At 37.6% G+C, this 69,058-nt stretch overlaps 3 protein-coding genes, 2 long non-coding RNA genes and 1 pseudogene across 7 annotated transcripts in view; 3 read left to right on the forward strand and 3 right to left on the reverse strand.

Moving 5' to 3' along the window:
• Positions 1-25,953: 25,953 nt before the first annotated feature.
• Positions 25,954-27,672, reverse strand: LOC130736855 (uncharacterized). The gene is made up of 6 exons (XM_057588632.1): positions 27,628-27,672; positions 27,340-27,552; positions 27,175-27,267; positions 26,982-27,083; positions 26,569-26,904; positions 25,954-26,025 (listed from the first exon to the last, which is right to left on the reverse strand). Exons 1-6 carry the CDS (start codon positions 27,670-27,672, stop codon positions 25,954-25,956), a joined length of 861 nt encoding a protein of 286 aa, XP_057444615.1.
• A 403-nt stretch (positions 27,673-28,075) lies between these two features.
• Positions 28,076-32,026, reverse strand: LOC130735560 (uncharacterized). 2 transcript variants are annotated; one of them, XR_009018501.1, is made up of 4 exons: positions 31,598-32,026; positions 31,285-31,354; positions 29,996-30,061; positions 28,076-28,264 (listed from the first exon to the last, which is right to left on the reverse strand). It is a non-coding gene; the product is annotated as an uncharacterized LOC130735560 (long non-coding RNA). The 2 variants fall into 2 exon arrangements; XR_009018500.1 differs by lacking the exon at positions 28,076-28,264 and adding an exon at positions 28,859-29,542 and having other exon boundaries at positions 31,598-32,024.
• Positions 32,027-37,588: 5,562 nt separating this feature from the next.
• LOC130736856 (uncharacterized) lies at positions 37,589-45,578 on the reverse strand (annotated as a pseudogene).
• Positions 45,579-53,652: 8,074 nt separating this feature from the next.
• Positions 53,653-56,427, forward strand: LOC130736857 (uncharacterized). Its single transcript, XM_057588634.1, has 4 exons — positions 53,653-53,670; positions 54,074-54,646; positions 55,033-55,104; positions 56,068-56,427. Exons 1-4 carry the CDS (start codon positions 53,653-53,655, stop codon positions 56,167-56,169), a joined length of 765 nt encoding a protein of 254 aa, XP_057444617.1. The 3' UTR covers positions 56,170-56,427.
• Positions 56,428-57,024: 597 nt separating this feature from the next.
• On the forward strand, positions 57,025-60,211 carry LOC130735561 (uncharacterized). Of its 2 annotated transcripts, XM_057587502.1 has the most exons (9): positions 57,025-57,345; positions 57,462-57,504; positions 58,228-58,309; positions 58,397-58,430; positions 58,512-58,544; positions 58,678-58,758; positions 58,845-58,872; positions 59,625-59,689; positions 59,994-60,211. In XM_057587502.1, the coding sequence occupies exons 3-9, from the start codon at positions 58,233-58,235 to the stop codon at positions 60,099-60,101; spliced, it is 426 nt and encodes a 141-aa protein (XP_057443485.1). In that variant the 5' UTR covers positions 57,025-57,345; positions 57,462-57,504; positions 58,228-58,232; the 3' UTR covers positions 60,102-60,211. The 2 variants fall into 2 exon arrangements, with proteins under 2 accessions (XP_057443485.1, XP_057443486.1); XM_057587503.1 differs by having other exon boundaries at positions 57,034-57,504; positions 59,969-60,207.
• An 8,134-nt stretch (positions 60,212-68,345) lies between these two features.
• The window catches only part of LOC130735562 (uncharacterized), a 779-nt gene continuing 66 nt past the window's right edge, over positions 68,346-69,058 (forward strand). Inside the window, exons 1-3 of the long non-coding RNA XR_009018502.1 lie at positions 68,346-68,364; positions 68,799-68,852; positions 68,977-69,058. The exon at positions 68,977-69,058 is cut by the window's right edge and continues 66 nt beyond it. This is a non-coding gene — a long non-coding RNA (uncharacterized LOC130735562). The remainder of the gene's footprint in view (positions 68,365-68,798; positions 68,853-68,976) is intronic.

Here is a 69,058-nt window from a genome sequence, read left to right on the forward strand (position 1 = left end):
ATTCCCTTGCTTTCATGTAACAAACTTTTCCCTTAACGTAATTAATTTTCTTTCAGTATTACATGAATGCCTTAAATTCTTTGCCCTCCAACATTGCCACATATTCTAATTGTTTCGCCTAAAACTTTCATATCTTCGAAATTCATTATTCCCTCATTCACACAAAGAATCACCAAAATAACTAATTCTATGACTAAGCATTATTTTACTCAATCACCAAAGCGAACATATAACTTCAATATATTAAAGTTCAAAACATAACTTAACGTAAATTTCACTAACCTTTTCATCAGAATTGATCCGCCTTCATCATTAGTCGAGCACATCGCTTTCTCATTTTACTGTATATAGTAAAATACTCTTGAGCGAATCTCAAAATTTTTGTAAAGTTTAAACTTAATCAACTACTTTGGAATCATAAGGCCTTTGCGTATATAACTTAGTCAAATTTTTCATTTTTGACATAGTTATTCATGGAAATCAAAGTCACGATATTTGATTTCATTAATATGCTCGCGTGGAGACTTGTGCTTAGTTTGGACAAGCTTAAATCCAATTTAAGGATGTGCTTATGAATTCGTGGTCAAATGCTCTTGTTTTAAAAGACTTACTCGTTTCTCAATTGTCTGACGTCGCCCAATTGATAGACCTTAGTTGATAAGTTTCCGCTATGGGAAAAAATGAAATGTTGCGCCCTTGAACATTTTTAAAAAAGGTTATGCCTCGTTAAAAACTCTCCCGCCTGGGGTAGAGAAAAGAGTGCATACCTGTTATTCATTAATAGTTGATGCCTCGTTAAAAACTCTCCCGCCGGGGGTAGAGAAAAGAGTACATCAAACTTAGTCTTACACAACAAACGTAGTCTTAAACAATACAAAGAACAACATCGTCTTCAACGCACACAAACTGAAACAACTAACATAGTCTTCAACACACATAAAATGAAACAAGCTGTACAGCACAAAGCAAACTGGAGGAATATCCTGCACTTCAACTGTAATAGTAACGGAGATGCTGTGCATTCCAAGCCCTCGGTATCCTTCGCCCAGACAATTCTTCCAAATGATACGCCCCTTGTCCCAATTCCCTGCGAATTCTATAAGGTCCTTCCCAATTTGGTGACAGCTTTGAATCATCCGGTCCTCTTGTTTTTCTTCTCAGCACTAAATCACCCACTTCCATTTGCCTTGGGACTACTCTTGAATTGTAAAGCCTTTCTGATCTTTGCTTTACCACTGCTTGTCTCAAACGAACTTCTGCGTTAGTTTCCTCTGCCAAATTCAAATCCACCAGCCTATTCACATCATTATGTTCCTCACTATACGTTGCCACCCTGAACGTCATATCTTGCACCTCTACAGGGATCATCGCATCCACTCCATAAGTTAACTTTAACGGTGACTCGCCAGTGGTTGATTGTGGTGTTGTATTATATGCCCAAATAACAGTAATCAATTCATCAGCCCATAATCCTTTTGCTTCACCCAAACGTTTCTTGATCCCATTAAGAATTACCTTATATGCAGACTCCACCTGCCCATTTGACTGTGGGTGCTCCACAGAAGCAAAACGCATCTCAATACCCATTTCTGCACAAAAATTCTTCACACTTCTGCTAGTAAACTGTGTCCCATTATCTGAGATGATTGTGGCCGGAACACCAAATCTACAAATTATCTTCCTCCAATAAAACTTCTTAACTTTCTCTGCTGTTATCTTCGCCATTGATTCCGCCTCAATCCACTTGGTAAAATAATCCACTGCAACTAGGACGAATCTAACTTGTGAACCTGCTGGAATGAAAGGTCCCAAGATATCTACGCCCTACATTGCAAATGGCCACGATGAACTCATCGAACTTAATGTTTCTGGCGGTGCTCTGTGCAAATCTGCATATAACTGACACTTTTCACACCTTTTTGCATATTCCATGCAATCTGACCTCAGTGTTGGCCAATAAAATCCTGCCCTCAAAACTTTTGTAGCCAAAGATCTTCCACCTACATGACTCGCACAAACTCCTTCATGCACCTCAAACATGATTCTATCAGCCTCCTCCTTTGAAACGCATCTCAACAATGGATTCCCGACTCCTCTTCTGTATAATTGATCGCCCAAAAGGGTATAATGGCTTGCTTCACGAATCTGATCTTTAGTGAACAAATGCAAATCAGCTCCCTCTGCTTCCAAACATAACTTAATTTGACTCATCCAATCTTGATCAATCACCATTGGAATAGCCATAACTTCCTCATTTTCCACACTTGGGCTATTTATAACTTCGTGAATTACTGATTTGTTATTCCCCGGTTTCTTAGTGCTTGCCAATTTTGACAAGATGTCAGCCCTTGTATTCTCCTCTCGCGGAACATGATTAATCTGCACTTTCTCCACCTGCTTCATCAAATTTTGCGCTTTTATCAAATACTTGGCCAATTGTGCATCCTTCTCCTGATACTCTCCTTGAATTTGTCTTGAAACTATCTGTGAATATGTTTTAATTCTGATATTCTGTACGCCCATTTCAATTGCGAGCCTCAAACCTGCAATTATGGCTTCGTACTCTGCTTGATTATTGCTTGCCTTGAAATCAAACTTTAATGATTGTTCAATTGTCACGCCTCCGGGTCCTTCCAGAATCACTCCAGCTCCACTGCCTTTGACATTAGATGAACCATCCACTGATAAGCTCCACTCACTTTGTTCTTCATGCTTTTCTTCTGGAGACATCTCATTAACAAAATCAATCAAAGTCTGTGCTTTAACTTGCCCTTTTTTCTCAAATGAAATCCCAAACTCTGACAATTCCATAGCCCATGAAACCATTCTTCCCGCTAGATCAGGCTTTTACAACACTTGGCGAAGTGGCAAATCAGTTTTGACTACCACTGGAAAGCCTTGGAAATAAGGTCTTAACTTCCTGGCGGATATAATCAAGGCTAAGGAAGCCTTTACAATTTTTTGATATCTCACTTCTGCTCCTTGGAGTGCATGACTCACAAAATATATGATTCTCAAATCATCTTTAATTTCTTGCAACAAGACTGAGCTAATAGCATTATCAGATATGGAAATAAACATTGACAATGAAATACCTGACATTGGCTTTGATAATATTGGTGGCTTTGATAAATGCTCCTTTAGATTTTGAAACGCCACTTCACATTCTTCTGTCCATTGAAACACCTTATTTTTCCTTAGACATTGGAAAAATGGAGCGGATTTGTCTCCAGAGCACGACAGGAATCTTGCTAGAGCTGCAATTCTTCCAATTAATTTATGCACATCTTTCACTGAGGAGGGGCTTTGCATTTCAAGAATGGCCTTACATTTGTCAGGATTTACCTCAATTCCCCTTCTTGTGATCATAAAACCCAGAAACTTTCCACTCTGAATCCTAAATGAGCACTTCTCTGGATTAAGTCTCATATTATGCTTCCTGAGTTCCCCAAAAGCTTCGCCCAAATCTGAACAATGTGTTAACATTTCATCTGATTTAACTACCATGTCATCAACGTAAATTTCCATGTTTCGCCCCACTTGCTTATCAAAAACTTTGTCCATCAACCTTTGATAAGTTGCACCTGCATTCTTGAGCCCAAAAGGCATAGTTTGATAGCAATAGTTCGCCTGATTTGTCATGAAAGCTATTTTCTCTTCATCTGGTTCATACATTCTTATTTGATGATATCCTGAGTATGCATCCATTAGGCTAAGCATTCCAAATCCAGACGCTCTATCCACAAGTTTGTCAATATTCGGCAGAGGATACGAATCTTTTGGACAATGTTTGTTCAAATCCGTATAATCAGTACACATTCTCCATTTCCCATTAGCCTTTTTCACCATAACCACATTCGCCAACCACGTTGGATACTTTACCTCTCTGATAAACCCAGCTTCCAATAGCTTGTTAGTCTCTACCTTTACAGCTTCTGCCTTTTCTTCGCCCATTTCTCTTTTAAACTGAACAATTGGTTTCGCACCTGGATGTAAAGCTAACTTATGACAGATAAATTCGGGATCAATTCCCGGAAGGTCTTTCGCACTCCATGCAAACAAATCCATGTTCTCAGCCAAAAGTTTCACCAACCTGTCTTGCTGACTTGCTGTTAAGCTCGTTCCGACTTTCAGACTTCATTCGCCAATGACCACAACTTTAGTTTCTTCTTCTGATGTCATCTTGTTTTCTATAAACCCGTCACGAGGATCCAGACTTGTTTCGCCCTGATCTACTTCAACCTCATAAACCCGATGTCCCTCTTTCACAGCTTTTTTTCCCATATGTCCATACTGCTTGAAGCTTTCTGAATAGCATTTTCTGGCTATAATTTGATCAGCCTTCATGACTCCAACTCCCCCTTTGCTTAGTGGATACTTGATTGTCAAATGTCTAGTCAAAATAATCGCCCCCAATCTGTTCAACGAGGGTCTCCCAATGAGCACATTATACGGCGAAGTACATTTTACTACTAAAACCTTAATAGCAAATGTCTCCGCGTTTTTTTCTTCGCAAAAAACAGTCGTCAATTCCACATAGCCTCTGACAAACACTCTTTCGCCAGAAAAACCCACCAAAGATCCATCATAAGGTTGTAAATCAGATTCTGTCAGCCCCAATTTTTCAAAAGCATCTCCATAAATTAAATATGCTGAACTCCCTTGATCTAACAGTACCCTCTCAATTTCGTATTCAGCGATCGTCAGCATCACCACAATTGGATCGTCTTCGTGAGGTTGAACGCCCTCATAATCTCGCACAGTGAAAGTAATATCTGGATGGTTGGTTGCCCAACTTCCCTAATCATTAGAATAAACAACATTGATTGAATGAACATACCTCTTTCGAGCTGAATTAGTTACTCCTCCACCTCGGAATCCACCAAAGATAGAATGAATTCGCCCCTTCGCTTTCCCTTCTGATTGTCTGTTTTGACCATCACTCTCAACTTCCTTTCCATCTTCAGTTTGCTTTGTTGAAGTTCCTTCTTCATATGAATTGCTTCGTCCTTCAAGTTGTTTCATACATCCAGCCTTCACCAATTTATCTATCTCCTTCTTCAGAGTGAAACAATCATCAGTATTGTGTCCCGAAATCCTATGATACTCACACTACTTCTTCTTATCCACATAACCTTTTGACGGCTTTGGCTGCCACGGAAAACGGATAACGTTCGCCTCCAAACACATGTGCAAAGCCTCGGTCAAATTAACCGCCAAAGGTATTGCACGATCATTTTGATTCCGAGTCCACGTCATCGAATGTCCTGGCCCACGCACTCCATACGATTGAGCACGATTTTTGAAATTAGAACGGTTATCAAATCGGCTGTCATAACGGTTGCGATTGTTTTACCCTACATTTCCACGTTCAGTCCATCCCTTCCAATATTGATCCGTAACCGCTCCCTTCTTCGCCTCAAACTGCTGTTTTTGCCCTGTAACTGCTGCATTTGGGCGGTTGTTTTTGATCTGGTCGCTCTGCTCCTCCCTGATGTACCCTTGCACCCTTTCGCGTAAATGCGTCATTGTCTCCACAGGTTTTCTACTTAAATTACTGTTTAAGCCACCCGGCTTCAAACCCAATTCAAAAGCTGCAATGCAGATTTCCGGCATCTTATCCTCCAAGTGAACAGATAATTGATTGAATCGCCCCATGTAAGACTGCAAAGTCTCATTTGGTCCCTGACGAACATTGAATAATGTCGCCGGAGTCACCTTTTGTGCACGACTGGTAGAAAATTGAGACAAGAACTTTGTTGATAACTCCGTGAAATTGACAATTGACCTTGAAGGCAAAGTTGTAAACCAAATCATCACTGACTTCTTAAAAGTTGATGGTAGCATTTTGCACTTCAACGCGTCTGATGCGCCTACAATAACCATTTTTGTGTTAAAATACACTAAATGGTCCTTTGGATCTGAGTCGCCATAATAAGAATCAAGCTTTAACGTCTTCAAATTATCTGGGACGGCGGTGTTTGCTATTTCCTCTGTAAAAGGTTGAAAGTCCACCACCGTCTCAGCCATTCGTCGATCGCCCTCTCGTAACCCCTGAGTCTGATTGAGATCAGTAAGTTGATTTTGTAACTGTTGATTGTGTTGACGAAGATCATTGAGATCATCCATGATCCGCTGAAGAACACCGGGAGGAACATCATTTTGTTGGACATGATTCCTCTCTCCGTTCGCCCCGGATCGAGTCACCATTGCGGTGAAAAATGAAACCTAGGAAAGTATCATTCGGCCCCACGGTGGGCGCCAATGTTCCGGTCTGGAACCACCAAACGGGCTAAACAAAATAGAGGGCGAATGCAAAGCAAATAAGACAAGTAAAAATGCGTGAAAATGATAGGATCTTCACCGCTGGGGTGGTTCCTGTTATTTATAACTTGGGTTTTGGTCCGAACGAACCATGGGTTGCCCGACCCATTTAATATACAAACGTTCAGCCCAAATGTCTTATATATTGGTACGCCCATATCAGACCACAAGCTCATCAGGGAAAGCTCAATGTTTCCACATGCATCCCCAACGAGTGATAGCGGAACGGCGTCGTTGCCGAAGGTTCACTGCTTATGTTCTCCAACGACACATGAAGGCTCCTTCCGGTGTCGTATGCATCGCGGGCCTAACTCTGCTCCAGCTTGGATGAAACGCTCCAATTCCATGCCTGCTAATGCTAATAAGCCTGTTGTTTCTGGCTCTCCACATGAAGTTGTTTAGTGGGTGTTTCGTGGGAATCTTTATGAATTCTTGATTACTTGAAAATTGATGATAATTAGTATTATATAATTCTTGGAACCTTATCTTAATTTGCCTACGCTTAGTTATATATAATTCAACTTTATAGGTGTTGTCAATTGTCCCGAAAGCTCATCAAATCTTGATCTAACTTGTTTTAATTGCACAAATACCATATTCTCTCTTTTCTTTAAAACTTAAAAGAGAATTGTATTGGAAATTAAGCATATTCTTTGAAATAATAATATAAAACTATTTGTGTGATTCTTGTTAAATAGTTTGGAGCTGAAGTAACAGAATTGAAAAAGTTAGAAGTTTTTAAAATATATTTGGGCAAATGAGAAGATATCAGGGGATTTGTGCATATCCACCTTCAACCATAAATTGGAAAATGAAAATAAAAAGATACTTATTATATTTGTTGGTAAATTCTGTGGTGCACAGAATTTTTTTTTGGGTGTGATACCCCATGTGATATTTTAAGTTATAATTTTGTTGAAAAAAGGGCAAATGAATTATTATTGCAATTTTAAAAAGGTTAATAATCAACTTAAAGAATTAATAACATAGACTTTTTAAGTTTGTTTATGTTATATAATACACAATATGAAAATTACGGTTTTTAGTTCAACTTGCAATTCTGAGAAATCATCTAAATTCCTTTCATGTCATGATCTTCCTTCATGCTCCACCCATCTTCCTCCATCCTCTTCCTCTAAGTTTGAATTGTATGTTTTCTATTATTCTATATCATTTTAGGGTACCACACCTTGATCTGGATTAAGGTACCACAGCAAGCACCATATTTATTTACGTATTAGTGAACATGTATGATCATTGATGTACTTGGTTCACACATTTTGTGTACCGAGATAGTGAGATTGTTTATCTGGATACTAACAAAACGGCTTGGATGGGATTTGAATGGCGTGTGATTTTAGCGGTATTGCGTATGCTAGAATTGAAATTGAAGATAATCATGTTGACCAAAATTCTTTTTGAAGATAATCAAGTTGGCTAATGATTTTTATTTTTCTTGGTGAAGATTTGTCAAATTACTCAATGCGCAAGAAAAACCACCCAATCCCCAAAAGAAGCCATTGGATTTTGAATCTTGATAATGACTAAAAAGACACTATACTATCCTATTGTAAAGATTTTTATTTTATGTTTTTGCAACTTTAATATATTGCTATTCACATGCAAATCTTTCTCTTTTATTCATCGCATTTTACTCACTTTTTCTTCGGAATTAACATCTATAGTCTCTAAATGATGTTTCATTCTTTACCACATCTATGAAATTGTATCAAGTTAATTAAAAATCACTCATGTAATGTTATATATTTTCATGTATTTCTTAATTGACATATTATAAATTCATTGGTTTGGAAATAAAATGAGATATAATACGAAAGAAAGGATCTTTAACCTTCTTTTTCTATCTCTCTTACAATTTCTGATCAAAACACAAATCATATCTCTTTCTAGCTTCTCTCTTTTATGTACGTATATTAGGGGCGAAAGCAAGAATAATAGACTAAGAGGCGAAAAGTTAAAATATACTAAGTAAGACTGTAATGTCAAACTTTTACTATTAGCTATGGTTTCTTTTTCTGTTCCCGGGCGAGCCACCACTCTGATTGGATGATTGTTTGAGAAATTAAGGAATTAAAATTTCTTTATTTTCTTATTCGTGTTGGTTGAAGGTGCTGGGTTTTGAGTAGGATTTTGTGTGTAGGTTCTATGTTAAGTTGAAGTGGATTATGAAGATGAAGGATAGGATAAAGGTGAAGATCAATAGTTTAGGGGTGCATTTTTTTTAACATAAAATTGGAGTGCATCATCCCTCTTATTATGTCATTCACATTCACATAAAATTAAATTTATGATGTATATCAACCTTTATTTTTTAACTATTGGACGGCAATTTAATGTATGCACAATAGGGACCAAAATTACACATTTTTAAAACAATAAAGACCAAAAGTTCGTTAAGCCTATTTATATGAAAGAGGTATTATTTGGGAGATTATGAAAAGTTGTTAACTATGAGAGAGAGATTTTTAGGTAAACTTTATAAGAATTAAGAATCGAACTCTATCACGTACTTAAAAGACGACATATTGAATGATACGAGAGAACACACTTATTAACTAATTATGTGATTCAATAAAAAACTAATTATGGTTTTTTTTCTTCAATGGAACCTAATTAAAAAGACAATTAATTATTAATAATTATTATTTTTCTCAATCTTTGAGAATTAAATAAAAGTGACCTACTCCCTCCGTTCCAGAAAGATTATTGTTTCGGACCATCAACCATGATTAGGAAGGACGACTTTGTCCCTTACACACCCTTCCCTCCAACCCCAACCCTTATCATCATCATCATAATTCACCTTACAACATTACCCCCACCAAAACGTCATTGTTCTCCTCTCCTCCTACCACCACCACCACCGTCTCTTGCCTCCTTTACTCCACTGCCCTCCTCTCCTCTTCATCGTCGCTGCCGCCTTCTTCCTTGTAAGATCAAGTTTTGATCTAGTAGTACAACTCTATGTTTTGATGATTACAAGTTAACCTTTTGATATGAACAATTGTGGTACTCTAACGTGTTTTTCTGAGTGTGCTATTTACAGGCTCTGACCTCAACTCAATCTCACACAAATCAGAAGCACTGTGTATAAAGAGGAACCCAAGCAACGCTTTCGCATTCACCATGTTCAGTATGAACAGTGGAAAAGCTTCAGAAGTACTGAAGTTATACAAACTCTGATGTGGACTCAGTCACTAGAAGCTCTGAAGATCCAGAAAGTCTGATAACCAAGAAACACTGAAGGCTCAGATATTCTGATGGTGTAGAAGACTCTGAAGATCCAGAAGCTGATTAGTGAAATTCTGTTGTCCAGAAGCAAGATACTCTGAAGACCATGTTCTTCCCTCTGAGTTCAGAATCAGAAGAAACAATGGTCAGAGGATCTGGGCTTTCCCTCTGACTCTGATCAACCGGCTTCACAAGTTCCAATATGAAGCATCCCCTGATCAGAAGTCTCCTAGGTTTAAAGGTCAAGTCGCTATCCAAGTACAAAAGCAACTGTACCTTCCTGACGACCTACCTAACAGTCTCAGACACAGCAGAAGCTGGATTTTCCAGAACTGCCCTCCAACGGTAGCATTTCCCATGCAACGCTCAACCCTAATCCTTGGAGTATATAAAGAGGCTGAAGACTGAAAGAAACGGCTAGAAGCATTCACATACGCGCAAGACAAACTTAAATTCTTCTAAGCTTTCTTTCATCTGAAATTCATTGAGTTTACTATTAGCTTTTTAGAAGCAAATCTCTTGTAAACAATTCTTTGATAAACAGTTTGTTTAGTTCCTTTAGGAGATCAAGGCTGATCGGATCCTAGAGAAGACTAAGAGAGTGAATCTTAGTGTGAGCTAAGTCAGTGTAATTGTTAGTCACTTGTAGGTTTCAAGTGCAGTTGTAACTCTTACCTGATTAGTGGATTGCCTTCATTCTAAGAAGGAAGAAATCACCTTAACGGGTGGACTGGAGTAGCTTGAGTGATTTATCAAGTGAACCAGGATAAAATCCTTGTGTGCTTTTCTATCTCTTATCTTTAGCACTTAAGTTCTCGAAAGATTTGTCAAAATCTTTAAGGAGGAAGTTTTATACTGAAAACGTTATTCAAACCCCCCCTTTCTACCGTTTTTCATACCTTCAATTGGTATCAGAGCGCAAGTTCTGATTACCACACCTAACAGTGTTCAGTGATCCGGGCCGGTGTGAAAAACAATGGCTGCCACCACCAGTGAAACTCAAAGAGATGGTTACAATGCAAAGCCTCCTATGTTCGACGGTCAAAGGTTCGAATATTGGAAAGATAGACTGGAAAGTTTCTTTCTGGGTTTCGATGCAGATCTCTGGGATATTATTGTGGATGGCTACGAGCGTCCAGTTGATGCAGATGGCAAGAAGATCCCAAGGTCAGAGATGACTGCAGATCAAAAGAAGCTGTACTCACAACATCACAAAGCAAGAACAATTCTTCTAAGTGCTATTTCCTATGAAGAGTACCAGAAGATTACAGATCGTGAGTTTGCGAAAGGCATTTTCGAATCTCTGAAGATGTCTCATGAAGGAAACAAGAAAGTCAAAGAATCAAAGGCATTGTCTTTGATCCAAAAGTATGAATCCTTCATCATGGAGCCAAATGAGTCCATTGAAGAAATGTTCTCCAGATTTCAGTTGCTTGTAGCTGGCATACGACCTCTCAACAAGAGCTACACAACAAAAGATCATGTCATAAGGGTCATCAGGTGTCTTCCTGAAAGTTGGATGCCTTTAGTGACTTCAATAGAGCTCACGAGAGACGTTGAGAATATGAGTTTAGAAGAACTCATCAGCATTTTGAAATGCCATGAGCTGAAGCGCTCAGAGATGCAAGATCTGAGGAAAAAGTCCATAGCCTTGAAATCTAAATCTGAAAAGGCTAAGGTTGAGAAGTCAAAAGCTCTTCAAGCTGAAGAAGAGGAATCTGAAGAAGCGTCAGAAGATTCTGATGAAGATGAGCTGACTCTGATCTCCAAGAGACTCAATCGCATCTGGAAGCACAGGCAGAGCAAATACAAGGGCTCTGGAAAGGCAAAAGGAAAGTCTGAATCCTCAGGTCAGAAGAAGTCCTCACTTAAGGAAGTCACATGCTTTGAGTGCAAAGAATCAGGGCACTACAAAAGTGACTGTCCAAGATTGAAGAAGGACAAGAAGCCAAAGAAGCACTTCAAGACAAAGAAGAGTCTGATGGTGACATTTGATGAATCAGAGTCAGAGGATGTTGACTCTGATGGTGAAGTCCAAGGACTCATGGCTATTGTCAAAGACAAGGAAGCAGAGTCAAAGAGAGTTGTTGACTCTGACTCAGAATCAGAAGGAAATCCTAACTCAGACGATGAAAATGAGGTATTCGCTTCTTTCTCTACCTCTGAACTGAAACATGCATTGTCTGATATTATGGATAAGTATAACTCCTTATTGTCTAAGCATAAGAAGCTGAAAAAGAACTTATCTGTTGTTTCCAAGACTCCTTCTGAACATGAGAAAATTATTTCTGATTTGAAAAATGATAATCATGCCTTGATCAATTCTAACTCTGTGCTTAAGAACCAGATTGCTAAGTTAGAAGAAATTGTTGCCTGTGATGCCTCTGATTGTAGAAATGAATCTAAGTATGAAAAGTCTTTTCAAAGATTCCTAGCTAAAAGCGTGGATAGAAGCTTAATGGCTTCAATGATCTATGGCGTAAGCAGAAATGGAATGCATGGCATTGGCTATTCTAAAGCAATTAGAAATGAGCCCTCTGTGTCTAAAGCTAAATCCTTGTATGAATGCTTTGTTCCCTCTGGTACCATATTGCCTGATCCTGTACCTGCTAAAGTTGCTAAAAACCCTCTTAAAAAGGAATCTTTCTCTATGACTAAATATCATGCAAATATTCCTTTAAAATATCATGTTGAGACACCCAAGGTGATCAGAACCTCTGGGGTAACTAACAAGAGAGGACCCAGAAAGTGGGTACCTAAGGACAAGATTATCTATGTTGCAGATATCCTTGATAGCTCCACTGAAACACCAATCATGGTATCTGGACAGTGGATGCTCGCGTCACATGACGGGAGAAAGGCGTATGTTCCGAGAGCTGAAACTTAAGCCTGGAGGCGAAGTTGGCTTTGGAGGAAATGAAAAGGGTAAAATTGTTGGTACTGGTACTATTTGTGTAGATAGTAGTCCATGCATTGATAATGTGTTATTGGTAGACGGCTTAACACATAACTTATTGTCTATAAGTCAATTAGCTGACAAGGGTTATGATGTTATATTCAATCAAAAGTCCTGCCGGGCTGTAAGTCAAATCGATGGCTCTGTTCTGTTTAACAGCAAGAGGAAGAACAACATTTATAAGATCAGATTATCTGAGTTGGAGGCTCAGAATGTGAAGTGCCTTCTGTCTGTTAATGAAGAGCAGTGGGTATGGCATAGACGGTTAGGGCATGCCAGTATGAGAAAGATTTCTCAGCTGAGCAAGCTAAACCTTGTCAGGGGCTTACCCAATCTGAAGTTCGCTTCAGACGCTCTTTGTGAAGCATGTCAGAAAGGCAAATTCACAAAAGTCCCTTTCAAGGCAAAGAAAAGGCCGTTAGAACTTCTGCATATCGACCTTTTTGGACCAGTGAAAACTGAGTCTATAGGTGGCAAGAGATATGGGATGGTTATCGTTGATGACTATAGCCGCTGGACATGGGTAAAGTTTCTAACCCGCAAGGATGAGTCTCATGCTGTGTTCTCTACCTTCATTGCTCAAGTGCAAAATGAGAAGGCTTGTAGGATTGTGCGTGTCAGAAGTGACCATGGTGGAGAGTTTGAGAATGACAAATTTGAGAGTCTGTTTGATTCCTATGGAATTGCACATGATTTCTCTTGTCCCAGAACTCCTCAACAAAATGGTGTTGTTGAGAGGAAGAACAGAACTCTTCAGGAGATGGCTAGAACCATGCTCCAAGAAACTGGCATGGCTAAGCACTTTTGGGCAGAGGCAGTAAATACAGCATGTTACATTCAGAACAGAATCTCTGTGAGACCAATTCTGAATAAGACTCCTTATGAATTGTGGAAGAACATAAAACCCAACATTTCTTATTTTCATCCTTTTGGCTGTGTTTGTTATGTTCTCAATACTAAGGATAGATTGCATAAATTTGATGCTAAGTCTTCTAAGTGTCTATTACTCGGTTACTCTGAGAGATCTAAAGGTTTTAGATTTTATAATACTGATGCTAAGACTATTGAAGAATCTATTCATGTTAGATTTGACGATAAGCTTGACTCTGACCAGTCAAAGCTAGTTGAAAAGTTTGCAGATTTAAGCATTAATGTTTCTGACAAAGGCAAAGCTCCAGAGGAAGTTGAGCCAGAGGAAGATGAACCAGAGGAAGAAGCTGGTCCCTCTAACTCACAAACTCTGAAGAAGAGCAGAATCACTGCAGCTCACCCTAAGGAATTGATTTTGGGCAACAAAGACGAACCAGTCAGAACCAGATCTGCCTTCAGACCCTCTGAAGAGACCTTGCTCAGTCTGAAAGGATTGGTGTCCTTAATTGAACCCAAGTCCATAGATGAAGCTCTTCAGGACAAGGATTGGATTCTGGCCATGGAAGAAGAATTGAATCAATTCTCCAAGAACGATGTTTGGAGCTTAGTGAAGAAGCCTGAGAGTGTCCATGTTATTGGAACGAAATGGGTATTCAGAAACAAGCTGAATGAGAAAGGAGATGTAGTCAGAAACAAGGCAAGGCTAGTTGCTCAAGGCTACAGCCAGCAGGAAGGAATAGACTACACTGAAACATTTGCTCCAGTAGCAAGACTGGAGGCAATCAGACTGTTGATCTCTTTCTCAGTAAATCACAACATAGTTCTACATCAGATGGACGTGAAGAGTGCCTTCCTAAATGGTTATATCTCAGAGGAAGTCTATGTTCATCAACCCCCAGGTTTTGAAGATGAGAAGAAACCAGACCATGTGTTCAAATTGAAGAAATCACTCTATGGTCTGAAGCAAGCTCCCAGAGCATGGTATGAGAGACTCAGCTCATTCCTTCTGGAGAATGAGTTTGTAAGGGGTAAAGTAGATACAACTCTTTTTTGCAAGACTTATAAAGATGATATCTTAATTGTGCAAATTTATGTTGATGATATTATATTTGGTTCTGCTAATCAATCTCTATGCAAAGAATTTTCTGAGATGATGCAGGCTGAATTTGAGATGAGTATGATGGGAGAATTAAAGTACTTTCTGGGAATACAAGTTGATCAAACACCAGAAGGAACATATATCCATCAGAGCAAGTACACTAAAGAACTTCTGAAGAAGTTCAATATGCTGGAATCTACAGTGGCCAAGACTCCAATGCATCCTACATGCATTCTGGAGAAAGAAGATAAAAGTGGTAAAGTATGTCAGAAGCTCTATCGTGGCATGATAGGTTCACTTCTATACTTAACTGCATCTAGGCCAGACATACTATTTAGTGTTCATTTATGTGCTCGTTTCCAATCAGATCCAAGGGAAACCCACTTAGCTGCTGTTAAGAGGATCCTGAGGTATCTGAAAGGCACCACTAACCTTGGCTTGATGTATAAGAAAACATCAGAGTATAAGCTTTCAGGTTACTGTGATGCTGATTATGCTGGAGATAGAACAGAGAGAAAAAGTACTTCTGGAAATTGTCAATTTCTGGGAAGCAATCTAGTCTCATGGGCAAGCAAGAGGCAATCAACCATTGCACTATCAACTGCAGAGGCAGAATATATCTCAGCAGCAATATGCAGCACTCAGATGCTCTGGATGAAACATCAGCTGGAGGATTATCAGATCCTTGAGAGCAATATCCCAATCTATTGTGATAACACTGCTGCAATCTCATTGAGTAAGAATCCTATCTTGCATTCAAGGGCAAAGCACATTGAGGTAAAGTATCACTTTATTAGAGATTATGTACAGAAGGGCGTACTTCTTCTGAAGTTTGTTGATACTGACCATCAATGGGCAGATATCTTTACAAAGCCCTTAGCAGAGGATAGATTTAATTTTATTCTGAAAAATCTGAACATGGACTTTTGTCCAGAGTGAAGATGGATCAGAACCTCTGACTATGATACTTCTTGATCAGAAGATGTCTAGTCCAGAAGGTAACTCAATCAGAGTGTGTGTACCCACTGGTACTGACTCTGAAGCTGAGACAGCAACACGTGTGTCGGTATTTCTGATGCATAGTTCCTTGTGCCCGCGTGACAGTCTGTTATGATTGCGTGTAGATGTGCTTCTCTCCTGTGTGTGATTTGTGTATTTACTGTTACTATCTATCTTTAATTTTCAACCGTTGATCTTAAAGTGCTTTTTGAATCAACAACGGTTATTTGTCAAAACCCACTCACTATACACACACGATCTCTTTCACTTCCGGTTTTTACTCTCTCTCTCTCTGCTATTTCGAAACCGCTTATCCTCGTTTTCTCTCTCGATCTCTCTTCATCTTTCAACCTTCATCTTCTACCTCAAACCTTCAACCGCTTCAAAAATGGTGAGTCAAACCAGAAGAGCTACTGCAGATGCAACTCAGTTCCCTCACATGGTAGTTGGTCTAGCAACGGGTCAAAGGGGCCCTGAGAATCCGACACAAGATCAAGGTCAAGCTCAAGAGCAGATTATTCCAATTGCAGAACGGGGCTGTGCCGTTCACTGCGTATATGCTCCTGAGGAACTTCAAGTCCTGGCAGAATGGAGATTCGACCTCGACAACCTGGCTACAAATGGGTATGATCTTCGTCCTGAAGTCCAAGTTCAAGGTTGGGGAAATTACTTCAACAGACTTCGAGGACCGGTGTATGATAAACTGATCAAGGAATTCTGGAAGCACGCCGACTGCGATGATACTCAGGTGGTATCTCACATTCTTGGAAGAAAGATCATCATCACAGAGAAGTCTTTCGTGAATTTGCTGGGTGCAGACACTGCTTTTGGGTATCGTTTCCAATTCACGGAGTCGAAGCTGAAACCCAAGACGAAGGATGAGATCAACAAGGCCCTGTACACCAATTACAAACCGGGCAAGACGAATTACAAGGTGATGGACCTTCATCCCAAGCTCAGGATCTGGCACAAAATTTTGCTCCACTGCATAAACCAGAGACCAAAGGGCAGTTCCCCAGACTACATCAACTTCAACCAGAAGGTGATGTTGTTCTTCATCCAAGACCAGAAGAAGATCTGCCTTCCCTACTTCCTGTTCTCCTACTTGAAGGAATGTATCCGGAAGTCTCGTACCACTGCCTCCATCAAGTCAGCGATCAAGTATATTCCCTTCGGGAGACTTTTGTCTGATCTTTTCATTGAGAGTGGCCTCATTCAAGATCTGATAAATGCTGGATGCACAGAGGATCTGACCACCATTGTCAGTGATGTCTTCACGGCAAATTCTCTAAAGAAGATGGGCCTAATCAAGAAGAAGATTGCTCCTGCCCATGAAGACACATCTTCTGAGATCAGAAGTAGAAGGATGCCTCTGAATGACTACCCTCTGTGGACACAGGCAGACAATCCTGACTCCATTAGGTGCTATGTTGAAGACCTAAGGGCTCAAGGATTCGAAATTGATCTCGATGACTTCTTCAGCAGACTGCCGCCAGCTCCAGAGTTTCCTTCTCCTCCCAAGAAGAAAGTTCAGAGGAAGATGATCCTAGAAGAATCTTCTGAGGAATCAGATGTCCCTCTGATAAAAAAGAAGAAGGCTGGTCAATCCAAGAGAAAGCAAGATGAAACCAGCAAGCCTGATGATGGTGATGATAGTGATAATGAGGATGGTCCTCCTAAGAAGAAGAAGAAGCAGGTCAGAATTGTGGTGAAGCCTACTCGGGTGGAACCAGCTGCTGAAGTGCTCAGAAGGACTGAACCTCCTGCCAGAGTGACAAGATCATCAGCACATTCAAGTAAGTCTGCAATTGCTTCTGATGATGATTTGAATTTATTTGATGCACTCCCCATATCTGCCATGCTCAAACACTCTTCAAATCCCCTCACTCCTATTCTTGAATCCCAACCAGCTGCACAAACCACCTCTTCATCACATTCCCCAAGGTCTTCATTTTTTCAACCTTCTCCTACTGAAGCACCTCTCTGGAATTTGCTCCAGAACCAACCCTCTAGGTCAGAAGAACCAACCTCTCCCATCACCATTCCGTACAACCCATTAACTTCTGAACCCATCATTCATGAACAACCAGAGCCTACCCAAACAGAACCTGGACCCAGAACCTCTGATCACTCTGTTCCAAGAGCATCAGAACGACTGGCTCTCAGACCTACGGATACAGACTCTTCCACAGCCTTTACACCTGTATCCTTCCCAACCAATGTTGCTGACTCTTCTCCCTCCAATAACTCTGAATTCATTAGAAAATTCATGGAGGTCAGAAAAGAAAAGGTGTCTACCTTAGAAGAGTATTATCTCACTTGTCCAAGCCCTAGGAGATATCCTGGCCCTAGACCTGAACGTCTAGTTGACCCAGATGAACCTATCTTGGTCAATCCTTTACATGAGGCAGACCCTTTGGCTCAACAAGCTCACCCTGCCCCTGACCAACAAGAGCCTATTCAACCAGAACCTGAACCAGAACAATCTGTGTCTAACCAATCCTCGGTTAGATCACCTCATCCTCTGGTTGAAACTTCAGAACCTCACCTTGGAACCTCTGAACCCAATGCTCCAATGTTTAACATTGGCTCTCCACAAGGTGCCTCTGAAGCTCACAGCAGCAATCACCCAGCCTCTCCTGAAACCAACCTCTCCATCATTCCTTATACTCACCTCCGACCCACATCTCTCTCTGAGTGCATCAACATTTTCTATCATGAAGCCTCCTTGATGCTACGCAATGTGCACGGTCAGACTGACCTAAGTGAGAATGCTGAACGTGTGGCTGATGAGTGGAACAATCTGGGCACTTGGCTGGTGGCTCAAGTTCCAATTATGATGCAGCTCCTGCATGCAGAGGGAAGTCAGAGGATTGAGGCTGCAAAGCAAAGGTTTGCTCGAAGGGTGGCTCTTCATGAACAAGAACAGAGACATAAGCTTCTTGAAGCTATTGAAGAAGCCAAGAGAAAGAAAGCTCAAGCAGAAGAAGTTGCACGTCAAGCAGCAGCTCAAGCTGAACAAGCCAGATTAGAGGCAGAACGACTTGAGGCTGTGGCTGAAGCCCTTAGATGCCAAGCACTTGCACCAGTAGTGTTTACTCCTGCTGCTTCTGCTTCCATTCCAGATCCTCAAGCTGCTCAGAATGTTCCTTCCGGTTCTACTCAGTCCAGCTCATCCAGACTCGACATCATGGAACAGCGTCTTGACACTCATGAATCCATGCTAATTGAAATGAAGCACATGATGATGGAACTTCTGCGTCGAACTGATAAACCCTAGTTTTAGGATCTCTTCGTTTTTTTTCTTTTTCTTTAACGTTGTTTTATTTTTGTTAAACTCTGTTTCTTTTTATTTAATTATTCTCCTTTGTTCATTTGTGATTATCTATGCATATCTATATATATTTTTGTCACATGTGTTTGCAAAAATCTTTTTATTCATAATATCTTTATGTTTACATCATACATTCTTTCCCTAAAGTCTAGAATGGAGGATCCCTCCGCATTCTTCTGCACTCCTGGCGCTGCTCTGACCTATCCTTCTCCAGACGCTCCAGTGCATGCTGGATGTTGTTGAGCCTGTCCTTTAGCTCATCCCTCTCCAGAATCTCTTCTGCAGTCTTGAGCTTCTCTTCCAAACTCTTTTTTTCTTCCAGCAGCTTGAGTTCAAGCCGGCTGAGTTCTTGCACCTCCTCCACGAAGGCAAGAAATTCCCTCAAGTCTCTCTTCAACTCTGGACGCAGGTCCTCCTCCAGCAGTGTCCGTGTTAGCTCCGAGATGGTCGTTGTACCCTCTGGATGCCTGATGTTAAGGAACAAGTCCTCCTCGAAGGCCTTCTTCCTCAGCTCTTCTAGTGCTACGATGTATGATGCCATTTTTTTTTCCTTACTGAAAATTGTTCGAGGTGTGAAGCTTACCTCTCTCTCCAACGCTTTATATAGGTTTCACTTTCTCTCTGAAAGTTAATGCTCCTACAGTTTCTCGAGGTTAAGTTCTTGGTAACTGACCCTTCTCTTTACTCCCTTGACCGGTGGTAAACGTTCTTCTCTTGCATTAACTCTTCTATTTATTTCGCCTAACTCTGATTCTTGCATAATTTTCATTTTCTTTCAACTTAGACCTTCTCTAAGGGGGAGTACCTTGTACTTCAAGCTAAGTTTTTCACACCCCAAGCTTTTTGCTTATGACAAAAAGGGGGAGTACACCCAGTTTTTGATGTGTAAGATGTGTTAGTGTGATTTATTTTTTCTCTTTTGAGAGAATTTAAGAGTTCCACCTTCATGACCATAGATGTGTCACTGGGCAAATACAAGGAATACATTTCACTTCTTCTGAAGTGATTCTAGTTGACTCTGATACCCAAGACTCTGATACCTTGTCCGTGACTCTGATTACTTATGCGCTCTGATTACTCGATTTTCATCTATGTCATAAGTTTTTCACTCTGAACTCTTATATCATTTAGCTCAGAATCTAGACTTTACTAACGTTTTCATCAAGTATTAGATTCAGGGGGAGCTAAGCTCAGAATCAAGCAGTGACTTGAATTCAGAATGAGCAAGATAAACTATTCACATCAGGATAAGTCTTATTCTATATCTCTAAACTCTGAGTGAATTCAGTTTAATGTTTAAGAATTGTTCATAAAAAATCTTAGTTTTGTCATCATCAAAAAGGGGGAGATTGTAAGATCAAGTTTTGATCTAGTAGTACAACTCTATGTTTTGATGATTACAAGTTAACCTTTTGATATGAACAATTGTGGTACTCTAACGTGTTTTTCTGAGTGTGCTATTTACAGGCTCTGACCTCAACTCAATCTCACACAAATCAGAAGCACTGTGTATAAAGAGCAACCCAAGCAACGCTTTCGCATTCACCATGTTCAGTATGAACAGTGGAAAAGCTTCAGAAGTACTGAAGTTATACAAACTCTGATGTGGACTCAGTCACTAGAAGCTCTGAAGATCCAGAAAGTCTGATAACCAAGAAACACTGAAGGCTCAGATATTCTGATGGTGTAGAAGACTCTGAAGATCCAGAAGCTGATTAGTGAAATTCTGTTGTCCAGAAGCAAGATACTCTGAAGACCATGTTCTTCCCTCTGAGTTCAGAATCAGAAGAAACAATGGTCAGAGGATCTGGGCTTTCCCTCTGACTCTGATCAACCGGCTTCACAAGTTCCAATATGAAGCATCCCCTGATCAGAAGTCTCCTAGGTTTAAAGGTCAAGTCGCTATCCAAGTACAAAAGCAACTGTACCTTCCTGACGACCTACCTAACAGTCTCAGACACAGCAGAAGCTGGATTTTCCAGAACTGCCCTCCAACGGTAGCATTTCCCATGCAACGCTCAACCCTAATCCTTGGAGTATATAAAGAGGCTGAAGACTGAAAGAAACGGCTAGAAGCATTCACATACGCGCAAGACAAACTTAAATTCTTCTAAGCTTTCTTTCATCTGAAATTCATTGAGTTTACTATTAGCTTTTTAGAAGCAAATCTCTTGTAAACAATTCTTTGATAAACAGTTTGTTTAGTTCCTTTAGGAGATCAAGGCTGATCGGATCCTAGAGAAGACTAAGAGAGTGAATCTTAGTGTGAGCTAAGTCAGTGTAATTGTTAGTCACTTGTAGGTTTCAAGTGCAGTTGTAACTCTTACCTGATTAGTGGATTGCCTTCATTCTAAGAAGGAAGAAATCACCTTAACGGGTGGACTGGAGTAGCTTGAGTGATTTATCAAGTGAACCAGGATAAAATCCTTGTGTGCTTTTCTATCTCTTATCTTTAGCACTTAATTTCTCGAAAGATTTGTCAAAATCTTTAAGGAGGAAGTTTTATACTGAAAACGTTATTCAAACCCCCCATTTCTACCGTTTTTCATACCTTCATTCCTTTACCCATCCGACCCTGAGGTCTGCCTCATTCGAGTCGGACTCAAACACATAAGGATCCGAGTCAACCCGAAGCCCGTCCTTGACCTCTCATTCTCCATCAGAGTTCAAGTTCGCAACAGAGACTTCTTCTCGCTACGACTCCCTCGCTGTCGCCGTCAGAGATGAATATTTGAGATGAATATTTTTTTTTTCAAAATAAATGATCAAGCTCAAGACTTGTAAATAAAATTTTTAAAATAGGAACTTTTTTAACAATGAAAAATAAGAATATTTTAATTTTTAAAATAAGAACATTTTTTTTTTTCGGTGAATGATTAAAATAAGAACATGATGATTGAAAAAATAGCAAATTATCGACTTAGTAATTAAAGATAATGCACGTTCAAAAAAAAAAGAAAAGATAATGCCATGACATGACTCCTAGTCGATCAAAATCACATAAAAAGGACTTTAAAAAAATCACATAAAAAGGAAAACATCTAGTTTTACTCTTTTTTTTTTGAACGTGTTTTACTCCTTTTAAAAAGGTTAATATTTGTAATATCATTAAAATATTATCTTATATCTATATTTTTTTTATGGAATTATATCTCTATTTTTTTTACGGAATTATATCTCTATCTTCACCTCTTCCTTTTGTAAAAAAAAAAAATCTATCCTCACCTCAGTGCTTTTAAATTTTCATATTATTTATTTTTCCCTTTTATATATATATATATATATATAAAGATCCCCATATGGCCATATTTTACAATCAAATAGAACGTAGCTTACCTTCAATTTTTTTCATTCATCCATGACTTCTCAAGCTCATTAGGCAAAGCTCAATGTTTCCACATCTCCAACAAGTGAAAGAGGAACCGCGTCGTTGCCAAAGGCCACTGTTTGTGTTCTCCAACCACATATGAAGGCTCCTTCCGGTGTCGCTTGCATCGCGGGCCAAATTCCCCTCCAGCTTGGAGAAAACGCTCTAATTCCATGCCTTTTAATGCTAATAGGCTTAATTGCAACTTTGGTCCCCGACGTTTACCAATGCCACGATTTTGGTCCCCCACCTAATTTAATTACATGGATGGTCCCCGACGTTGTAGGTCGTGTGCAACGTTAGTCCTACCGTTTATTTCTTAATGGAGGAGACTTACGTGGACGTCTAGTTGGAGAGAAAAAGGAGGTATGAGTAGAGAGGGAAGCACGTGAGTATCACGTGAACCTTATATGAACCCATTATACCCAAATCTGAAACCCTAGGGATCTAAATCGTGTTACCTTCTTCGTTCTAGGGAGGTCAGGGGTTTGGGTATAATGGGTTCAGATAAGGGTCACGTGATACTCACGTGCTTCCCTCTCTCCTCATACCTCATTTTTCTCTCCAATTGGACGTCCACGTAAGCCTCCTCCATTAAGAAATAAACGGTAGGACTAACGTTTCACACGGCCTACAACGTCGGGGACCATCCATGTAATTAAATTAGGTGGGGGACCAAAATCGTGGTATTGATAAACGTCGGGGACCAAAGTTGCAATTAAGCCATGCTAATAATTAAGTCTGTTGTTTCTGACTCTCTGCATGAAGTTGTTTAGTGAGTGTTTCATATATACCTTTATGAATTCTTGATTACTTGAAAATTGATGATGATAATTAGTATTATATAATTCTTGGAACCTTATCTTAATTTGCCTCTGCTTTATTTTATATAATTCAATTTTATAGGTGCGGTGTGGATTATGAGTTGCTATAACCTCTCAATTGGCCCCGACTTTGTTGAAAGATCATCAAATCTTGATCTAACTTGTTTTAATTGCACAAATCCAATCTCTAATTTCTCTTCTGCTAAAATTTAAAAGCGAATTGTATTGGATTGTAAGCACGTTCCTTAAAATAATAATATTATAAAACTATTCATATGATTTTTTTTTTCTTCTGAAAGTCATATGATTCTTTATAAGTAGTTAAAGTTTTTTTTATACATTGAAAAATGATAGTTAAAGTTTTTAGGATAATTGATTCATGAGATAGTATTAGGAAATCTCTATAATTAAACAGTTTAGAATTTGACTCTACTGCCCCAAAAAATAAATTAAAACAAATGTAAATGTCGCAACTGGGGTCGCGGCGGGACGGCGAATAAGAGTTTTGAAATCAGAAGAGTCGCCACCAATATTTATTAGCATGGAAAACATTGGAAAACCCATAAAAGAGAATGGTCTTTGAAACCAAATCCAGATCCGGGAGTCGATTACGCGAGGGGAAGGTATTAGCACCCCACAATGTTTGTTTATAAAAAACGGTGCCTCTAATTAATTGTGCAAAATATTATAGCTTTGAAAATATTTGTTTCACCCCACAAATTATTTTGGTATTTTTTATTATTTAAGTAATATTAACTAATTTGCTAATTAAATACCCTTTTTAATATTTTTGCTGATTCAAGAAACATGATAAGGAATGAATATTGGAACTAAGAAAAGAATTTCTACTGTGGGCGACTTACCTGGCTCACTTTGTTCTTTTTTGTTTTTTTGTTTTTAACAATATATAACAACTAAAAGATATCAAGTAAAAATCTATCAAATAAAAAGAAATAACTAAAACCTGTACTAATATAACTAAAGAAATATCTAGAAGAAGAAGAGAAATTTAAATTAAGAGGGGGGCAGCGTTCAGGGAGAAAAGAAGAAAGGAGAAGGGCCTTCTTATTTATGCTCAAAATTTTTAGTCACAAGGGCCGCATATTGAGATTAAAATCACAGAGATACATAAATGAATTTGCAGTGTTACATTAATTTGTGCAAAAGATGAGATAAAAGAATGAAGAAAGACAACAATTACTTGACGATAGAACCAGTTTGCAATTGTTTTCTTTCCACTGGATCTGTGACAAAGCTCTCTTCTTCCGCACTGTCTATTTCACTCTCAACACTCTATGTTCTTAAATTTTTTCTCCATGTTCTGACTGTCCCCTTTTCACTTGATGACTCACTACAAAAAATTGTGTAAATTACGTCGGTCTATTTGTGATAATTACGTCGGTTTCGACCGACGTAATTTACATAAATGTCGGTTAGAGAGACCGACGTAATCGGCTCCGACGTGAGGTATAAAATGACGGTTAACGGTAACCGCCACCACATCCGACGTATTATGCAATATATAAAATGGCGGGCATTATTGGCACAAAACGTCGGCTTAAACCGCCACAATATTCTCATATTGGTTTTTCTCATGTCGTATATTACGTCGGTCAAAACCAACGTAATTATTAACACATAGCAGCGCTTGTAGCTGCACAAGCGCTGTAATTAAGCATACTCGTATATTGCGTCGGTTTGGACCGACGTAAAATAAGACATTAAATTTTTCTTTTTTATTAATTAATTATTAAAAAACTTATTTCAAAAAAATTAATTAATTATTAATAATATATATTTAATAAATTATCCATATATGTGCATATGGAAAATTAATCCATATTAAATTTTAATAATATGGATTTTATTTTGAAATATAATATGGAATGTTAATCCATATGGAAAATTTAATAATAATATTGATAATAACAAATTACGCATACGGAAAAATTATATATATATGCATTAAAAGCTATTGTTCTATCTTATATCATTCTTCTTTACTTAATATTTCATATTTTCTATTTCTTCCTCTTATATCTCTTTGGATATAGCTGAAAAATGGTTTAAATATTGACTTTTTTCTTTTCTTATCTCATAAACATCCTGATAAAAAAAAATCATTATCATGGGTATTTCATATAAAAAACTTGATTTGGTGTCCATTGAGAATCATAAAGAAAATATCTCATTGAGAATCATTATCATGGGTATTTCATATAGAAAACTTGATTTGGTGTCCATTGAGAATCATAAAGAAAATATCTCATTGAGAATGATTGTAAACTAAACTAGTCATATAGAAATGGGAAAAAGAGTTTGATGAACTAGGTCAATTAGAAGTATTTTGGAGTCTAGTCTTTGTCTAACTCAATTTGTCACTAATTTTGTCTAGATGGTTATTTTATATCCTACAAGAAACTTCCATTAACGTGAGTAGGTGCTCACTTGTACAGCTGAATCATCTTTCATTTCCTTTTATTATTTTTAAAGTAAAAAATGTTTAAATTGACATGTAAGATAATTTTACTTTGCAACTATTAAGAAGTTTCATGCTAACTTCAATAGTTTATTTAGTTGAAAAAACATTTACCCGAAACTTGGAGTTGTGTGAAACAATTACTTTGATTAAATTTTAATTTGCAAAAATGTTGTACTTTATGTCTGATCCAACTGCTCCTGCAATCATTTAAGAACAAAGAGATAAATCGGTTAGTCATTATAAAACTCACAAAGTTCAAATGAAATTTAAACACATTATAAATCTAGTCTAGCTCTAAGATCATTACAATAATAAACACATTATAAAACTCCGATGAAACTCTAAATAACAAGGAGCATTTGGGGTCTAGTCTAGCTCTATGTTCATTACAATAATAAAACTAGGAAGCTATCACAATAATAAAATTATCATAGACTAGATGTGCTCTAAGCATCCTCTAAATTGGAATTTGGGTTGCTTCCATTTGGCAACCCACTACCTCCATCTCCATCTGGTGCCTACAAGAAATGAAGAAAACAAACATTATGATTTATTGAATGTTTGTTTTTTTGAAAGATGAAGTAAATATATTTGATGAAAGAATATGGGGACAAGGTTCCCCACGTGAACCAAGAGAAAAGCAAACTAAAAAAAACAAGAGACAAAGCAAATACAACAGCACTATCAAGTACAAAGAAAGAAAAAAGGAAAAGATAAAACAGCAACACTAGCGAGTACAGGGGAAGGAAAAATAAAAAGGACATATAGAAATGAAGAAGCACACAAAGGGAACATAACTAACATCACATCAGTAACACAAACAGAAAAACCACAGTCAGGCCAGCAAGGAAGCTCCATTACCACCCCCTGATGTCAATATCTCAAGGCAACACATAGTAAATTGCCAAGCTACTGTATGTTTGGAAAACTGACAGTTATAAGAAAGTTCTCTCACTAACAGTTATAAGAGAAAAATCTAAAAAACAGAGTAAATTGCTTGTGAAAAAAGTGCCAACATAATAAAACAGATAAAACAGATAAAACAGATTTTCCATGGATACCTGTTGTGTTGAATTTGTAAAGAAGGCAGATAATTCTTGGGGGACATTTCCTCCTTGATTTGAACAAACAAAAGCCATTAGTGCTTGCATTTGAGACTGAAGATTTTCCACCTTTTTCTCTAAATATGTGGGTGAAGAACCAGCACCGGAGGAACCGAAGTTCATACCACTAAGTCGTGTGGTTGTATGCTTAAATGCAACAGTAGGAACCGCTCCTAAGCCTAGTCCTCGAACACGACCGGAATGCTCTGGTCCATGATACTTACCAACAGGATCATTGGGAGAAATCTCAGCATAAGCTTCTACATTTTGGCTCAAATCATTATCAATTTTTTCCTACACATAAGACCAACAAAGATTCATTCTTCAACATCCTAAAAATAGAATAAAAGAATGAAATATTATTAGTTTACCCCTATCTCCTTTGCTTTGTCATTCACATATCTCCCATCTTTTCTCTTGTGAATCAAATTCCACATTGGGCCCCGACCAACACTTTTACCGGTCTCCAATTGCTAAAAATTTCAAAATAAAATATATTTAATAACTAAGTAAGGTTATAATTTGTGTAAAAGATTGACACACTTAAGAAGAATACTACACTACCAATTCGTGCCTTCTCCTTGCTACACTCTTGGCACCACAAGTATGTGGAATCAATTGCTTTGCCTTATTTTCCTTGTTCCTTTTACATTGTTCCTACAAGTGAAATTATGGTAAGTCTCAATGGCTTAATAATAAGTTACTCATAAAAAATTGAAGTACATTTACCTGTGTCTCAGGTTTGAAGCGATATTCAACAAATAATGCCCAATGGTCCAAACTAACACCTTCTGGAACGTTGTTGATAATTTCAGTTTTGCTTAAAGCCGGATCATTAAATTCATCCCAAAGCTTAATCCTATGCTCTCTCCATTTTCTGTTAATGGATTGCATCAAATATCTCTTGGCATAATCCTCATGGACTTTGAAATAGAATCGAAGCTACAAATAACAAAAGGTGTTAAATGATTATTCTTCTAAAAAACAAAAGTGAAGTAATTGAGGGATAAATCTTACATTGAAGAGTGATCTCCATTGTTCTTTAAAGTAATTTTCAGGCATGTCTGGCCACTTTTCATAACATATAGGAAAGAGAGTGCTATTAGTTGCTACAATTCCACAAACGCTAGCAAGCAAGCCAGCTACATTTCCAACAGGTCTATAGTGCTCATCAAAATCTACAATGATACCCAGTCCGTCAGGCACATCATGAATTTCCTTAGCCCTCAACTTAAGTGTCTTAATTATATTGTGTTCTTCATCTGCACAAAATAAATATTAATTACATTTCTAACATGTTCACATTATAGTAATCAAAGAAGCAACACAAAAGTGAATCTTTATCCAAAATAAAAACAAAAAAACAGAAGTGATGCTAGATTAGTGGCTGCTGGTCACCAAAAGTGAATCTTTATCCAAAATAAAAACTAAAAAATAGAAGTAATATTGAATCATATGTATATACCTATAGCCTTTACAGGCCATTTGTGGGTGGAATCTTGATCAACTTCAGAAGGTTGAGTCTCTGCTTCTGTAGGTTCTGGTATTGATGGATCTGGTATTGTAGGTTCTGGTACAGAAGGTTCGGGAGCATGTGAGGAGCTCTCACTAATTGATTTAAGTGGATTCCTGAACCGCTTTTTCTTTGCCATATCTGCATACATAAAACAAATAAGCAATTAAAAATGAAAAAAAGGAATTTTGCAAATGTCAAACAGAAACAAGAAAACATACTGATTTAATCGACCAAGAATAACACAGAAAACTAGTTAATTCGATTGACACTATTCTGACATATCTTGATCTTCTAATATCTCATTAGCATCCCCCTCACTTAGTAAATCATCATCTACATCCTCCCCAAGAAGATGCAGATCATCATTGTCTTCAAAAAATTGATCAAGGTCTTGCTCTGGGTATGGCTCGTTCCCACAATCTTTTTTAACTTGTTCTCCCATATCATACAAGTCTCTTGGCTTCATGTGGACAACAACATTCCAGTCTTTATTAACCTCATCATTCACATAATAGACCATTTGAGCTTGTGAAGCTTCAATGTACGGTTCATGTGCTTCACGGTCACCCGTATGTATTGAGTGTGAAAAATTGACAGAAGTAAAGCCCCATGCATCCTTTCTAAATCCCCTATCTCTGGTGGTGTCATCCCACTTACATTTGAATAGAGTGACTCTAAATTTGCATTTTTCCAAGTCTTCATTACCTTCTCCCCAATATAACATACAGTCCAATGGGCATGCGTGTATCTTGGTATAATTGAGACCAAGCTTGTTGATGATTTTCTTGGCCTCATAAAATGAAGAAGGAAGCTTTGCATCTTCAAACGCATCTTTTAACAATTCCAATATCATGGTCATGGCCTTGTCACTCATTTTGCACAAGCACTTTATATGATACAATTTAATCAGAAATGACAATTTCGAATACTTTCTGCACCCTTCATACAATTGTTGATTATTGTCCTTCAACAACTCATAAAAATCTGCATTATCTCCATCACACGTCTCATCACCCAATTCATCATCAGAATGGTCAGAAGTTTCACCGAGCTCATTGACATTCTGCCCAAATGCATCATTTATCATGTTTTCTATTGGATCTTGAGGCTGCAAAATATCTTCATTGACATGTCTTTGTTCAGAAGCCCCAGATTCAACTATGTTTGATCCTTCGCCATGCCAATTCCAAAATTTGTAATTTTGAGGGAAAGGCCGACAAGTTAAGTGCTCTTGAACTACATCCCTTGTTTGCCACTTCTTGCAACCACAATTTGAACATGGACACACAATTTTACAGCCCCCACGACCCTCAATGGACTTATGCATGAACGCGAAGTCCAAAAATTTAGCTAACCCATCAGCATATTCAACCGTATTTCGCGGTTTGCTAATCCATGACTTATCAATTGGCATGACTACAAATCAATGTAAAAATAATTACAGCATAATATTAGTTACTATAGCATTAAAAAAACCTATAAGATAACTAGCATTAAAGGATAACTAGGATCCATTAGAATAGTGTCATGAGATTTTCAGCTAAAATTATAGCTATGAGTTTATTTCATGTTTAGATTATCATTTCGACTTTTATGTGTTGGAGAATGCAACATTTTGGTCAATATGGGTAGCTATAAATGATTTAGTTTTTAACTCTACAAGGTTCTATCTCTTTGAAGTTATTCTTTTTTATAAACTTACTCTGCTGAAGTTAAAAAATAAACATTCAAACCTCAGCACCTCTCACCCATAAATTACACATCTCATCTCACAAAGATTTCAAAAGAATTTATCTATTCCAATGCAGCTTTTTCCACAGAAATATCAACTTCAAAACAAGCATACATGAAAACATAAAAGTTTAGTACCTGTTTCAGTTTCACCCAGCAAAGTTTAGGAGAGAAGAGAATCCCAACAAGAGAAATCAGAATCAACTGTTGCAACCACCAAACAATCATTAACTTCTTTAAGAAAAGAAGAATAAAACACAGGAAACAGAAACTACTTCACTAATCATTCATTAAAACATAAAACATAACCAATCCTCAGGAATTTTACTTAAAGCAAATAAATAGTGAACCAACTTTCTAGTTAATCTAAGTATGGTATACAACATCATATTTTAAAAATATGTGATATGTTAATCAAGCAACCAAGTATGGTATACACCCATCATATGGTGACAAAAGAATAATTCAAGGTAACAACAAAGGACAAGAAAAAGGAACTATTATATCTTAATCAACTTATGCTTGACTTAGTGGTTCTTATGTGCAAAACAGCGTCAGAACAAAATCGACACAACATTAATAAGAAGAAAAAGAAGAAAACCGAATGTAGTTTGCATAGCATAGGTAATAAGTGGATCACAAACATATTCAATCAATGAGAATTCAGATTTTACTTCTCCAATTAATTAGTTCTTAATCGACACTAAGAAGGAGAGACATCTAAATAGCATGGTTTCTAAATGAAAGAGTGGTATAGAATTTAAGTCCAATGCAGTTTTATGAGAAGATATCCATTATCCCCTTTTTGTTTTTTAAATTCCAATACTCAGCTCCATATGCTTAAAAGAAAGTAAATTTAAAAAAATCTCTTTGGCTCCATATGCTTAACGGGTTCAAATTGGCAACTGATAATCAAAGATAACAAGGATCAAGCTGTGGACATTTTACATGTCCAGACAAAGAACCAAAAAATGATACTGTGAGTTTCTTTTATTATCATTACATAACTATTATATTTAACTTTGATTATGGAGACAACTCTCAAAACTTGTCTGCCATGTCCTTTTAAATTGGAGTAGTTTCAATTACCTATTTTAGTGCAATTCAAAATTGATACATACACACACGCACTTCTCAGTTGATTAAGGTACTATCTTCCAATGATGAGGGAAAAATAACCTCCGAAACAGAGGCAAAATCACAACACAAACACACACTCACAAAGGTGAGTACTAGTAGGTAAATAGATTCAAGCATTCCACATTGCACTATGATAATTAATAACAAATAATAAATTGAAAACCTTGTAATAGCAAATCGAAAACCTTGTAATAGCAATCGAAAACCTTAGAGCCAAAAACTAAATTGTTCTTCTCATATTTCAACATGCAATTCTAGAATGCTACAAAAAAAGCTAGGAGAAATACCTGAATGAGAGATAACAAGTAAATGGAGATAAGTCTAGAAAGCCATCTCCACCAGAAATTGTCAATAGCCCTAGATAGAGAAAACCGAAGTAAGACCAGAACAGTTAGCTTCACAATCACAATTCTCAACACAGTTTAACAAATCATAGTGAAGGAAAACAAATTTCAAATTCCAGTTCACAAAATCTCACTAGTTCAATCTTAGATTTCACAGAAAACAGAAACAACAACAGATTTTGAACGAAACCAGATCAAAAACGGAAAAAAAACTAGATCAAAACGAGAACAAAAAGTGAGAAATCGAGAACAAAACCTGAGAGATCAAGATGAGGACACGATCAAGAAGAGAAATCGAAGAGAGGTCGAGATCGAGATTCTGGAAAGAGAAGGATTTCTGGAAGAAGAGAGATCTAGATCGAGCCAGACGAGAAGAGAGACATCGAATGCGGTGGTGAGATCTATACGAGTGCGGTGGTGAGATCCATCGAAGGCAGTGGTGGAGAAGAGAAACTAGCTAACAGAGAAGAGAGACATCGAATTTTTCAAGCTAGCTCTGACCCAGATGAGAAGAGAGACGAGGTAGAAAATGTAAATACAAATAAAATAAAATTATATTACGTCGGTTTAAACCGACGAAATGTCCAAAAAACCGACATATTATGTTAGTATATTGTGGCGGGCAGACCGACCGACGTAAATTTTACATAAAACGTCGGTTTGGGTGAACCGACGTAATTATCCCGTTTTTTTGTAGTGACTACTGCTTATATAGAAGGAGGAGTTCAGAAAATTGCCAAAATAGCAAACGGTGCATTTAATTCTTAGCTTGATTTCCTTGACTTTGGTTTCTTGATCTGGTATGCTGCAAAGCTTTGACAATGGAGCTGCTTGAAGCAGCAAACTTGGACCTTTTGAACAATGGGATTGGACTCCTTGGATTCTATGCCAACTTGAAATTTTGCTGCTCCTCCATTCCCACGTATTTTTCATTCTATTCTTTTCTTCAAATGTTTCCAGGATATGCTTACTAGTGGTTGCAAGTAGTTTGGAAAGCATTTGATGAGATCCAAATTTTCAACAGCAAATCTTCAACTTCACCAGCATATCTTTAGGCCTCAAGGCTAGGACATAGCATGCAAGACAAGTGATGCGCATGCACCTAAAAACTTTTTTTCTTTTTTTTTTTATAAAATTGAAATGAGAGAAATTTGAACAAAATTATAATTAGAAAAAGATAAAAAGGGTAGGATAAAATTAGGTGTTCACAGTTGCCCCTTGTTAGAAATCTGGTTGTGATAATCCTAGATAAAGTCAAGAATCGTGAGCGTCCACTTTCCGAACAAATTATTTCGACCCTATAATTGCCTGGGTTGACGAAATCTTTGTTGGGATAATACTTGACAATCAATCTGTTTCTTGGCACAAGAGAACAGATAAAGAAAGTAGAGATATTCTGTTTCTGGTTTTCTGTGTAGAATTCCTTAAGCTGCAAGTAACCTTATATAGAGGTTGTGTTTTCACGAATGATCACAACAGTTCGAAAATAAGTCACAACTTTTCAAACAATTTCAAACTAGGGTCACAAACGTTCAGCGGGACCCCAGCCAGGGGCTCCGCCCCTTGGACCCCGGTTCATATTCGCAGTCAATTATGCGTTGGCTCACCGAGCGTGCACTCCGCACTAACCTGACTCGATTCCGAGCCTAACGCGTAATTGCATCAGCCTATAGTAGATCACATTACTACTAAAATACATTGATGATTCTAAAATCACCAACAAATCCCCCCCATTTTAGTGTGTGTTTGGAAAACTCATTCAGGATCCACGTTTGGCCCCGATCCACGTTTACAGAAGCAAGAAATAGTTGCTTTTGGATTTCTGGATCCACGTTTGGCCTCTCCAGATTTGAAACCAAACACACACTTAGTGTAATCCTTGATCTACTCAATTTGTATAAGAAAATATATACAAATTTATAACACACAGATATAACGATCAAACAAATGCATAAATGAAAATATCTTGCGATTGAATTTCTACTTTAGTACAAATACACATTCCAAATACTCGAGAATCGGGGTGTCTTTAAAGATTGAACCCGTCAACCCATTTGAATATCTAAAGATATTGTACACATATGTTTCTACAACACTCTACTATTCATACTTGACACTTTACAAGCCATGTGTCCTTATCCATTAATAAGCATATAGGAAGCCAAGTCCAAGCTTCTTGAAGCGGCAAAACTTCATGCTTACATAGGTGATCCTTTTAATCTTGCACCTGCATTTACAATTTTCCAAAAGAACCATTAAGAAGATATACTTCAACCTAGCCATCACTTGCAGGTCTGAGCACATACCTTGGGAAGATAAACACAAGTGCTCCAATCTCTAACTATGATCTCTCCACATTGAATTCAGCTTCTAACGTTGTATTAGAAGGGAATTGGGTATAACATAGCTAGTAGATTTAAATGGACTTTAATCCCATTCCAATTACCGACTTCTTCACTAAGTCTCTAGCTAATCCCTTCGTCAAGTGGTCAGCTAAGTTTTGTTGCGACCGAACAAACTCAATGGATATCACCCCATTCAAGATTAATTCCCTAATCATACTATGTCTAACACCCAAGTGTCTAGACTTTCCATTGTACATTTGACTATAAGCCTTGGCCAATGTGGCAGCACTATCACAACGGATAGAAATTGGTGATATCGGTTTAGGCCATAATGGAATCTCATATACCAAGTTTCTTAGCCATTCCGCTTCTTTACCAGCAGCAGCTAATGCTACAAACTCTGATTACATTGTAGAACTAGTTATACATGTTTGCTTCTTGGAAGCCCACGAGATGGCACCTCCCCCAAGCAAGAACACCCAACCACTTGTAGAGGATGAGTCTTCAACATTATTTATCCAACTAGCATCCGAATAACCCTCTAATATCGAAGGAAATCCCACATATGACAATCCATAATTCATAGTACCCTTCAAGTACTTGAATACCCTAGTTATCGCATGCCAATGATGTCTACTAGGATTACTAGTAAATCTGCTCAACTTTCCAACCGCAAAAGCAATATCCGGTCTAGTGCTAATCATAGCATACATCAAAGAGCCTATAGTTCTTGAATATTCGAGCTGATCTACAGATTTACCTGTATTTGGCATAAGTTTTTCACTCGGATCCATAGGAGTACTAACCGGAGAACAACTTTCATGATTAAACTTCTTGAGTATTTTCTCAATGTAATGAGATTGCGTAATTACAATCCCCTTATTCTCCCGTTTAATCTTAATACCAAGAATAACGTCCGCTTCTCCCATATCCTTCATGGAGAACTTGGATGACAAGAAATTCTTTGTTTTATCAACTTGATTTTGGTCCGTGCCAAAGATCAACATGTCATCCACATATAGACAAATAATAACTCCTTTACCGGATGTATCAAATTTGCTATATACACATTTGTCAGCTTGGTTTAGAATAAAACCACTAGACAAAACAACCTCATCAAATTTTTGATGCCATTGCTTCGGAGCTTGTTTTAGCCCATACAACGACTTAACTAGCTTACACACCTTATGCTCATTACCAGGCATTACAAATCCTTCAGGTTCCTTCATATACACTTCTTCTTCCAAATCACCATTCAGGAATGTTGTTTTGACATCCATTTGATGGATCACTAGATTATGAATAGCCGCTAAAGCAATCAACAATCTAATAGTAGTGATACGAGCAACTGGAGCATAGGTATCGAAGTAATCAATCCCTTCCTTCTGTTTCAGCAGGACCCCAGCCAGGGGCTCCGCCCCTTAGACCCCGGTTCATATTCGCAGTCAATTATGCGTTGGCTCACCGAGCGTGCACTCCGCACTAACCTGACTCGATTCCGAGCCTAACGCGTAATTGCATCAGCCTATAGTAGATCACATTACTACTAAAATACATTGATGATTCTAACGCGTAAATACATCAGCCTCTTTACTTATTATTTTACATAGAAAATATGAGAAATAAATGTTTCCGTATAGCTATGGTAAAATAAAAGTAAAGACATGAACTCTAATTTTATCCAATAGCAAAGAAGGAATATATGTCCAAAAGAAGATTAAACCTCGAAGGGGCACGAGGCCCTGTTGCCAAACCTGTAGGGGCACGAGGCCCAGCTGAAAAATAAACCTGTAGGGACACGAGGCCAAACTGCTGAAACATAATCTTGGAGGGGCACGGAGCCCTGCTGGAAATTAAACTTGGAGGGGCCCCGAGCCCAGCTGGAAATTAAACCTGGAGGGGCACGAAGCCCTGCTGAAAAATAAACCTGGAGGGGCACAGAGCCCTGCGCGAAATTAAACCTGGAGGGGCATGGGGCCCAGCTGGAAATTAAACCTGGTGAGGGCATGGAACCCAACTGAAAAATAAACCTGGAGGGGCACAGAGCCCTGCTGAAAAATAAACCTGGAGGGGCACAGAGCCCTGCTGGAAATTAAACCTGGAGGGGCATGGGGCCCAGCTGGAAATTAAACCTGGTGAGGGCATGGAACCCAACTGAAAAAATAAACCTGGAGGGGCACAGAGCCCTGCTGAAAAATAAACCTGGAGGGGCTTAGAGACCTGCTGGAAATTAAACCTGGAGGGGCACGGGGCCCACCTGGAAATTAAACCCGGTGGGGCACGGAGCCCAGCTGAAAATAAAACCTGGTGAAGGCATGGAGCCATGCTGAAAAATAAACCTGGAGGGGCATAGAGCCTTGCTGGAAATTAAACCTGGAGGGGCACGGGGCCCAGCTGGAAATTAAACCCGGTGGGGCACGGAGCCCAGCTGAAAATAAAACCTGGTGAAGGCATGGAGCCCTGCTGAAAAATAAACCTGGAGGGGCATAGAGCCTTGCTGGAAATTAAACCTGGAGGGGCACGGGGCCCAGCTGAAAATTAAACCTGGTGGGGCACGGAGCCCAGCTGAAAATTAAACCTGGTGAGGGCATGGAGCCCTGCTGAAGATAATCTTGGTGGGGCACGAAGCCCTGCTGAAAAATAAACCTGGAGGGGCATAGAGCCCTGCTGAAAATTAAACCTGGAGGGGCACGGGGCCCAGCTGGAAATTAAACCTGGTGGGGCACGGAGCCCAGCTGAAAATTAAACCTGGTGAGGGCATGGAGCCCTGTTGAAGATAATCCTGGTGGGACACTAAGCCCTGCTGAAAAATAAACCTGGAGAGGCATGGAGCCTTGTTGAAAAATAAGCCTAGAAGGGCACGGGGCCCTGTGGAAAGGTGAGACAGGCGAGACTCGAGGCTCTGAATATGAGGATGATTTTTTGGTGCAAAATGGTTGATGGGTTAATGGATGTAATGATGTGGAGATGTAATGATGCAAAACTTTATGAATTTGGGATGATCAGTTTTTGTTTTTATTTTTTGTGTTTTATTTTTTGTGTTTTTTTGTGTGAATTGTGATTCTTGTGACATCGGATGCCCCAGGATCCAAGGATGAGCTAGAACACATCTTGATCCGCTTTCTGCTTTGCCTTGTAAGATATGCACTTCGAGTGAGGGTGCTTTTTTGCATGGTGCAGATGACTCGTCATGAGATATAGTAGTGATCTTGACCATATTCAGGTGGTTTGCCAAATTTACCAGGATTAGTGGGTCAATATGCCAAAAGTAATTGTAAAAGAATTTTCAAGTTAAAAACAAGCTTCCCTTTAACGCATGCTCTCAATAAGATGCAAAATGAAACCAATGGTATCAAGAAGAACACATGGCATCGTATTAAAAGAGAGTCATATTTACAGACACCACTTGCTCATGAAGAAAATGTGTTCATATAGAGCGGAATGTAGTGGATATATAGAAAGTGTACAAAAGGATCAGCATAAAAAAAAGGATGGTCAAGCGTTCAAAGGGATGCCCTCTTAGATGAACAATGCTAGCTTCACTTAATCATGATTTTGAATACCCATTAACCAGCAAGATTTCCCCCATTTCATTTGATCCTCTGAAGCTTGAAGTGACTATGCAGAGACCTCATCTAACGACTTGAGAATTCAACAACCTCAAATTGTCCAAGTCTGAGCATTAATTTTCCATGAGTTCTTCCTTGAGAAGACTCAAATTCCACCTAGGCCACCTTCTCAGGTTTTCAACCTAGTGTACTTGTATGCCTTTTGTTTGACCTTAATTTTTGCCTGGGTCGCTCGTTCGAGTTTTCAACCCACCAGGTCGCTCTAATTTTTGCCTAGACCGCCTTTTCAGGTTTTCGATCTAGCGAGCTTTTTATTTTTTTCAATTTTTTTTTCTAGGCATAGTACTTCTTGACCGAATCAGAGTTGATGGGGTGAGACAGGTCTTCGCCGTCCATGTTAGTGAGGACCAGAGCGCCTCCTGAGAATGCCCTTTTTACAACATAAGGCCCTTCATAGTTTGGGGTCCATTTTCCACGATGATCCTTTTGAGTGGGCAAGATCTTCTTGAGGACTAAGTCTCCTTCTTGAAATTCTCGGGGGCGGACCCTCTTCTCAAAGGCTCGCTTCATCCTCTGTTGGTATAGCTGACCATGGCACAATGCATTTAGTCTCTTGCCTTCGATGAGATTTAGCTGATCATACCGAGCTCGGACCCATTTCGCTTCTTCCAACTTAGCCTCCATTAACACTCTCAATGAAGGGATTTCAACTTCAACTGGGAGGACAGCTTCCATTCCATACACCAAGGAGAACGGGGTTGCTCCGGTTGAAGTGCGCACTGAGGTGCGATATCCGTGCAAGGCAAAGGGGAGCATGTCATGCCAATCCTTGTAGGTAACCACCATTTTCTGGATGATCCTTTTGATGTTCTTATTAGCAGCCTCAACTGCCCCATTCATCTTTGGGCGATATGGGGAGGAATTATGATGTTGGATTTTGAAATTGTCGCACAACTCTTTCATCAAATTGTTGTTCAGATTAGTGCCATTATCAGTGATGATCTTACTTGGGAGCCCATATCGACAAATCAACTCTTTCTTGATGAATCTCACCACCACATTCCTTGTAACACTTGCATATGAGGCTGCTTCGACCCATTTGGTGAAATAGTCGATTGCCACCAAGATAAAACGATGCTCATTTGATGCTTTAGGTTCAATGGGTCCAATCACGTCCATGCCCAACATTGAGAATGGCCAAGGTGCTGTTAGGACATTCAGAGGCACCGGCGGAGCATTAATATTGTCGGCGTATGCCTGACATTTATAACACTTCTTCACATGATTAAAGCAATCTATTTCCATAGTCAACCAGTAGTAGCCAGCTCTTAAGATCTTCTTTGCCATTGCATGCCCGTTCATGTGGGTTCCAAAAGAGCCTTCATGAATTTCATTGATAATTCTTTGTGCTTCTATTGCATCAACGCACCGGAGGAGAACAAGATCAAGATTTTTCTTATAGAGAACATCTCCATCAAGAAAGAAACTCATTGCCAATCTCCTTAGGGTTCTTTTATCATTTTCTGAAGCGCCTGAAGGATATTCCCTGCTTTGGATATAGCTTTTGATGTCCTGATACCAAGGTTTTCCATCGGGTTCTTCCTCTATAGCTTGACAATATGCCGGTTGATCTCGACTTTGGATTTTTATGAGTGGTACTTCCCCTTCCCGACTTATCTCAAACATTGAGGACAAGGTGGCTAGGGCATCAGCCAGTTGATTCTCCTCACGAGGGACATGGTGGAGAGTAACTTCGTCGAACCGCTCCAACAACTCTTTGATGTGGGCTTGATAAGGGACTAACTTGGCATCACGAGTCTCCCATTCTCCCTTTAATTGATGGATAACTAGGGCTGAGTCACCATAAACCTCGAGAATCTTTACCTTAGATTCTATGGCCGCTTTGATTCCCATAGCACATGCTTCATACTCTGCTATGTTGTTGGTACAGTCGAAACACAACCTGGCCGTCATTGGAATGTATTGGTTCTCAGGAGAAATTAGGATGGCTCCAATTCCGTGCCCCATTGTGTTGGAAGCACCATCAAACAATAGGATCCATTTATCTTGTTCTGAAGGGTTTTTCCCTTGAAAGAGTGCCATTATGTCTTCATCTGGGAAGTCGCATTGCATTGACTGATAATCATCCACAGGCAGGTGAGCCAAGAAATCTGCGAGAGCACTGCCTTTGATTGCTTTTTGTGTAACATACACGATGTCGTATTCAGACAACAAAACTTGCCACAGGGCAATCCTTCCAGTAAGAGCGGGCTTTCGAAAATGTACTTGATCGGGTCCATTTTAGACACCAGCCAAGTAGTGTGACGAGCATGTATTGTCTCAAACGGCGGGCAGCCCAAGCTAGAGCACAACATGTTCGCTCCAACAGTGAGTATCTTGATTCACAATCAGTAAACTTTTTGCTTAAGTAGTATATAGCATGCTCTTTCCTTCCGGAACTATCATGTTGGCCTAGAACACAACCCATGGATTCGTCAAGTACTGTGAGATACATGATGAGAGGCCTACCTGCGACTGGTGGTACCAAGACTGGCGGATCTTGCAGGTACTGCTTTATTCTATCGAAAGCTTTTTGACACTCGTCGTTCCATTCTGTGGGTTGACTTTTGCACAATAGCTTGAAGATTGGCTCACATGTGGCAGTTAATTGGGCTATGAATCGAGCTATGTAGTTTAACCTCCCAAGAAATCCACGAACTTCTTTTTCTGTGCGAGGGGTTGGCATCTCTTGAATGGCTCGAACTTTGTTAGGGTCAACCTCTATCCCCTTCTGACTGACTATAAAGCCTAACAGATTTCCAGATTTCACGCCGAAAGTGCATTTTGCAGGGTTTAGTCTCAGCCTGAACTTCCGCAAGCGTTCAAAGAGCTTCTGTAGATTAATGACATGGTCTTCTTCTGTCTTTGATTTTGCAAGTATATCGTCTACATAAACTTCAATCTCCTTGTGCATCATATCATGAAACAAAGCCACCATGGCCCTTTGGTAGGTTGCTCCAGCATTCTTTAACCCGAATGACATTACCTTATAGCAAAAGGTTCCCCACGGTGTAATGAATGTGGTCTTTTCTACATCTTCAGCAGCCATCTTGATTTGGTTGTACCCAGAGAAACCGTCCATAAAGGAGAAGAATTGATGTTGAGCTGTGTTGTCCACCAGGACATCAATGTGAGGTAGTGGAAAATCATCCTTAGGGCTAGCTCGATTCAGATCCCGGTAGTCGACACACATCCGCACCTTCCCATCTTTCTTAGGGATTGGGACGACATTGGCAACCCACTGAGGGTATTTGGCCACAGCGAGGAAACCTGCATCAAACTGCTTTTTTACCTCGTCTCTGATTTTCAATGATACCTATGGCTTCATCCGTCTTAACTTTTGCTTGATTGGGGGACATTCAGGCTTTAGTGGCAATTTGTGTTCCACTATACTGGTGTCTAGACCGGGCATGTCTTGGTACGTCCATGCGAATACGTCATTGTAGTCGTGCAGGAGCCTGATCAGCTTGTTACGCTCACCTTCTTTCATAGAAGTTCCCACCTTGACTTCTTTTCTATCTACTTCGGTGCCCAGGTTAATCATCTCAATTTGTTTCTCGTGAGGCTGAATCTTTTTAGCTTCTTGCTCCATTAATATTAAAAGCTCTGGGGGGACTTCATCATGGTCTTCCAAATCGTCATCAGCTTGATTAATGGTACAACCAAAATCAGGGGTTGCAATACTAGCATTGTCATTTTCAAGGACATCATTATCCACTCTGCATGAATTTCAAATGTAAACAAAAGAGGATAGGAAATAAATAAATGATCAATAGTAGTAGGGGTGAACATGAGCCGGGTAGATCCAATGAACCCGTCCAACCCAATCTGATCCAATAGAAAAAATGCGGGTTGGATCGGGTAATCGAGTTAATCTGATGGATTTTACTACAACCCAACCAAGTTCGGATCGGATTTCGGATTCAGTTCAAATCTATCCAACCCAACCCAGAATCCATACATATAATAATAATTATTTTTATAATTTTACTCATACTTGGATTGCTAGTGTTGGAATGATGACTTTTTGAAACTTTGAGACTTAAGTATTTGTAGTTATTTGTCATATTTGAACTTAGAGTATTTGTTTGTAGTTATTTGTTACATGTCTATATATATTATTTGACATGTTGGAGACATCTAAGTTTTAAGTGTCATGGCATGATATTTAGTGTTGCGTTTCACTTTTAGGTACTATTTATGTTAGATTGTTTCATGCCATTTGGTAATGAAGTTTTATGTTTTCATGATATTTGGTTATATGTCATTTATGTGATATTATTTCATGCTATTTGGTATAACTTTTTGTGTCATTTTCATGCTATTTAATATTATAACATATTTAATATTTTTTATAACTTTTTCTGAATTTATAATAATATTTGCAAGATTTTTTAATATTTCAGATATATTATTATTTTAATATAATGACCCAATCAATCCATCCAACCCAATCCGAACTTCGTCGGGTTGGTTCGGATCGGGTCCGAAGAAGAAATTCGTGAAATCCAACCCAACCCAGACAATTTTGATCGGTTCAGATTTTATTTTAACCAAAATCCATCCAACCCAACCCATGTGCACCCCTAAATAGTAGTTGGGTAGCATGACAAAAGAAGAGGTTGATAGAAAATTCAAAATGGATTTTATTGATGACATTCATTAAAACGGAAACACATTAGCCCGACATACAAAAAAACATTTAAAGTTTTGCAAAGCCATTTTACATAAAACATCCTAAGCCTTGGGCAGAGCAATAGGATAAACACTTATGCAATTACTTTGGCATAGACTTGTAAACCATGGGAAGTTCAACAGCCTCCCAATTACTGAGCTCTACATCTGGTGCGCAAAGATGGATCAGATCAATATGTTGGCCTTCCAGAACATCTTCTTCTGCGACAGCCACTGGACTGAGAAATTCAAAACCAGCACTCTGAAAGATCTCCAATAGATCGCAAATAGAGACCCCCTCAGTCCTTGATTCCCTGTTTTCCAACCTGGCTAGTCTTCTTTCCCTTTTTTCCATGGTGATTCTCATTTTATCAGCTTTTGTGGGTTTGTACCCGAGCCCATATCGGTCCTTATTTCCAATCAGCATTGGGAATTCAGTAATACCTTGCCCATATTTTCCAAGCCCACGACCGTGTTGGTATCCTCCTTCTAGCATCACTTTAGCGACCATCAAAAAAGCATCTGATGGATGTGCCTTTATGACCGACATTTCCTCGCCCACATATGTTGCATTGACAATTTCGAGGGCCTGAAATGAGGTTTCCAGAGCCTCTTCCGCTGCTTCAATGTATGGGGTTGATGACGGCTTGCTCACCAATAAGTCCTCTTCTGCCGAGACAACAACCAACTTATCATTGATGACGAACTTGATCTTTTGGTGAAGTGTTGATGGCACAGCCCTAGCAGCATGAATCCACGGCCTTCCTAACAAACAACTATAGGCAGGTGTGATATCCATCACTTGAAAGTTCACTTGAAATGTAGATTTTGGTATCACATTGAGTGAGGAGCCATTATCAACCAACACCTTTCCGAGAATGTATTGCTTACACTTCACTGAAATGTATAGGGCTCTGTTGTGTCCTGCCCCTTCCACATGTATTTCATCATCAGTAAAGGTTAAGTAGTTATTGGCTGTAATATTTCCAACAATGCCTTCAAATTTGTCAACCGAGATGTTGTGGATGACATAGGCTTCATTCAAAACTTTGATCAATGCTTGTCTGTGAGGTTCTGAATTCATTAACAGCGCCAACAGTGAGATCTTTGCAGGGAGGCGGTTCAACTGATCAACCACCATGTATTCGCTTTGCTTGACAAACTTCAAGAATTCACTGGCTTCCTCATCAGAGACTGTTTTTCTCGGCTCCTTCTCACGGATCATTTCCTCGATGATACCCTCATCCTTTTTGCTTTTCCCTTTTTCAAACTTCTCAGGTTCAGTTGCATGCTTTTTTCCAAGTTCCTCAGGGGTGTAAATACGACCGCTTCGTGTCATTCCCCCGACACCAACTATGTTTGTGACTGATGAGGTCTCAGAGCTAGGTTCTTTGGGAGGACTTCCGCCAATGATCTTGGCATTGTAATTCCATGGTATAGCTTTAGTATCTTTGAAAGGGAATGGAGCAGGTAACTGGATGACGATCGGTTTAGGACCAGTAGGAGTCGGAGCAGTCAAAGAGCTGCCGACAAACAGTTCTTCATGCCCTTGTGATGTTTCTTTTCTTTTCAGCATCGTTGGTACTTGTACCGTAATGGGCTTCAGGTCATTTAAAATAGAAGTAATTACACTCTTGGTGTAGTGGACTACCAACGGCTTCGGGAAAATTGGTATTTGCCCATCATTCATCGCCACCTCATGCTCTGCCTCAGATTTCCCTACTTGCACAAGCCTACAATCCATGAGATCTTGCTAGATTTGTTTGAACTCACTACATTTTTCTATTGGATGGTCGGCGCCAGGATGCAACCCACAAATTTGCCTCTCATCAAGGTTACCATTGATAATGCCCCTCTTGAACATCTCAGCAAATATAACGCTCAACGGAGTTTTGACTTCCTCTACCTTTCTGATTAGATACCTTTCAGAGTTTTCGCTTATTGCACTGACATTAGAGCTCCCATGGCCGGGCAATGGATTAGTCCCAATGTTAGGCTTTTCAGAAAAATTCAATAGCTTGGCATCAATCAACTTCTGCACTCTATATTTCAACGACATGCAATTCTCAGTGGAATGGCCAATGTACCCAGCATGATAGTCACATCAGGTGTTTGCATCATGCCCCCTCGGGTATGGTGGTTGAGCTGGTTTTAATGGGTAAGGAGTTACAAGAGATCCTTGGATAAGCTGTGGCAAGAGCTCGGTGTAGGACATGGGAATTGGGTCAAAACGGACCTGATTCCTTTCCCCATTCCTTTGGTTTGTGTTGAGTATGAAGTTTTGGTTTTGAGGTGGGTTTTGTTGAGGTGGTACAAAGTTGGGCGGTTGTGGTGGAGCTGGTTGGGTCACGGTGTATGGGGTTATTGGCTGATGAGGTTGTGGGTAAGTGGATTGTGTGGCTGCGACTATGTATTGGTAAGGGATCTAAGGTATGTTAGGGGCTTGGTAGAAGTTGGTAGGCCTTTGGTCAGTTTTCCACTGAGAATATCCTCCTTGATGAGCCATAACAGCATTGGTGTCTCCTTCTTTCTTCTTTGCAAACCCCACAAAAGGTTTCTTTACATTGCTTGTTGTGAGAGGACTTGTCGTAATCTTTCCAGTTCTCATGCCATTCTCCACTCTTTCCCCTATGATGACCATGTCAGAGAAGTTAGACGACACACTTCCGACCATTCTATCGTAAAAGGGTGACTGGAGAGTATCAATAAACATTGACACAATCTCCTTTTCAGACAGGGGAGGTTCAACTTGAGAGGCCAACTCTCTCCATCGCTGGGCATACTCTTTGAAAGTCTCGCTTTCCTTCTTCAGCATGTTCTGGAGTTGCATCCTATCAGGGGCCATGTCAGCATTGTACTTGTACTGTTTCAAGAATGCATCAGCCAAGTCTCCCCAACTACGAATGCGGGTACGCTCCAAATGCATGTACCAGTTCAAGGCTCCTCCAGCCAAACTATCCTGGAAGAAGTGAATCAATAACTTCTCATCATGGGCACATGCGGCCATTTTTCTGCAATACATGGTTAGATGACTTTTTGGACATGTGGTGCCCCTGTATTTTTCAAACTCCGGAGCCTTAAACTTTGGTGGAATCACAACATCTGGGACCAGACATAAATTTGTTGCATCATTAAAACCATAATTTCCACCTTCCACAGCTCTCATCCTTTCTTCGAGTAACTGTAGCCTTTCTTTGGATTGACCATCTTCGGAAAAGTGGTTTGGCGGAAAAGCGGCATGAGGTGTTGGCGGATTGCCTTGGGCACTGAGGTTGAGGGTATGTGGTGGAGGGATGTTCAGTGAGTTGTGAGGGATATATGCTTGGGATATATCTTGTTGATAAGTGTTTAGAGGTGGCAAGTGGCTTGGCATAGCAGCATGTGGAGGCGCAGATGGGAAAGGTATGTGAACTTGTGGCGCTTCGATGTTACTGACTGATGGGCCTTGATATTGGGTAGGATTTACTTGAGTAGTGGTTGGTGGATTACTATCTGTTTGATTGACAACAACTGGGGGTGCATAACCAGGAGGGAGGCCGTAAGGCGGGAATTGGACTTGGTGAGACTGGGAGGTTTGCTGGAAGGGCATGTTCGGGTGTACTGTTAGAGGCATAACTATCCCTTGCGGATGGACCCCTTGAGCATGCACATGTAAAGGAAAGAAGCCAGGTGGAAACTCGGGAGTGGACGACGGCCCTTCACTCCTTCCTTGGTCTCCTCTTCTCTGTCTCTTCTGATAGCTTCCTTGATAGCTTCCATGAACTCAGACATTTGCTCCTTGATTTGAGTCATGTTGTCTCTTAGCTCTGTGTTGATTTGCTCTTGCTCATCCATGATCCTGGCTCGGGAACGAGTCCAATAAGGATGTCGGGGATACAGCCTGTTTAGATTTAATGTAAAAATTTCATAAGTTTTTGTTTTTATTAACTCATTCCCCTCCATATTTAAAACATTATTTATTTTTATTGTTTGATTATTATGGCTAGTCATTTGAAGATTAACGTTGTTGCTTTGGCAGCGTGGAGATGGACCCACATCCAATCAGAGAGTAGTAGGCTCATAAGACCGTAATATGGTTGGTCGCTCATCCAGGGGAGGACAAATGTCTCTCCACAAGGAAAAGTACCCTGAGAACACTAGCAATGTCTTTGACAAACAAATAGCAGTAGCACTGAATCTGAATACTTCATTAATAAAAGATGTCTGATACATATAGGCCTCATTAAAAAACAAGCAAATCTTGTTGTTTGGTTTCTTATGAGCTTCAACCATTCTTTCTCTTTAGGTCCTCTTCCTCTTCAAGCCTCTTGCTATGCTTCCGCAGTAGTCCACTAATCCATTGATACCTGGAGGGAAGACTTTGCAAGGATTGGCACGGTCTAACTCTGCTTCTTCCCAGTAGTCAATGAACATTGGAGCCTGCTCATTAAGCCCATCTATGACTGTCTGGTATAACCACCACCATTTTCCAGTCTCATACCTCTGTTCTTGGCACTTCGTCTTCCATTCAAAGGCTTCAGCTTCTTTCTGAGACTTTTCAAGCTGCAATCTTTTAAGTTTTTCTGCAAGCACATGGTTCTGGTGGCGAGTTCTTACAGACTCGTCATAGGCTTCACTACGCTCGAGTTTGGCTTGATTCATTTGGGTTTCTAGATGATCATAAGAGTATTCTAACTCTTTTCTGATTGACCTTTCTATCTTGTATTCGCCCTGGAGTCTATGAAATTCTTGTTTTTCTTTTTGATTTTCTTCTTCCAATCTCTCTCGAGCCCGTTTTTCGTCCATGAATTTCTTCTTCCATTGGTCATCATTTTCTTGGGACAAAATTTTCATTTTCTCCTTCATCTTTCTCGTTCCCCCAGAAGTCATGACTGCCTTCCCCTTTCTCAGCCTTGTGGTAGTTTCTTCATAGTCCCTTTCTAGAAGGCTCTTCCTGATTCTTAAGGTTTCATACTTCCTTTTCTGATACTCGATTTCATCATGTGCATCTTGCTTCTCCTCGAGCAACTTCTCCACTTGGGTCTTATAGAGGTCTACTTGCTCAGCCATCTCCTGTGTTGACGAGGAATCTTCTTTTTCCTTTGAAGGTTCAGTCGGAAGGTGACTGCGCACTCCTCTTGCATTACGGCAGGCTTTGTACATTTGAGCATCTGCTAACAACATATTTCCCAACTCTTCTTTCCCTACCCATCGCACGCTCTTCCAGGCCTCTTTTACCCTTTTTAGCATGGCCCTTGTGTCGTCTTTGTACCAGAAATGGAACCCCGCAATTTGTTTTGGATGTGGCTTCCTTTGTGTCCAGCCAAACTGTTTTAGCACAACCGCCGGTGTGTATGTTACACAACCCTTGGGCCCCATGAGCGGTACATAGGGGAATTCCCCACAGCTGAAAATGATGACTTTCCCTTGCTTTGAATCGTACCAAGGGGACACCCATCTAAGAAACTGGTTTTCTTCAGCACTTTCAAACTCATTCCTCCATCCACGCTCGTCATTTGACTTTATTGTGAGGTGTCGAAATACATTCAATGCTTTTGACCCCCTGGATATCTGCTTTCCCACTAGCAAATGTGACATTGCCCACACATAAAGAAGTTGTAGACAACAGTGGAGCTTCCCTTTTCCTTTCCGGTGGCAGAAAGTTAATGTCAAGAAGGTTTCAGCTAAAATTGTCGGGACAGGGTTTCTAGCCTTATCTTCCACTGAATAGAAGACATCCATAGCAGCCAAATCAATTATGTCAGTCGCAGAAGGAAACAACACCAAGCCATAAATTTCCAAAGCAAGGATCTTGGAAAAGCCTTCCCATTCATTGTGTTGTGCCAGCGATGCCATGCGATCTTCCAAGCAAGCTCTATTCAAACCTCGAGACCCAGTGTGCCCCGACATTCTTGACTGCTTTTCGGACAACCCCAACAATCCTTTGAACTGCTCACGCACTTTTGATTCAGATGGCGGTTGATCCATTGGAAAGTAATAGGCACCTCCCTCATTCATAGGTATATCTAGAATGCTAGCATACTCCTCTATAGTATGAGTGATGTCAAACGTTGGGAATTCAAAGCACCTCAGGGAAGAGTTCCAGTAGTGGGCCAAAGCTGTCAGTGCACTTTCCTCTACTCGAATGGACAATAAATCTAAAAGTCTCCCATATTTCCTGTTGAAGGACTTTCGATGCTCTTGAGGCATTAACTTGGTTATTTCTTGTAAACTGCCCAAAGATCCGACACTTGCGGTCACTCTGACACTCTTTTTATCACCATTGACATTGCTAGTGCACCCAGTAAGTTCCATCTTCTTACTGCCAAAGCTCGACGCTAATCACCTAAGAAAAAGAATTAGTATAAGGCGCATGTTAAATGCTCATGTATGCAAGATGGTCATTTGGAACAAGAAAAAAGGATCGATCCCCCTTTTTTAAAACCACATTTTATAAAATTTGGGAACGATGCATAATGATGGATGGTTTCATGCGAATTTTTTTTTTTTTTTTTTTTTGCATAAGATGCAAGTGTGAAATATTCAACCACGGGATAATGATCCTTTTCTTTAAAGAGTAATAGAAAGTTTAAAGATGAAAGGTTATGGTATATGAGTGAAATGCATGAATAGATGATAATCGGAGACATCAAGGAATAGAGTTATGCTCCTTTTGTACCTAAACAGGGTGATACCCCTACGGTTGAGTACTTTCTAAGGACATAAACCCTAATATAGGTGGCAAGCTAAGGTTGTACTACAACAGTGAATTAAAGGATAGGTCTAGACTCCCTATAAAGGTCCCCAGATTGCCCCTATCTTAGAAGATAAGAGCCTAACATCAGGACCCACCACAGGAACCATTGAGAAATGGTCACAAAATAGCAGTATCATAATGCCAGTAACAATCTAAGTGGAGAATCAATGACTATCAGGGAAGCCCCATATAGGAACTCCACAAGATAACATCGAGACCCCTCTAATCCTAAGGTTTTTCAAGACTCGGGTATAGAGCCTAAAGTGTGTGCGAAGCATGTATTAGTGGAAGTGTGTGTAAGGAGCATACAAACCTTTAAGAACCATTCTAAAAACTAGAAAAAAAAAGAAACTACCCCATCTGCAATAAAAAAAAGAACAAATACACATATACAACAGGCAATTCATCTCATTAGTCATCCACCCTAGTGCCTCATGCCACATTAAATATTTACAGTAAAATAGTGACTATATACAGAAGAGTAAATAAATATGAAGCGAAAAGAGAGGGGTGAAACAAATATAGAGAAAGCTAGCAATTTTGCACAATCAATTAGTTAGGCTTGACTCTCGAAATTGTCCCCAGCAGAGTCGCCATCTGTCGCAACCGGGGTCGCAGCGGGACGGCGAATAAGAGTTTTGAAATCAGAAGAGTCGCCACCAATATTTATTAACATGGAAAACATTGGAAAACCCATAAAAGAGAATGGTCTTTGAAACCAAATCCAGATCCGGGAGTCGATTACGCGAGGGGAAGGTATTAGCACCCCACAGTGTTCGTTTATAAAAAACGGTGCCTCTAATTAATTGTGCAAAATATTATAGCTTTTTTTTTTGATACACAAAATATTATAGCTTTGAAAATATTTGTTTCACCCCACAAATTATTTTGGTATTTTTTATTATTTAAGTAATATTAACTAATTTGCTAATTAAATACCCTTTTTAATATTTTTGCTGATTCAAGAAACATGATAAGGATTGAATATTGAAACTAAGAAAAGAATTTCTACTGTGCGCGACTTACCTGGCTCACTTTGTTCTTTTTTGTTTTTTTGTTTTTAACAATGTATAACAACTAAAAGATATCAAGTAAAAATCTATCAAATAAAAAGAAATAACTAAAACCTGTCCTAATATAATCATCTAATTGGTCCCTGTGGTTGTGTTGCCGTCTGAAATTAGTCCCTCCCTAGAAATCTAAGTCCTCGGGTTTGGAAAGTGTGTGGAAATTAGTCCCTCCGGCGAGGACCTGCTACACACACTTTTTCAAACGCGAGGACTTAGATTTTCAGATTTTCCGGGGAGGGACTAATTTCAGACGGCCACACAACCACAGGGACCAAGTAGAGGATTAACCCTTTAAATTAAGAGGGGGGGCAGCGTTCAGGGAGAAAAGAAGAAAGGAGAAGGGCCTTCTTATTTATGCTCAAAATTTTTAGTCACAAGGGCCGCATATTGAGATTAAAATCACAGAGATACATAAATGAATTTGCAGTGTTACATTAATTTGTGCAAAAGATGAGATAAAAGAATGAAGAAAGACAACAATTACTTGATGATAGAACCAGTTTGCAATTGTTTTCTTTCCACTGGATCTGTGACAAAGCTCTCTTCTTCCGCACTGTCTATTTCACTCTCAACACTCTATGTTCTTAAATTTTTTCTCCATGTTCTGACTGTCCCCTTTTCACTTGATGACTACTGCTTATATAGAAGAAGGAGTTCAGAAAATTGCCAAAATAGCAAACGGTGCATTTAATTCTTAGCTTGATTTCCTTGACTTTGGTTTCTTGATCTGGTATGCTGCAAAGCTTTGACAATGGAGCTGCTTGAAGCAGCAAACTTGGACCTTTTGAACAATGGGATTGGACTCCTTGGATTCTATGCCAACTTGAAATTTTGCTGCTCCTCCATTCCCACGTATTTTTCATTCTATTCTTTTCTTCAAATGCTTCCAGGATATGCTTACTAGTGGTTGCAAGTAGTTTGGAAAGCATTTGATGAGATCCAAATTTTCAACAGCAAATCTTCAACTTCACCAGCATATCTTTAGGCCTCAAGGCTAGGACTAGGGGTGTACAAGGGACGGGTTGGGACGGGTTTTGGTTAACCCTAACCCGGCCCTAAATGTTGATCGGGTCAATTCATAGACCCTAACCCGTCCCTAGACCCGAAGCAACCCAACATTATGCGGGTCCAATTTAGGACGGGTCTATGTAGGACGGGACCGGGTTGGCCCGAGAGACAATAAGTTTAAGACTATTTGATACTAATTGTAAAATTTAAAGATAATAACATACTAAAAGAGTTATAAGTTGGAACTATTTTTTAGAAGAAATAAGTTGAAAGGATCCAATTCTTTCATAATCTATTTCACTTGAGATGTTTACATTTTGTTTGATCATTTTTTCACTTGTCTCACATATGCATAATACACACACATGATTTTCTCTTGTTAGAGCATGAAAGTGTTCATAGTTTGACCAACGTTTATTTAATTCATAAGGTAAATGTTAAACATTTTAATCTCATCTACATGGTATAAGATAAATTTGAGCACCATGTATCACATTTTAATCATTATAACAAATTAAAATTTTATAAAATATATATGTGGGACGGGCCGGGTGACCCGAGTGTCAACCCGAACCCGACCCTACCCGAAGTCGGGTAACTCGAAGATCAACCCGAACCCGGTCTCTTTTAATGATCGGGCCGGGTTGAACCCAGCCCTAAAGGCTTGGGTTGGGACGGGTTGGCGGGTAGGGCCGGGTCTTGTACACCCCTAGCTAGGACATAGCATGCAAGACAAGTGATGCGCATGCACTTAAAAGCTTTTTTTCTTTTTTTTTTTATAAAATTGAAATGAGAGAAATTTGAACAAAATTATAATTAGTAAAAGATAAAAAGGGTAGGATAAAATTAGGTGTTCACAGTAAATAAGTCTGTGCATTCTCTACATTTCAAGTCGAAACAAACAAACTTAAACGGGCTCTTGCATAAAAAGATGCGTTAGAAATAATAATATAAAATCATTCCTATAACATTTATCTTACAAATTAAACTCTTTGCATAATAGTTTCATGACACAAGTTTTCAATTTTGTGGATAAATTTTGGTCCTCTACAATCTACATTATCATACACCCTTTTGGAGGAATCACTAGTCTATGTGCTTGTATTTATTTTGATGTGCATAATTAAAAGGAGAAAGGAGAGCATTTAACGAGATCATAAGATTCATATCCACGAACATGATCATCAGAATAGTTTGAAGCTGAAAAAATAGAATTGAAAATGTAAGAAGTTTTAAAAATATGATTTGGGCAATGAGAGTATATTAGGGGATTTGTGCATATCCACATTCAACCATAAATTGGAAAGTGAAAAAAAATTAAAAAAGGTATTATACTTGTTTACATGTTAGTGAACATGTTTGATCATTGATGTACTTGGTTCACACATGTACAAAACGGCTCGGATAGGATTTGAATGGCGTGTGATTTTAGCGGTATTCCGTATGATAGGAATTGAAGATAATCTATCATGTTGACCAAAATTCTTTTTGAAGATAATCATATGTTCAAGTTGGCAAATGATTTTTATTTTTTCTTGGTGAAGAGTTGTTAAATTACTCAATGCGCAAGAAATTAAAAACCACCAATCCCCAAAAGAAGCCATTGGATTTTTTGAATCTTGATAAAGACTAAAAAGACACTCCTATCCTATTTTAAAGATTTTTTATTTTATGTTTTTGCAACTTTAATATATTGATGTTTACACATAACCTTTCTCTTTTTTTTTTTCAGATGTAACAAAAAAAAACCTTTTTCTTTAATTGAGAGAAGCAGAACCTTTCTCTTTAATTCATCACAATTTACTCACTTTCTCTTCAGAATCAACATCTTTCATCTCAAAATGATGTTTTCTCGGGCTCAACTATGAAATTGTGACTTTCAAAAAAAAACCATGAAATTGTGTTAAGTCAATTAAAAATCACTCATATAATATTATAAATGTTATTTTCATATATTTCTTAATTGACATGTTATAAATTTGTTGGTTTGGACAGAAAATGAAATATTATTTGAAAGAGAGGATTTTGATCCTTCTCTTTTTATCTCTTATATTAGAAGATCAAAACACAAACCATATCTCCTACTTCTCTCTTCTATGTGTACAATGATATACGAGAGGAATGGAGAAAAACTTGTGATTGGTGTGGAGGGGAAGATCTTTAATTTTTATTATATAGTTCAAGAAAGAGTTGTCTCATTGCGGTCGATCGATTCGCATCTATGGTCAATCAATAGGTCTGCAGATCTATTCTTCTATACGATAAATCGCCATCTCGTAGCACCACCACAAAACTCCTCCAAGTTAGATACTAGTCGTTGCGCTGCGGTCCGTTGAATCGAGAATGTATATGAAGGAGTCAGTCAAGCAGTTCGGGTTCTCGATCAGTTGCCGTTGCTGCTTGATTTTATTGGTAAGTAAACTTGATTTATTTTATAAGGCGAAAGGTTGCTATTTTTATAATTATTATAGCGTTAGCGTTTTAGTCTTAAGTTCAAGAGTGAGTTGTCTCCTCTTCAACATTTCTACGACTTCCTTGCCTCCCCTTTTCAGAGATCTCATTTGTTCTCTTCTCATATTTTCCTCAAAAGCAAAAATAATAGACTAGGAGGTGAAAATTTAAAATATGCTACAATGCGAAACTTTTACCACTAGCAATTGTATAAATGAATGGATATATGGTTTCTTTGTTCCCAGACGAGCCACCGCTCTGTTTGGATGATTGTGTGAGGAATTAAGGGATTAAAGTTTCTTGTTCTCTGGTGGTTTAAGGTTATGGGTTGAGTGGGAGTGTTTGCGTAAGTTTTGGTTGAGTTGAAGTGGATTATATAGAAGAAGATGAAGATAAAGATGAATGATAGAATAAAGGTGAAGATGAATAGTTTATTTGGGTTACACTATTATATTTCTCTTACTATATCATTCATGTAAAAAATTATGATTTACATCGACCATATATGTTCAATTTTAAAAGTAGAATAAAATAACTTAGCCAAAGCAACTAATACTATAAGACCAAAATCACACATTTTTAAAATCATTACAATCAAAAGCATTTAAGCTTATTTAAAGTATAGATAAATTAATGAAACTTGTAAGTTTTTTAATTCTAACAATAATTTTAAAAAAATTAACAAACTTTTTTTTTAAAATAAAATAAAAGTGACGTATAAAAATGAAAGAGTAAATAGAGGAATTAATTAATTAAATATTAAGCAAGGTTCGTATTTATTTGGCTGTATATGAAATACGTGGTGGTCCGGAGTCGTAGGACACTGAAACAAAGGAACCATGCGAGACCCTTCCCTACAACAATTACCCCCACCAAAATGTCGTCGTTCTCCTCCCAACCTACCACCACCACCGCCGTCACCACCGCCGCCGCACCACCACAACCTCCTGCCTCCTCACCGCCCTCATCCTCCTCCTCTTCATCGCCTCCGCCGCCTTCTTCCTCTACCCATCCGACCCGGAGGTCCGCCTCATCCGAGTCGGAATCAACCACATCGGGATCCGGGTCAACCCGAAGCCCGTCCTTGACCTCTCGTTCTCCGTCAGAGTTCAAGTTCGCAACAGGGACTTCTTCTCCCTATCCTACGACTCCCTCGCCGTCGCTGTTGGCTACCGCGGCCGCCAGCTAGGGTTCGTGTCTTCCTCCGACGGTGGCCGAATTAGAGCGCGTGGATCGTCTTACGTCGACGCCGTGCTTACTGTTGATGGGTTTGAGGTCATCTATGATGCTTTCTACTTGCTACAAGATATCGCCAAGGGTGTGATTCCTTTTGACACTGAAACGCGTGTTGATGGGAAATTGGGGCTTTTCTTCTTCGATGTTCCCTTGAAGGTAGTAGTAGTACCTTTACTTGTGAATTTAAGTTCCATTTTTTTTTATTTGCTTGAAAGATGCTAAAATTTGATGTGGGTATGTGAGAATTGGTGAATTTGAAGCTTGATGGTACCTTGTGAATTTATGTTGCATTGATTTTTTGATTCAATTTCGTTTGAGTTTGTCTAAATTTGATTAGCTTGCAACATGCTTTATTGGGTAAAATTTGATGTGGGTATTGGTGAATTTGATGAGGCTTTGACATTGTTTGAACTCTGAAGTTTCTTTTACTGTGACTTGGCTTGTGGTTGTTTTTATGATTTTCATTTGTTGACTTGATGAATGTGAGTGCTCTGTTTGCTTTTAAACCTCTGTACCTGAAGTATTGTGTGTGCTGAATGCAGGCGACAGTGTCGTGCGAGGTGTATGTGAATATAAACAAGCAGGCAATTGTGCGTCAAAACTGCTATCCTGAGGTGAGAATTTTTGTTTCTTCTAACAAACTTTAGTTTGCAATGCAATTTCCTCTGTATGTTTATTGCCAAGGAATCCATTTTAGCTATACATAGAGAATGTTCTTTGTCTGTTCCATTCTTTTGCTGAGTTGTGTACTTAGTTCTGATTTATACTAGAGCAACTGATTTGTTAGGTGAGATGAAATGTGATATATTATACATATCTCTTTTGTAACATTTGGGGGTAGCTCTTGGGAAATCAACCTTGCGTTTTGGTTAAGATATCCTTTCGTCACTATCAAACACTTTATCTGATTTTGTCTTTTATCATCATACTTCAGTTTCAACCCCATTTGGTAGAGGTTTAAAACCGTTTCAAAGTTAGTCTGATAAAGGAGAGGCACTATTGTAGAGTCCTCTACTATGAAGCATTAGACGCTGCATAAACCCTAGAGAGGCATTTTATGTTAAAAGATTGAAACTGTAAGCTATAAAGGACCAAAGTGTCTAATTTTTCTATAAATTACTCCATGCTCTTCTGTCAATATTTTTAAAATTCAAACAAGCAAAGGTATAAAATGCTATACTATATATATCACTGGCTAATGAAGTCCTTTTCTGGCTGAATGCTTGAGGTGTAGAAGCATTCTCTTAAACTAGACATGAAATTTTTTCCATGTTTTATGCTAGTTAAATTGAAGTGGGTATTTTTTCATTTCCAGGGTTGAATTTGTGCCTATGTTTGTCAGCCTAGAAACTTATTGATGTTAGCCATTATCCTTGTTTCTTAAATTCCCGGAGTGCTTTGCTCTGGGATTGAACTTCTCCTAGAATCTGTTAGTTTTTATTCCGTTTCATCTACGAACTCTTAAACATGGTTTGGCTAGTTAAAGTTCAAATTGAATTATATTTATGGGATTTATTTTAATGCATAGTTTGATTTATTATAGAAGATTTTGCTAATCCATTGTTGATTTGCTTCAGTCACTGGGAGATACATTGGCTCAGAGCGCAGATATTGGAGCTGAAGAGAACGCAGATGTTGGAGCTGAAGTGAACACAGATATTGGAGCTGAAGATACCTGATATTGCACTATCAATCTTTAGCAACCTTTGTTTATAAAGTGGTGGTGGTGTTCTATTCTTTGCGTTGCTTTTACTGTGCTTTATAAATTGTATATTGTATGGATCGCACGCCCTTGTAAAGTATTGAATTTAGCTCTAGTACGAGATAAAAGTGAAGAATATGGTCCCTGGTAGTTTTTTCAGATGACAGGAGAGTGAACTGAATTCATCAAGTAGAAATGAAATGATACATGCATCGGGACTAAATTAACCAGCTAACTGATTAGCGGTGCAACTTTCTTAACTACATTAACCAACTAACTAAATGTCATCTTGACAACTTTTTTAGTTGTGCTTGAGAACTAGTACAATATTAATGTCTTCTGCATTGAAATGTCATGTTCTTTACAGAGTTTCCTAGTGACCCGAAAAGATCTATTTTAGATGTGCACACGTTTGATATTAGTGGAGTTTTCTTCTGTTAATGCATTGTGGCTTGTATCCTTTTCCATTGGTTTGGTATGCACGAGATTTTCTTTTGTTCTACTATGAAAAAGTAATAATATATGAAACGGGGTAGTGGTTATAAACCATGCCATTAGCTTTTCTCATAAGGTGTAATAGATGGCTTTTGGAAAAAAAACTTTCAGTGCCCAATTTCGTCCCACACTTAGCATGAGATAGAAATTTCATCCCACACCAATAGCATAATGGGAAGTATGATGTGATTGAAAAATAAAATAGAAATAAAAAGTGCATGAAAATGAGATGGAATAATAATGAGTGTGAGTGTATCTATCTATATCTATCTATCTATCTATACTATACTATACTATATATAAAAGCAAAGTTTTGGCAGCCTAGAGGGTAAGTTTGTAATTCAATATTCCATTGCACTACAATTTAATTTCCTGTATGGGTATTTTGGTAAGGTTAAATATTATCTTCCAAAGATGCAATCTCAACCGTTTATTCATCCGCAATCACATTTTCTCTCACCAAATTCGACAACCTTTCGTATTTTCAATCGCTCCGTTACTGGAAACTGAAAGGGAAAAGAGAGAGGCACTTGGAGGAGAAATTAAATGTGGAGCCTTGCCCTCCTTCTTAGAAATAATCGTTAAAAATCAGAATCTGAGTCAATTGTTAAGGGTTTTGGCTGTTGGTGATCCCCTGTGCGCCGTTCTCCATTTTGCAGTAAGATCGACAACACTCTCGACGTCAATTTCGCCATGGCCAGTAAGCGTGACATGCAAATGTTTCTTTCATCTTCATCTCCATAACTCGATGATTTCTTTAACTATCTCTTACAGAGAAGCTGCTTTGAGAAGGAAGAACAACATACCCCCTATTAAGGTCCTTCTTCCTCTCATATATGCCCCTGTTCTCCCTCTAAGTCAATCACTTCTCTCATTTTTCCCCCTCTTTCAATTTGTTTATTTTTGTTTGGGTGTTTCCCTTTTTCTTTTATTTTTTCAGTTGGTATAGCGCTGCAGCTGAATGATATGTAGTTCTAATTGTTTGAATAAAAAAATTCGGATTTTTTCATCCCTTTGGGACACTTTCCAGAGTCTGGATTAGAATTTCCAATTTTTCAGAGTTGTTAACTTCTTGACACATCTACCTCTTCCACTTGCATTCTCTCTACTGGCTTGCTTGATTTAGGATTAGTTTTCCTTCTTTGCCCAACATTTTTGTCTGCATATGCACAAAGATATATGTAGTTGGCTGTTTTTTTCTATTGGAATAATGCTTTTTTTTCCGTTGTAACATTGCCACTCTACTTAACACCAAATTTCCCCCTTCTCGGTTTCTTTACCCAATCAGATTTAGCATTTTGGTGTTCTCACCTCCTCTTTTTATCATGAATTTGTAGGTGTTCCTCTTGAAATTTTCCTCAAATGTCAGTAACTATCTTTTCCAAAAGAGATCTACATTTGAAGATCTCACTATCCATTTTATGTACGTGTTCCTCTTAAAATTTTCCTCAAATGTTTCCTTTGACGTTTTTCAAGTGATGGGATGTGTTCCAAAATTCTGATTGATGTTTTTTTTTGTACTCATAAATATTTTTATTAGAAGAAATGAAAGGAAGGCATAAAGTCCTCTCGACCATTTCTTCTTCTCTGCAACGTTACACTAAACTTTCACCTTTCATCGGGTAAGAACTTTCTTTTTCTGCATTCTTCCTTCTATTTTCAGTTATTCTAATTTCATGGTTATTCTGAACTTGACATTTCTTTCTCAGGCTATGTTCTTCTCAGATGTCATCTTCTACTCCGGTAAGAACCATTCATTTTGCACCTTTTTTCTGCATTTTGACTTTGGCACACTGATTTCTCCTTTTTTATTTTCGTTATGAGACGACGTGTTCCTCATTGTCCTCTTCCGCTCCGGTAAGAGTCCTCATTTATTTTCCTTCTTTGATCTTTTTCAGTTCCACCTACTGATTTGTCGAACGTTTGATAATAGTTGTTTTGCTATTGAAGTTTTTTTTATTAAATGGGTGCTGATGTCTCCTGAATATAGGCCTTTTATGTGGAGAGGTTAATTTTCTTTGAACAAAAAAAGATACCAGCTCAAACATCTTTGTTCATCTCTTACAAGTTGGTGAGTTCAATGCCTATTCAAATATTTTTAATTTGCAAGTCGCACCCTAATGTGGCCACATATTTATCAATATTTTCCTCTTCCAGGTGTCACTCCAAAGTCCAAAATCATATGGTAAATCTTCATTATTTGCATTGTTCTATGTTTTCTTTATTATAAGAATGAAATCAATGGTCTATAGCTATGGCTTGGATGGTTATTTAGATAAATAGATTTGCATTCTTAGCCATATTATGGCATGTCATTATTAAGCAAATTAGCAAGAAACTAATAAGCTTTGCTTCAGTTTATAATCTCTCTTAATTGTTGAGAAGAACCTTTGTCTCTGTCATGCTCAATAGAATAGGGATAAATATTTGTTCTTAATAGAAATGATTTTGCATTTCAAAGATCATGTAACTTTGGAATCTTACGATTGCTGAATTTCTATATGCATAAAAGGATGTCTATGTACATCTCTAAAATTATATATATATATTGCTTTAAGGATGGAATGGCCAAGACTTCAGTGTGTGATGTGGAAATTGGAAAATTGTGGAGCAATTTACCAGATGATGATATAGACAAACCCGAGGAAGTCAGAGAACAAGTAGGATTGATAATTGTGGTTTTTTCATTCATTACCTGCAAGTTCATTTAGTGATATTAGCAACTTTTCGAGGTGGATTTGGTGAGAGCGCAATGAATGATTTCAAAAATGACATCTTATGAAGTACCCGGTCCCCTGACTCAAGAAGTTCCCCAAGACTATAATCCATTTTATTTTCTCCTCATTTTCTACTGTTATCTCAATTGATTCTCTCCTAATTATTTACACAACCTCTCTTCTACTTTCTATTAAAAATATATTCTTTTCAATTTTGCAGTGAGGAGGCCAAGAATTGCCATATATTTACAAGTTTCAATGCAGAGCTCTCTTATAAGGTCAAAGGTAAAATCTTCTTTTTAATTTACATGTGCTTATTGTGTTTATTGAAAAATTTAGTGGTTAGTGGTTACAGTACATATTAGTAATTAAAATTGGTTAAGGAAATCCATAGGACATGATTAATTAGTTAGGATTTATACAATACTCAAAAAAAATAAAAGTTGACAGTTTAAACATTAAATTTGATATCAATTCCAATAAAACCTTCCCACTACAACAATTACACGTAACTCTCTAATCTAACTCTTTTTCTTCTCTATTTGTGGCCATTTAATACACAAGCTGATTTGTTGTTGAATGTAACAAGAGTGGGAAAGGGAAAGACCTAAGCCAGGTGGTACAACTCCTATTGAAGAGGATGAAGAGGAAGAAGAGAAGGAAGAGGAAAAAGAAAAAGGACGATTCTAAGAAGTAGGACAACAATAGTGTCGTAAATGACTTTTTTTTCCCTTAAACTATCTTGATATGTTACCAAGAGTTACTTGCTATTTTTTTTAAATTAAGGGTATGCTATGAACATCATGTTATTGCATCATAAAGTTTGAGCTTTCTTAGTTTGTCTAGCCACCATTGCAATGCATACCCTTATATTCAAATATTTATTGGGTTATTCATAGTGAATTGACAAAGATACAACTTTATCATTGAAAGGTAGATTTTAACATACCCTAAGAGGTTAACAGTAAACTATATCATTTTTTGTAAGTGGCTAATTAGTGTTTTTTGGTTAAATGGTAAAGTTAGTTTGTGGTTAATTATAAGGATAGTGGTTAACTCAATTTGATGTTTGAAGAAAAAAATATACTCTCTTTTTTTCTTCATTGGAAAACAAGAAAAAATATAACCTAATACAATTTTAGTATTTTTTTATTGGAAAAATACAAAGTTTCAGGATTCTTAAATTTTTCCAAATAGTTTCAAAATAATTATTTCTGAATCAATACAATTAATAGTCTAGAATTCCTAATATTTTTACTCTTATTTTTAGTTTGTTAAATAATTTTATGAGTAAAATATATCTTACTATATATTTAATGATTAAATATATGTGAATATATATGAAGGGCGAAGGTCTGCCTCAAGCGTGTGGCTCTTAACGTTCGCACTCTTCCACTAACCATTTTTCCTACAATTATTTTCCTTTCATTTTTGTAATAAAATACTTATCAGAAATGATCATCTTTTTTGGGTACATGAGAAAAACATAAGAGATGATCAATTAGTTTAAATTTATAGAATATAACAATTAATTTTTTTTAAATAAAGGTGGATGTTTTAACATTAAATTTTATAAAAAAGTTAAAATTAATCATCAAAGTAAATGGTAAATATAAGTTATGATATTGCATAGGATATTATAAATTTTTGAAGTTCTTTAGAATATATCAGTTAATATTAATATTAAAAAATTGAATATGACAAAATTCATTAAACATGATAAAATATTCTGTATTTCTAAAATTTTGGGATTTTTACATTAAATATGACATGAATGCAATAATAAATTTTATATTTTTTTATTTAGTTAATAGTATTTACACATCAAATAAAAATAAAAATATAAGTTACAAAGTCCATAGGACATGATAAATATTTTGAGAGTTATAGACTTATAGTAATATCAGTTACAAAATTTCATAAGACATGGAAACTATTATCAGATTTATAAAATATATAAATAATTATTATTATCATTTTTTATCAATTAAAGTTTGTGAATTTTAACATTAAATTTAATATGAATGCCGCAATAAATTTTCTACTAACCCTTTCACTTACACATTAATAATTTTTTTGCTGTTTAGTTAATATTATTTAACACTAATTAAAAAATTTAATATTAGTTACGCAAATACACATGATATGCTTGATAATTTTATTAGGATTATAGAATATAATAAGTAATATTAATATTAATCTTAATATCATTTCCAAAATTCCATAGGACATATTAAATTATTTTAGATGTATTGGGATTATGATTTAATTAAACCATTGAATTAAATTATACTTATTATAATTTCATCATGATTTTCTTGGCATTAAATTTGTTACAACAAAAGTAGTTGTAACTTTCTTACTCCATGTAGTTATTGTATGAAAAAAATCAATTGATAAAAAAAATCAAATTAATTTATCAAATTATACTAATTATTGTCTCTATTCTTTTCTCATATCTTAGAAATCCAGCGTGTAGATCATAATTTTCAAGGCCCATTCTCAATGTAATCATTCTATTTGTAAAAAATATTAATATAATATTTTTAACATAAAAATTATTAATATAATATTTTTAAATAAAAAATATTAATATAATCATTACTTACTCAAATTTTATTAGTTCATATATAATATTTCATATCAGTTCGAGAGTCTCAAGCTTTTTGCTATATATAATTTATCTTTCAAAAATAAGTTCATCTGTCTAAAATAAATATTTCATTTTTATATAAATACCAAATTAAATAGTTCAACATTGAAATAAACATTAAAAAAACACAAATTAGTATAATTATTTCACTTCTACAAAGGAAATTCATACACAATCAAAAATATAAAAACACTTCAAAATTTACTTTTTCTTATTTCTAAAATCAATTTTAGCATTTAATTCATAAAATTTGTTTTAATAAACCTAAAAAAACATTATTTTATTAAATTTTAACACTATAAGCAAAAAATGAATATTCTCCGTGCAACACACAGGTAATAAATAGTCATGCGATAGACTATGACTCCTGACTAAATATTTTACCATGAGTTTTTATGTAATTTCGTACAATATTTTTTAGGAAATCAAGCATGACTGGTGATTAGTTTTGATCTTAATACTACTCACAAATTATTGAAATGTACTTATTATTATTTAGATCTTATTATTCATGGAATCCCATAGGACAAATATACTTATTTTTCATTAATTAAAATATTAATTAAATATTAATTAATATTAATAATCCTTTAGAAGGGAAGTTGGTGGATCAAATATTAATATAATTCCACTCAAAATATAAAAAATCATATCTAACATTTTTTCCTCTCATCAATTTCATGCTATATCCTTTAACTCTTAACCTAAAATTATTTTTAATGGATTTTATATTAGAGAAAAGGAAAAATACACTGTTTGTGTAAAATTTTTTTACACAGACGTCCAATTGATTTCCACCACATCAGAAACTATAATTGTAATTTAATTAAAATAAATGAAGAATATAAGTATTTATCCCACGTGGAATACAATAATTGGATGACGGTGTAAAACTTTTTTACACCGACAGTGCACATCCATTAAACTCTTTATATTATCTACATCTTATTAATTAGGAAATTTCATAGGGAAAACATAATTAACTTTAACTTATTTAATGAATTAAATATGATTTCACTAAAAAAACCACTAACATTTTCCCCTCCCATCAATGTCATCCTATATCCATTTACTATTCACCATGCAATTAAAAACAAGGGTATTGTTATTGAGACCCCCCCCACGGCTATTTGAACCCACCTTTAAATTGTAAAAACACTTTTTTACGCACTTTTAAAGTGCGCTCATAACACATTTTAGAGGTGCGTCCATAACGCACTTTCAAAGGGCGTTGGTAACGCACTTTCAAAGTGCGTCGGTAACGCACTTTCAAAAACATTTTTAAAGTGCGAGCGAAAATTGAAAATAATTATGCGGGGGTCCAAATAGTCGTCTGGGGGGTCTTTATAACAATTCCCTAAAAACAATGACACACAAAAATTCATGCTACGCTTTAAGGAGATGTATTTTCTATTTTGATTTAATGAAGTTACAAAAATTCATGATGCAGTTTCCAAAAAAAACACACAAAAACTTACAAAAATTATTAATGCTTAAGAAAAAATATTTAAACAAAAGTAAGTATCCACGTGCATCGCACGGGTCAATAATACTAGCACATATCAAATGTAGTTTACAAAGAAGTATTTCGCAATGTCATATGAAGGAGATATTTTTACAAAAAAAAAAATGTGAAATATTATCCTCTCAGCTTTATTCATAATGATTATGTCAAATTGCAAAAAAAATAATATTCTTAGTACATACATGTTACTTCAACTCCCTATTATACACTGTCCAATTGATATAAAAATAATACTAATCTAGCATTTAAAACAACAAGCTACAAAAGATTAAAAAAAAAACAAAAACAAACGAGGAGGGATATACTCACTCCAGGAGTAAGTCACCTAAGTCACTCCAAATCTTTAACCGTTAATTATATTACAATCTAAAGGCTCATATTTATCACTAATTCCCTCACGTGATTTCACAAAACCTGGCACAGGGAGTAACGTCGATAAAATTTTCTCATCCTTGCAGCGCTAAACCAAGCTGTCGAGAGGGTTGATCGATGGCGGAGGTGAATCCTATTTCTCTGCTGCCGCAACCTCCTTCGTCAAGGACTACTATCTCAATCACTCATTCTATGGCTTCAGGTTCCGTTGATGAAACAAAGGTATTCTTATGTAATTTTGGGAAATTGGTATCATTACGTTGATAAATCATCTCTCAAGAATTGTCCTATCATCTTGTTTGATTCTCCTTGGCTGGGCACCATTGTGCAGCGTTACATATCAATATCGTTTTGGGTGTCATGCATTAGGATTTCTCCTTGGCTGGTTTTCGTGTTTTATATCTGTACTGGGAAGGAGATGGTGTTTTGTTAAACATATACTATTTCTAGCCACCACTACTATTTCTAAACTCAAACTAATATTTGTTTTTCTTTTAAATTCAGGGACAACAACTAATGGATGATAATGGTATTGGTTCATCTAGCAAGGATTTTACAACTAGTATACTGGAAACTTCAGATATAGGTGGGGAATTGAATAGCAAACCTGAAATTGGGATGGAATTTGAGTCCATTGAAAAGGTTAGAGAATTTTATAATTCTTTTGCTAAGAAGAATGGTTTTGGAGTACGTGTTCGTTCAAGTAAAAATAAAACAGATACAATTTGTTTATGAACTAATTCTCTAGCTAAATACAAAAAATAGTAGCAAAATACAAAAGTGTTGCTGTCATTAGCTTTCACAATGCAGCACTGTTTCACACATCTAAGTACATAAGCATTGAATTTCTTATGGTCTCTTAATGTCAGTTTGTTGTCTTGATGGAAGTTCTACTCTTTCCTTGCTGGTTCTTCAAGTGGGATTTACTTATTTTGTAATTGATAGCAGCAAATCCAGCAACTTTGCTTCTGTGTTTTAAGCTAAGTCGGTCTCAGCTTCTGTGTTTTATCCTGCACATTCAAAACACAAGAATGAGAGTGTGAATAACTTGTGTATAACTTGATTTATCTATATCATGCAGACTGGAATTTGGGTAAAATTTCAGCTTCAACAGTAACTAATATGTGGAGATATAAAGTACAAACAATCCAATTATGAAATGCATGATGGAATTAGAGCTGCTTCCAGACTAATCAGTTTTAAACACTACAAAGCTCCCATTTGAAATGATAAACATGAATTATGTAGGGGTTAATCAGTTCTGAAACAAAGCACTTCTAATATGCAATGATAAGCACATAATATAGAGGGTTAATTAGTTTTGAAACAGCAGCCCTGCAATGATTTTTTTGGTACCAATAACTACAATTTCTCATTATTCCCCTTTAAAGTGAACTCCTCATCCTAGAGGAATCAAGTCCAAAAAGTGCTGCACAGTTAATCTAGAGTAATGCATTCAAGTACTTGATAAGAAAAATGTTGTATTAAACTCTAATGAAGTGTTTTGATACATGTTATCCTGCAAGTAAGAGAATGGTCTCAACCAGAGAAATAAACATAGAAAGAAAGATGCCCTCCCAACAGATGCCCAAATGACAGCCACTCTCCCAATTTGATTCCAAATATATAAGCTCTTAATGGTACCCTTTGCCCAAAACCGTGAGGGAAAAAGCCAGACACACAATTTAGCATATTGCCTTGAGTGGGTGAAGAATTGAAACCCTTAAAATGGATCCGGCAGCGAGAAAGCCTGCATAGTCCTTTCTATTTCCAATTCACCAAACAGAAGCAATTAGATCTGGCTCTGATGACACCCATGAGAGAAATTGACCTCAAAGGGATAATCGGAATCGATGAAGACACAGAAGCAACTAGAGACAGGGAAGCCCTTATGTGGGGGAAGGGAGTAGCTGCAACCGTCGGTGTCGGTGTCGGTGGGGAACCCTTTCACCCCTTCCTCTGTCAGTCTCTCATGCCGGCGAAGGAGAGCACCGCTGCAACGATGAGAAAATTTTATCGTTTCTCCCTTTGCTAGTTTTTTTGAAATCACGTGAGGGAATTAGTGATGAATATGAGCCTTTAGATTGTAATATAATTAACGGTTAAAGATTTAGAGTGACTTAGGTAACTTACTCCTGAAGTGAGTATATCCCTTCTCTTTTAATAAAAGCATTTCCATAAAGTGTGACAAATTGCACATTGACCAGCGATGCGTCTTGCAAGAAAGATAACCACCCTATGTACAATCGATATTTTCCGCGGGAAATTCCTTCATACCACTATACAAATCATGCCGACCAAGTTGAGTTCAATGATTTACACGTGCGCCATTAAACATAATATCAAGGCCAACTAGTGCAAGCAACAAATTAAAGTGGCTCCTTAGGTAACCAATATCAAATTTCCCCACATATGGACATGTGGCCTGAATTTTTATATATAAGACACAAAACAAAACATTCTCACATGTGTAAAGTATTTGAAAAATAATACCTTCATACTTCAATTCCATCATAAACTGACATACTTTGAGAAAAATAAGAATAAAATTAGCGAAAGAAATCTGAATATGCTAAGTGATACTATAATAGAAAAATATGAGACAAACAGGAAGAAATATTTGATAAAATTGAGATGAAAAAGTAAGTGTGTTTGAATTTCAATTCACCCATGTTACAAAACAGTTTCAACCAAAAACTACAAACTCCAAGCGAGAAAACACGATCTGTTGTAATTAGGAACGAATCCAGAAATTTGATAGTGTGACAGCAATATATATATAATTAAATTGTAATAAAAAAATTAACGTATACTATTAGAAGTTAGAGTTTTTTTTCAACAAAGGGGACACAAGTGAGAGCACTTTATACCAAAGAAACCATCATGAACCACATACTTTCACTTCTCAAATGAGGGCATTTAGGAATGTGGAACACAAGTGAGGACATTTAAAAATGTGAAAACAAGTGATGACATTTTTTATTAAAGGGACCATAAAAAATCTCATACTTTTACTACTCAAATTTTTTCCTAATAATTTTTTTTTTAAATCAAGTGAGGGCACTTGCCTTCATAGTGTTATACTTACACCCCTCACTTGTGGATGACTAAGACAGCATTCACTTAGGTGCAAATCCTCTAAACCGATCAGGAAAATTTTAGATCAATATATAATTAAATTGTAATAAAAAAATTAACGTATACTATTAGAAGTTAGAGTTTTTTTTTCAACAAAGGGGACACAAGTGAGAGCACTTTTTACCAAAGAAACCATCATGAACCACATACTTTCACTTCTCAAATGAGGACATTTAGGAATGTGGAACACAAGTGAGGACATTTAAAAATGTGAAAACAAGTGATGGCATTTTTTTACTAAAGGGACCATAAAAAACCACATACTTTTACTACTCAAATTTTTTCCTAATAATTTTTTTTAAAATCAAGTGAGGGCACTTGCCTTCATAGTGTTATACTTACACCCCTCACTTGTGGATGACTAAGACAGCGTTCACTTAGGTGCAAATCCTCTAAACCAATCAGGAAATTTTAGATCAATATTGAGTCTTGTACCTATTTGAACCAACAAGAACAACTTTAATTTGTAATTTCTACAATACGTATTGGCTATTGTTGTAGGATGAAGGACCAAAAAAAAGGGCAAGAAAGACCAAGGACAAAGATCCGGGTGAGTATTCTCCCTCTCTCCTCTCTCATTGGCTATGTGGTGTTACTGTTATTATTATTAAAAGGTAGTAATGGATCTTTGGTCAGACTGTACAGAGGAGTACATTTCCGGTTCCTTTTTGTAGTAAATGTAAGAAAGAAAGAACACCATGGACTTAGTAGTTAGAACTTAGAAGGGGCCAATCAGATACAGGCGAGATGCATGATATTGGAGCTTTGTTGAACTAGAAATAATATAAAACTTGTGAATGAATTGGCACTTGTTTGGCCAAGTTTAACATGCTTAAAGCCATAAATACATGGTAATAAATTTTTTCAGTGTTCATGTTTTGGTTGATCACAATCTTTTGAAGGCTAGTTTTAAGCAATTACTTTAGATATATATATATTTAGAATAACAATTTGGAGTCCACTTTAGAATTTTTCTTATAATTAGTCTTTCATATAAATTTGGGTTTTGTTGATGCTGTGAAACTGACTCAGACGCATAACCATCAAATAAGTAGAAGAAACTAGACGGACATTGTATGATTATCCTTTTATGATACCTGTCTAAATATGTAAAATAAGCTGTTTCTATCTATGTGTTCTCTTTCAGTTGACTATTCTCTGCATTGAGATCTTTTTTGTCTTAGTAAGTTGGTTGCACATATGAAACTGGCAACCTAACAGGTCTGTAAATTTTTAGGTGAAAAAGTCAAGGCAGAAAGCAAGGATTCCAAGGTGAGTTTTTTCTCATTCTTGGAACTTTATGCCTTTCTTTGTGTGAGTTTAGTGATTAAATCTTCTTGCAGTAGGCTCTTTTTTTTCAACCAAACAATATGCTTTTTTTTCAGGCTTCAAGTTAAAGTTGTAAGATTTTTACTGCCTTACGCTGAAGGATACATTGAGAAGATATGCTGTTTGATTATGATTAGTGTTTTGCCCTATCTTTAGATTGACATTGATTTATGCTATGTCATACGCATTAGATTTAGTTCCATACTTCAATTTAAAATTTCATATGATATTCTTCACTCTAGGGATTGAATTAACATAAACCTCAGCAATATGATTACTTGGTGCTCTTAAACATCTTAGGAAATAAGAAACTTTACAGCTGTATTACAGACAGTTTCCTTTGAGCTGGCAGTTTGACATTTACATAATCAATATAGGTTGAAGATGATGAAGACGATGATGACATTGAAGAATTCTCAAATGCAGCAGAGGTTATTCTTCCTAACTTCATACATGCTTTCACTTACAAGCTGTGTGCCCACACAGATTAGGAATCTAGCAAGAATGGTGCTAACCTTCTGATATACTGATTGTGTTTATCAATGTTCTATTTAGGGTACTGATGCAAGCGATGAAGACTGGGCTGCTTGAGAGTGTGATCTGAGTTGTGGATACTAGGCACATAGATGACAAGGCA

This window comes from Lotus japonicus, chromosome 2 (assembly GCF_012489685.1).
Source record: "Lotus japonicus ecotype B-129 chromosome 2, LjGifu_v1.2".
Taxonomy (NCBI): Eukaryota; Viridiplantae; Streptophyta; class Magnoliopsida; order Fabales; family Fabaceae; genus Lotus; species Lotus japonicus.

What these genes read in the sequence shown, in the direction of transcription:
- LOC130736855 (XM_057588632.1), bottom strand. Translation starts at nt 27,672, where the DNA reads ATGCCTGAAAATTACTTTAAAGAACAATGGAGATCACTCTTCAAT. An exon ending in AATGGAGATCACTCTTCAAT is followed by an intron (nt 27,553 to 27,627) that starts GTAAGATTTATC and finishes TGTTATTTGTAG; the next exon opens with CTTCGATTCTATTTCAAAGT. An exon ending in CAAGGAGAAGGCACGAATTG is followed by an intron (nt 27,084 to 27,174) that starts GTAGTGTAGTAT and finishes TGAAATTTTTAG; the next exon opens with CAATTGGAGACCGGTAAAAG.
- LOC130735561 (XM_057587502.1), top strand. Translation starts at nt 58,233, where the DNA reads ATGAAAGGAAGGCATAAAGTCCTCTCGACCATTTCTTCTTCTCTGCAA. An exon ending in CATTGTCCTCTTCCGCTCCG is followed by an intron (nt 58,545 to 58,677) that starts GTAAGAGTCCTC and finishes TCCTGAATATAG; the next exon opens with GCCTTTTATGTGGAGAGGTT. An exon ending in CCAAAGTCCAAAATCATATG is followed by an intron (nt 58,873 to 59,624) that starts GTAAATCTTCAT and finishes TCAATTTTGCAG; the next exon opens with TGAGGAGGCCAAGAATTGCC.
- LOC130736857 (XM_057588634.1), top strand. An exon ending in TCTTCGATGTTCCCTTGAAG is followed by an intron (nt 54,647 to 55,032) that starts GTAGTAGTAGTA and finishes TGCTGAATGCAG; the next exon opens with GCGACAGTGTCGTGCGAGGT. An exon ending in GTCAAAACTGCTATCCTGAG is followed by an intron (nt 55,105 to 56,067) that starts GTGAGAATTTTT and finishes GATTTGCTTCAG; the next exon opens with TCACTGGGAGATACATTGGC.